Source organism: Cupressus sempervirens, chromosome 11, assembly GCF_028749045.1.
Source record: "Cupressus sempervirens isolate cs-2001-9-10 chromosome 11, ASM2874904v1, whole genome shotgun sequence".
NCBI lineage: Eukaryota > Viridiplantae > Streptophyta > Pinopsida > Cupressales > Cupressaceae > Cupressus > Cupressus sempervirens.
The window spans coordinates 742,115,454-742,187,542 of record NC_143128.1 but is presented as its reverse complement, the minus strand read 5'-3'; positions in this window follow the sequence as shown (position 1 = coordinate 742,187,542).

The following is a 72,089-nucleotide window of genomic DNA, read 5'->3' as shown; positions in this document are numbered from 1 at the left end:
GAATAAAAGCTTGAAGTTTCGAAAGTTCAAAATTTTCAATTCTCTTAGAAATTTAATTGTTTGATTCTCTTTGACCATGGATTATTTTATCAAAAGACCTATTTTTATTGCCATGAAGAATTATATTTAAAAAATAGGTCAAAACTCAAAGGAAAACATTGTAAAATACGTCAAATTCCCAACATTTCAGTCCAAATGCATCAGATCCTTATGTTGAATCACAACTTGTATACAAATTCCAAAAATAAATTCAAAAAGAATTCAAAAAACTTAAAATGTAGCCAATCATACTCCCAAAAATGTCAAGGAGACGTTATCCATAATCAAAACAAATTCATCAAATCTTGCGGAGTCTTCATAGGTATTAGTTTCCCTCTGCATGGATTGATATAATCCTTGCAACAATACAATTATGAGATTTTTGAAAATCAAAAATTTACATGTATTATCACTGAAACAATTATCCTCTTGTCACTCCCAAGATTCAAAGTTCAAACATCAATAGCATTGTTTTGCTTCCTAATGTATCCCATTATGCATTTCAATTTATTGACATGCATAGAAGTATTCACTGAATACCATCTTGCAAAAAATTCTGACCAGGTTGATCAAAATTTACAAAGTAAAATAAAACATAATATTTAAAATTTAAAATCAAAGAATTTCTTGTTAGTCTATTAAATTTTAAGATGAAATCACACAAAAGCATGCAAAACTAGTTTATAAAATTCAAGAACATGTTCTCAAGGTGTAATCAACAAATAAAGATCCTCTAGCCATTACTTTCAATTAATATCTATTATAGTAAAATGATCGACCACAATCCAATTTCACAATAACCTCAACTCACCATACAGTGAATCACAGCAACATTCCAAGAATCAAAAGAAAGCCAAGCATGTACACTCTCACATAATTATTTGATAAGCCAAAGGGGTGGAACATGGTTGTCATCAAAGGGGATTACTTGAACTTGACCATGAAAGTACCCTGGATCATAAGTTTCTTCTGCACAAAGATTATAAACTTGCAAACAATACTATAGTTAGAAATCTTAAACAGAACATGAAAAATCAACTAGCCTACCTTAGATTCTATCAAGTAATCAATCAAAAACACAACAAATTTCCACAAGACTCCACTATTGGAGTGAAACTAAATAGTTCCAATATAAGGAATCCCTAATCATCCTTTAAAACCTCTTGTTTACCTAGAAATTTTATCCTTTTCATTTTCACATAAGGTATTTTTTATATTTACAAGAATTGTTCCACTCATATCAAATTTACACAAAGAAAAAAAATGTAGGTATAACTGATCTATTTCCGCAATAAAGAAAAATGTTCTCTGCATACTTCTCTATAATTTCCCTTGGAATTCTATCTCTTTATTTCATATTAATTTGAAAACCTTTAATCTCTCGTTGAGGACTCTGTTCCAATTTAATTTCCATCTATTACACACCATAGAGGAGGATAATTAGCAATCAGGTCACATTGTGTTGTGGGTAGCCTACTGTGAAATTCCATGCAGATTAAAATTCCTTTAGAAGAAATCAAGTGAGATTCATTAGTACCCCTGATCAAAAGAGTCAACAATTATGAATATAACATCAAGGTCCACATAAAAGTTGATATCTAAGCTCCAGGTTTCAGAATTTTATGCATTCTCAATTAATCCTGCTATTCATATTTAGTTTCAGCTTCTTAGGTTTAAAATCAGGCACTTGAATTCATCACAATCCCTTGGACTATGTGGATCCTACAAATATTCCTCTTGAATGAAAGTATCTCCATATTTAAAATAAAAGTTAAAAAGAATTTTCTCAATTATAGTTTAAAAAATAAGAAATAATAAAGCATTTGAAAGGATAAAGCAATAATCACCTATTATCGATCCCATTCTAATGATAATAAAGCAATTTCTACATGACCTATTAACTCCCTATGAATGATTGCTGCTACTTCAATGGGACCTAAGTTCCTTTCTACAATACAATCAATGTTTAGTTTATTCTAATCTATTAGACAAGAAGTGTTTCCTTTCTACCTTGATATTACAATGAGGAAAGCTGTAATTTAGGTTGACCCTTCATATCGACTATGATGTTGAGCAAACAGTCAATAGTTTTGTTACGCATGAATTAGACCAGGACAAACAGTATCACACAAATCATATCGATCATATGGATTGTGGGGGATGAAAGTGGAGGTGTTTGGTTCAAACAGATGAACAAACTCAAACATTACATGAACAAGGAAGGCCTGTGAATGCTTTCTACTCATCTCCAATAATTTATACTAAAGAAGAATATACATCTTGTGAAATTTTGCCTCCAAAGGAAGTTTTTTTTCCCCTTATGCAAGCTACTCAAATGCTTACTGGAGAAGATATTTGACCAATCACCTTGGTTTAAAAGATTATCAATTACACAAGAAGCCTCTCTGGCTTTCTTCGTGCAGAAAAATAGTTAAAAGTTTCTCATGGGTAGAAACAAGAGAAAGTATAACAACCATTCTTTGAAAAAAGCAATTGCACCTATGTAGTACCATGATGTAGTAGCTGGTACTTCAAAACAACATATAGCCAATGAGTGCCAAATCAAGGACATCAGTGGAGATAAGATTTTTGGTGTACAAGGAGCTTAGAATAAGGTATAAAATAAAACTTGAATAGAGCTCTGTTGTGGCAATTGTTTTCTTTAGTCCTTCAGATAGAAACATAAGTAAGTTATCAAGAGGGTTAAACCTTATCCTGTTCAAAATTTTCACTTTCTATCTCTAATTTCAAAATCCCTACATAGTTCAATGGGTACCTACTACCAATCAACAACCCCAGCTTCTCATCATGTCAAAGCAATTTCAATGATAATATTACTCAAAAGGTTTTGACTTTTACTATTTTGCTTAAACTTTTAAGCATTTAGCTACATGGACTCCAACTCCTCTCAGAAAAGCAATAGTTATTAACTTATTTGCATTTTGAAAAAGCATTAGTTATTAACTTATTTGCAATTTTGAAAGACCACCTTAGGAAATTTCTATTTTTGTAGTCTTCTTTGAAAGCTCTCAACTCTCATTTGTAACACCTGAAAAGGCTTGATGACTGAATTCTGCAATTTGCCTTTAATTTGACTAACTTTTTTTTGTATCTCACAAAGCATTAACAATAACTACAATGATTTCTAAATATATAGGTTTCCTTGAGAAAGGACAAATTCCTCCCAAGGTTTTCAGTGTTTTTAAACTAAGTATGACCAAATTGAACAAATTGGAAATTTATCTTGTAGCTTTACCTTGAGTCTTAATTATTATATAAGTCCTTTATTTGCATTTGTTTGACTTGTAGATTATCTTTTTGGTAAATTCCTTAGTTCCTCCCAGCATCTAAAGGACTAAAAACATGGTATATATTGACAATTGCATATGTTATTTTTGCTAACTAGTTTTCAAATTCAAGGCATGAAGGACTACTGATGCAGGCACATCATTCATTATTTCCTTTGCTTTGTGTTTGTGCAACATTACATTATATGGTAGAATACAAAATTTTGAATGTTAAAACAATTCTTGCCTTGAATTTATTTACTAATTTAATTATTTCGATGTAAAACATGTTGGGCATTGAAAATGAAAACTCCATACTTGAATGCATCAGGGGCCCAATCCAGAACAAAAATATGATCTAATAGAAAAATCATGATTGTTTAATGAATAAACTTGTTTTTTTTTTAAACCAAATGGAAAAGAAATTTCTTTTCTTGAGTTTCATCACTGAAAAGGATCATAGGTCAAGCATTTTACTCATCAAGGTTCAATTATCCAGTTCTGATATAGCATGATGCTTAGAAAATAAATTGATGTGATTTTATGAAGATAAATCTAGTGACTTTGAATTTGTGACTTTTTTATTACCATTAAACCATACAAATGATAGAAATGTGGTTAAAGAATATACTTTAACACTAATCCAAGCTTACCCTAAATGATGTAGCTTGTGTTAGTGTGGTTCAGCTGTTCAACATTTCCAGGTGTAAGTTAATCCTATCACACCACCTTCTTTCAGCTTTACTATGACTCTTTGATGTTGCAAGAGCCTTCGCTTCTGAAATCTCTTTCAATGTCAACTAATTTGAAGCATTCATGAGCTCTCCTCTGCTACAATCAAGCACCAAAGGACCTAAGCTATCAAACCCTGTTGGTGGTGAAGCTGTAAAACCATTTTGGCACGTACTCCTGGCCACAAAATGCAAGTAAGGCAGGAGGACCTATGGAACCCACAATGATGGATGAAACATATGAAGGTTGTAGATCTCCTCTATAATCTATGTCCCGTTGTGATCCCCTCCATCTCGACAAGGTTGTAGGCTTAGGTTGCATAGTGAGGCATTATCATGACCCAATGTAGTAAGGCATTATCCCAGTGTTGTAAGGTTATTCACGTAACAATAAAATTAGGGTGCAAAAAATGAAGTTTTTATTTATTTTGACATAGTGTACAATGAAATTAGGGCGGCAAACAAATTTTTTATTTATTTTGACATAATGGAAGCTTGTGTTGGTCAAAATTTCAACCAACATGGGCTTGTATATATATGTGTGTGTGTGTGTGTGTGTGTGTGTGTGTGTGTGTGTGTGTGTTGCCTTGCATATTTTGACTAATTTGACCCCATTTTATTAGATGGTTGAAATTTTTGGTCTAAAAATGGGGTCAAATGTACTAGTGTAAAGTCAGCATCATGATGTACTAAAGTCCACATTGTGAATCTTTTTTGTGCACAAAACATATTTCCTCTTATGCGTTCATCCTTATATATATATATATATATATATATATATATATATATATATATATATATATATATATATATATATATATATATATATATATATATATATATATATATATATATATATATATATATATATATATATATGTTGCCTTGCATATTTCGACCAATTTGACCCTATTTTATTAGATGGTTGAAATTTTTGGTCTAAAAATGGGGTCAAATGTACTAGTGCAAAGTCAGCATCATGATTTACTAAAGTCCACATTGTGAATCTTGTTTGTGCACAAAACATATTTCCTCTTATGCATTCATCCTTCCATCCATACTCAAAGATGTGTGTATAAATTCAGTAGCATTAAGATGTTGAGTTCCTATAGAAGATTGGGATCATAATTTAGAAAATTGATATCTTTCCATCTATTTCCATCTTCTGATGCATGTCTGATCCACAAGATAATCTACTGTGTCTATCTTGCCAGCCATTTTTTGAAATTGTTGTTGAACCAAATAGTGTAAAACTGACACCTTTTAGACAAAATATGGTATAAGTACTTCAAAAGCTCCCATTACAAGACATTTTTTTCACTTCAAGTCTGTAATATGAAGATTACTTCCGGTATTGTCCAGTCGAATTTTTATCTACTTGATGTACAACATCCTTCCTTATTTGAGTTGATTCATTCAGTTATAGTTGAAAATGCATTGGTGAGTTCACCAGCATAAAACTCCAAATCTCATGACCTTCATAGAGAAAATACTATTAGAGCTCCCTTTGTTTATCATTTTCACGAGAAGAGATTTCTCTTATGCATAATTTATAATTGTTTCCACAATCCCTCAAGAATTAACTCTTCAATAAGTAGAACATTAAAGTACTGAAAGGTAGATCATCCCATCATTCCTAACTCAAATTTATGGTGCTACGGAGTTAGCTATACCCAAATTCTAGATGATACCAGGGGTGCAAGAATCTCAAGCATCCAGAACACATGATCCATGAGAGGCATTTAAAGCACCTTGAAACTTTTCTTTATACTAAATCAGAATAAGAATAAACTAACCTCCTTCATGTGATGGCTTGTGTCCACTGATGACATAATATTTAATCAAGGTAGGGAACAATAAGAGTACCAACTTCAAAATAGTGTAAGCAAAAAAATACCCAGCACATTTAATGTAGTCTACATGTAAACGTCTATATCTGAAATATAGATGTGGAAATGGGATCGCCATTAATCCCAAGTTATCTTATTAATCGCAGGCCATCTAAAAATAGAAGAGTATCTTTATCAGAATATGAGATGAGAAAAAGAGAATATCTCCTACATTTTGGGTCTCTTTGCTAGACCCATGTTAAAGTAAAGGATTAATGAAAAGTTAATTCATTGGAGACTAATCAATCTATACAATTGATACCAGAAGAACATTGCAATCTGACATATTGCAAACAAAACCACTCTAAAATTGGAAAGACTTGTAAAATATTCAATAGGAAAAAAGAGAAAAATGATTTCACACAAAACAATAGAAAGGGAAAATTAGGACCCAAACTCAATATCAAAATCCAAAAAATGACAATGTCAAAATCCCAAAAAATGACTTGTCTTAGCCTTTCCGTGGGAAATAGACATGGGTAATTTTCCATAGTTGAATAAATTAAGAAGACCTATGAGAAGGTAAATTGAAGGACTAATATTAGTACACTATTTGATTGGATAATATTTTTAACAACATGTACTATAAAGAGCCAAAAACATCATATCCTATAAATCAATGTCAAATCAGGCATTCTTCTTATCTGTGATATGAATGCCAAACATATTTGTTCCTTAAGATATACCATATATGGGGATTTTTGGTCCCCTTAATAATCCCCCAAATACAACTCAAAAAATCCATTCAAATGATAATGTAGATGGTCTCTACTATAAACTATTGAAGATATGTCATTTAAGAAAGTTAGACATGGCACCTTGAAAACAGAAGCTATTTATTGAAGCAATAAAAATAGAAGAGGGGTAAACCAAGCCCACTCCAAGTTACTGCCCTAAGAAAATACTACTGCAAAGCAAAATAGATAATTCTTCAAGACAATGTTAGGAAAAATGGAAACAAATGACTTCCTTGAAGTTGGATGTGTGAACACTGAAAGTGCTAGCTTGTGGATTTGACCACACACGTACCTATCTGTTAATGCAAAAAAATCCCCCAGCAACCCAAACATTAAAGCACATAAAATTTAGCATGTACCAACCTATGGGGATTCTAGGACTTATGTTGATGACTTACCAGAGATGAATGCACTTAGAGAATGAAAGCCTTCAAAAGATCTGGTCAATCTCAATGAAAGAAAAAAATATAGAAATCTACACCCATTGTGGTTAGAATTACTGTCTACAATCCGATGTCCAAGCCCTGCATTGTTGATCACATTAAGCATGCATTATGCAAATATTTATTAGCCTCAGCTAACACATCTCACATGAGTCCCTCTTAACTCCTCTGTAATGTTCAAATTGCAATGTAAGAACATCATTGTAACAAACTTTGAAAGGAATGTTTGTAGAATTAATGCATTCACCAACTAAGTAATAGCTACTTTTGATTTGCTAACTCTTGAGAAAGCCTACAATTGGATTGCCATCCAACAATAGAAGACTTAGAGACAATTTTACTTAAAATAAGAGGAAATAAATTTTACAAAAAATCTTGTAGGCTATTACATGTAGAGAAAATAAAGACATAGGCTCCCTCATTTATAATTTGACTAAAAAACAACTAATATTGAAGAATATACAAATAGATTACATAAAAAAAATTATAATGTATATGTGGTTAAGCTTGTCCATTAATTAAAAGATGAGCCCAACAAAGAACAACTTTATAATGCTTAATAGGGCTTCAAAAAGAGCAAGAGTAACATGAATCAAGAAATGCCTTATCCAAAGGTGTTGACCTTCATTATGACAAACCTCTAATGAAGTTTCTAAATGGTAAATAATTGTTATTGTAAATAGATCAGTTTAGTATTTCCCATTTTTCATTTTGGCATAATTTTCTCTCATTCAACCACAATCAAGGTCCATTTTGCTGATTATTTGGCAACTTTACCTCCTCTCATCTTATGTTTCCCATGCTTAGAATTTAATCTCATAATAGAAGAGTTCTTCCATTTTCATTAGGAAATCTCCAACTCTCACAATCTGGGAAAATGCAATCTTGACAACATATATAATCAAACTGCATAATTCAAATTCACAGCAGTCTATAGATGCTCTATCAATAAATGGATATTTAGAAGACATACTTACACATCTTTATTGCTTCAACTTAAAATAAGCCCTTTCATAAGTTATTATAGATAGCAACCTCTTTTTCTAAAAGCTCCATTGCCCAAATCTGATAGACACTACTATAACACATTTCAAATAACAAGACTCTTCGGTATTGTTTGTCACATTGTAGAACCCCCTAAAAGAGCAACATTATATAGGAGATTACTTGAGTTTGGGACATTTCAAATGCACAATAATCCTTCCATATTCTCTTAAAAAACTAAATTTTATCCCATCCATTTCCCTTGAATAACTGGATTTCATCTATAAAATACATGTACAGTCGTCAGTTGTATATAAGGCTTGCAACCTTATTAGTATTTACCAATTAGTCATACCCAATATTAAATAATTAGCATAATGGAGTCCCCTTTTTCACACAAAAACCAAATATATTGAAGGTCAACTTATCATCCATATGATCATAATTGGGATTTTCATGTCCTTGAATGCATTGAACATGTACATGAGAATATACACGAGCAACTAGGAGGAATAAGAGGATTGATAGAACTAGTTTTTATGAACAAAAATATGAAAACTACTTACTCCACATATTACATGAAGCTAGAAGGGAGTAATATATCAAGGTTATCCAAAAAATGCACTGTCATAAGTCAACACGTAAGTATACAACCAAAATGTCCAACCTTATTTGTATTGAATAAAAAAAAGCTCAACTAATAGAAATTTTTGAAAATGGTTTTGTTTCTGCACATAACTCTTTGTTCTTGCCCTGAAAAAAGCACGTGCTTAAGGAAATATTTCCACATATTACTCACCTTCTTCTATAATGCATTGTTTTGAAATATCAAAAGCATTTCACACCAGGCAAAATTTAAAGGTGAATAAGAGACAACCTGTACAAAGGAAGAGACAAATAAATTGCTTTTCCCAAATGCAAGCTAAAAGGCCTTTCTAGGAAGTGGCAATCGATCCTTGGCCTATATGAGAAGATGATGTATTAGCTTAGGATCCTTAACATTATTGCACCATTTTACAAAATTTAATTCATAAAAATATAGAAGACAAGGTAAGGGGTATTCCATATAGCACCAAAACAAAGACTTGGCACAAGGCCTTTGTAGTAGAGTCTGTATGTTAGTAAGACATTGGCAAGGATGGAATTGAGGATGGTAAATATATCCTTCATTTCAAAAGGTCCATCTCTAGGCTTGTGATGAACTAAAATCAAAAATGTCAGGTGGTTATTAGTGCATTTGCATTTTAATTTCAAATAAGTTAAACACGAAGTTGTACAAGACAACAACACAAGTAAGAGAACTATTTATCAAGAAAATAACACCCTGTATAGAATGAGACAAAATATATACTAAACAAGCACAACAATATTTCAAAAAGAGTATTTCTTACATCCATCTTAAGAAGTCATGATGCAATTGTTTATTATAAAAATTATGGTTGTTGTACAATTTGGTTAGGAACACTTTGAAGCACCATAAATAGATGATGGATGGAATGATATGAAAGAAGTTTCTTGAGAAAATAATTCAAATGATTTTGAACTAAAAGAACACAACTTGGAACCTTAAAGGCAAGTCTGATGAGATAACTAATTTGAATAAAGATTCCAAGACAAATGAGAAAACAATGGATTCTTGTAGTGGTTGGGATGGAAATTTCAGCAATAAGAAGCTGCTTGGATCAAAGACAATAATGATGGAGGTGTTATTGATACTTGGTTTCTCACTTCAACCATCATAATGAAAATGGTATTTTAGATTGATGTAGCAATTACAAGGTGGAAAAGGCAAATATGTGTGTAAAAGCTTAGGCCATTTCTAAACAACATCATATTGTATAGGGATCATGTGGCATGAGAATAAACAGAAACAAGGTTTCATATGGTGCATATCTTAAAGATTACTATTCAGATATTGTAAAATGTAATGAAGACTATGTTGGTGCCACATTTTGAAGGTCATATCTATTTTCAGCTTGTAAAGAGAGCAACAAAAGCTATGTGAATGCATCTGAGACTATCAATTTGATTAGTTCAAGAAGAAATAGAAGCAATATGTGCAAATGTGCATGGGAGATGCTACATAGAAAACAATCAAAAGAATATGCTTTAGATTTTATATTGATCTTGTTTTAAATAAAGGAAAAATCTCATCAAACATATGTTGAACAAGATCAAATGGTAAAGCTTGGGAAGCATAGTTTGGAAATGAATCAAATAATCAGAGGGAAAATAATCATAACGGAGCCTCAACTAGCAAAGGGAAAAATAGGTGAAATAAGAAATACCTAGATCCAACTCAATGGCTACCTAAAGTTGTTGCAATGAAAGGGAAGATGAAGTCCTCTATCAAGTAGTTTCAAGCAGCTGTAAAACACATAAAATATCTTATTGGAAAACTGTTATCTTTAATGGAGCCATGACTAATAGAAGATCACATATTCAAAGATCTGTGTACTAAATCCATCAGAAGAACATATACCCAAATATATAAAATAAAAATAAAAACTATTTTGTGTTGAGAATTTTGTTATCTATAGAAAAACTATGAACTCTACCTGCAGGGAAATGCATGGAAGAAGTAAATGTGGTGATCTTCATTAGCAATTTTTTGTAGCTATAAAAAAGATGTTACAAATTAAAACCCAGTTGAAGCTGTAGTCATGAGAAGATGGAGCCTAAACTACTATAAGGAGATGTATGACATCCAGAGATGTAAAGCTGAAAGGAAAATATACAATGATTTTGTGCTTTCACTATGTCCAATTTGGGTTTGAAAACCTAGAATATATTTTTTAAAAAGACTTTGATACAAGAAACGGAAAAGAAGATGAGAGCCCATGTTTTCTAGAAGAAGCTCAACCACTCTCAAATTATCCATGTAAAAAATGGTGACAAACAAACAAGGAAAAGCACCAGATGCATTTTTCTAAAAAAAAATGACAAAAGTTTTATACATTCAAAACTAGAATGTGGGTGGTATTGGACCCACATCATATTCAAACCAGAATAGAAATGGCTATGTGTCATCAAACAACATTTACCAGCCTGTATATTGAAGCACCACTAGCAATAAGAGGGTTTCATCACCTTCGCTAATCTTGTTATAGCCGTAGCAAGGTTCGGATCCACTTTCAACACCAGCCCTACCCTGTGCAAAAACCATGTGAAAATTCATAGAAACCAAAATGAACCTGGGCGCAAAAGACATAAAGTGTGAAATGCTTCTTTTTAAAGATGTATAAGCCCCATGTTGCTCAAAATTTTGACCAACACTGGGCTTACATGTAAAAAAAAGAAAATTTTGCCTTAACATTCCGACCAACCTAAACTTTTTTAATTGATGGTGAAAAATTTTGGTAGAAAATGAGGTTAAAAGTAGTAGTGTGGCCACTCTTAGATATGAAAGACTCATAAGTGAAATGCCTTGAGATATTCAAATAATTTATCTATTACATCTTTTACCTTTCCATATAGTGCCCTCAATTCTAGTTCAGACCTTTTTGGAATCTCCATCTTGAATACAATCAATTTTCTCCAAAGAAGGAATGACTCTTTACCAATTCTTAGAATACCATGAGAAATTGTTGCATCAGTTTTCATATCTAACACCTCTTTACAAAAGAGGCAGTTCTTGTGGTAGATTTGTGATTTCATTTTCCATTGAGAGTTGATGCTTGAATATGGTGTCCCTTAACTTATCAGCATCCATTATCAGAATTCCAAGCTTCTCAATTATTGGGGGTCCTCAAGTCTTCAAATTCTCAATCCATGCCTTGGAAATTTTCCCCAAGTGTCTCTCTATTTGTAATTTGTCAAGTAGATTCTTGTTTTCCTTGGCTTTAGGATCGAAAGTTCTTGTAGAAGCCCTATCAACTGGCATCACGATGAGAGGTCCTATAACTGATCTAATATATTTAGTGAGCTCTTTTTTGGCAACCTTCAAAGTAGCCTTTGCCAACTTCATCTCTTCAAGTCTATCTTCTATTTTCACATTGGTTGATTTCTAGATATCTACCACTGAATCATGTATAGGTTGCCCTAAGTCAATTTTTTTTATATGGAAATAATTAGGAGTTAACTCCTCAATGCTCCCATCCTTTTGGGGCTCAAAAATCTCCATTAATATGTTTCTAGTACTTGCATTAGTGGCCAAAGTCGTGAGGTTCTTCTATTTCTTCAACTTAGGACACAAAGATGGCTATTGCATAGCTTGAGCAATTAAATTTCTAGGTGGAGCACCATCTTAAACTCTTCTTTTATTTCTTTCAATTGTCTCTTCAAGCCTTGATTTAGTAGATAGGACATTCAATGATGATTGTAGGGCTGTTGGGTTAAATAATTTCCTAGCCACTGGAGTTGTGCTCTTCCTGCTAACAAAGAGAATTGTTACAGTCTTTATATATGTAGGAACACCCTACTCTTTATCTCTTGGTTGCTAATGTGTAGCTTGGGATTTCTCATCTCCTTCCCCATCTAAAGGGTTGTTATCACCATCCAAGTTAATGTTTGGTAGTGTAGATGATATATGTTATATTCTCTACTACACTACCTTGCCTTTCTTTGCCTCCTCTTCCATCTTTTTTTCTCTAGCTTTACCAGTGTCTAGTAGTGATCATTCTCCTTAAGTTGGAGGAACTTGTATATTCTTCTTAGGAGGTTCATCTCCTCCCCCACCACCAATAGATTGGAATGGGCCTATAGATGTTGATGTTGCTATTGTAGAAGATGATGCAGTGACTAATGAAGATTGTGCAACACTTGAGGTAGCTCCACTTGTTGAGCTTGAAGTTCTAGTTCTTTTTCTACCAAACCTCTTCTAGTCCACCCATTTACTAGTTCTCTTTATGATTCCTTCCATAAGAATTTTCATTTTATCAATCACTGAACCTTTTTGGGGGAGTTGAAACTATAGGAGTGTCTTTGATCTTGTTCAAATAGGTCAAGCTTGTCATGTGAGAGCCATCCTCATCAATATCAATAACATCAATATAAAAATTATACAACTTGACGTCATCCACAATTAACCTAGACCAACAATTTTCTCTAGTATGGATTTTAGAGTGATAATTAGCCCCAACGTATTCTACATCAAGAACATGTCTATAACTAGGGCCTAATTGCATATGATTTTTTACATAGTCCACTAGATCATATTGTGGCCTAATCACCTCATAATATAAAAATTTCACTTTTCTCTCGAAAGCTTTAACTAAGTTCTTAGCATCTAATCTAGATGTAGATGAGAAAGCTCCTCCTACAATTGGAAAGGGAATACCAGTAATTTCTTAACAATGCAACACATCGTATTCACTTCTAAGATTTGTCTACAAAATTCAATCAAAACTACCCTATCCTTTGGATATCTAGGCAATCTCTTAGGGAAACCATTGTATGAACCAATTTTGATATATGAGAATGAATGAAATTGAATAAAACAACAACGAAATTGACTCACCATCGAAATAACTTTAGGTGAGAATCTTTGTTCGAGGCACAACCTCATTATAAAGGCATCATTTACCTTCACATATTCTCCATAGCTCTTCTCCATTTGCAGACATGGATAGAACTCGTAGACTTTAGTGTTTTCATCAAAATCCTCAATGCAAGGTAGACTAGGACATAAGTGATGAGTGGCAAGAGTCTATATCAAATAGGATGACATGTACAAATGTTTGAATGCTTTATCAAAATTCATCCATAAAGCTAAATCATCACACAGAATCTGATCCAAATCTATATATTGCTCATTAGCATAGATAGCTTGAACTAAGAAGAAGTGGTGTTCAACAAAATTTAAAACCTCTTCTATTCCCTTTAGCCTGAACAATAGAGAAATAATATCCACAATCTCTCTCTTTAGATTGGTGCCAAACTGAGTCTTTGGCATTTTACTCTTCTTTCCCCTAGGATTTTGGAACCATGAAGTTAGCATGTCTACCCTTCTAAGAGTCTTCTTCTCATTAAACATTGAAGTAGATGACCCAAAATCAATATCACAAAATTCTTCACTCATAATAACACCAAAGATGACTTGCATTAGTTCTTTGTTCAAGGAGATTAGTATGGAATTATCTAGCATCATAATTCTCTTCATTGTTGGATCATATCTTCTAAACATTCCTTTACAAGGTTTGGCACTCGAACCACCATTGCAAAACCAATAACTTCAACAAGTCCACTTTCTTTTAGCTTGAATGCCACTAGATGAATTGGCTTTGAATTCAATCTTTGATGTAGATCTTTGAGGTTATAGAATCTAAAAGAAGTGTCAAAATAATATTTTAACTGACTCTCACATCTTGGTAATTTATCAGTACCTCCAATTCTTCTAACCCTTAGCTTTATAGTTATAGAGATTGAACTAAATTACAATAATTTTTTTGTTACAAGATGAAACACAATTGATCCATCAATCCAAATATATTGAATACAAATTTGATCATCAAGCATTGAGTTTCACATGTCGCATGAGTGAAAAATGGATACATATCTCAAATTAATCCATAAGATTAGCAACGATCAAATTTGTAATTACTTGAGTAGGTTAATGACTATTTTGTAGCTCAAATCCATCATTAAAACCTAATTGTATAGTAGAATTACTTTGTAAGCATCAACATAGTAGAGATCTTCATTTTTCACTTCTTTATTAATATTAGTTTTGTAATGTCACCTTTGAGATAAGATTCCAACCCTAAAGAAAACCTTTATATTTGCTTTCATTCAGAGAAGTATTTTCACTTTCATTTTGGGCCATTCTATTTTCTTAGCATCATCTAGTAGAAGGATCAAATTGGCATCTATAGAATATACCCATCTTTCAAAGGCTTGTGGATCAAGCTAATATCAGTTTATTTCAATAGTCATGAGGTCTAGGTCCACAAGCCAACCTGATATGATATTAGTGACATATGACATGTACTCATTTGATTTTTCTTACACTTAGGTCCCACCTTTTCTTCCAGCTTGTCACATGACCACTGTTAATTCAACTTTACCTTAAATTCATCTTTTATTCAGAAAGTCTTGATGATAGGTGCACTTCTAAAGCTAGAGAAGTCACAAAGTAAAAATTTCAGAATTATATTTTTCTAAAAACTAACCTTTTTCATTCTCTACTTAATATAGATTGATTTTCTTGCTTGAATGGCCTAAAGTGGATCAGAAATTCCATATTCATAAAGCCAAGTTTATGGGCTACGCAGATCAATATCAGAGGTGTTCTTTTGGCTCAACATTGAAACCAATCCAGAACTCATTTTATACTAATCTCAAGCACTAAATCTCTTTGAATTGACATATTTCTAGTCACCATGTCTTGAACTACTTATAGATGCATCCTATAGATGCAGTTTGATTCATTAGAGACACATTTTCTTCCTGGGGTGTGTCAGGAATTTATTTTTTTGGTTTTAGAACATTTGAGCACAAACTAAAGTAGCATGGAGATTATGCTTTCTTCTCATCCACAATGACACTAAAAAATTCCCACCCATACCTAAATGACCTATTAATTAATAATGCAATGGTTTCCTGCATTGATAAGCCTTAGGAATGATGAGAAGAAAAGCAAGCTAGGGGGTTCTAGACTTGAACTTTCACTAAATTGCACTCATTTATATCAAACTATGAGTTTAAAAAGGGAACAACTGAGAGTTTGGCAACAACTGGCTATGATTGGGGACTTAGGCATGCTAGTGCCCAAGAAAAGGACCTAGATCTTTGGTTTCAAACAACAGGAATGACAAACAAAGAAAGGAAACTAAACTGACACACACAACAGGGGGTGAAACTAAACTAGAGAAGTAGGAATGACTATGCTAAAGCACGTGAAAGAAAGAGAAACTACCTAAATTAATGACTAACATATAGGGGTTGCCTGCTTTCAATTATGCATTTAAAATAACTTAAGGTCCTGTCTATTGTAGGTGTATGGCAGGACTTCACCAGTGGGATAGGCCAATTGAAAAGCATTATTTTGATAAATTTGCACAATCTTAAAAGGCCCTTTCTAGAGAGAGTCAAATTTTTGGTGCATACCTTTAGGTTCTCATCTCTTATCCCAATGTAAAACTATCACCTTCAACAAATCTTCTAGGCCTCCCTCATTTGTCAAACATACTTTTCACTCACATTTGATATAGAATGATCTGATCTATGAGCTATTCTCTTTCCTCTTGCATATGGGTCAGGTATAGGATCCTTTTCTCAAGGCCATTTGATGCAGTGCAAGGTAGGAGAATCCTCAAAAGAGATGTCCTAGCCCCCAACAAATAACCACACAACAAAAGATAACAACAATGCAAGATCTGATACCAAATCACAACTCTTTATTCATAAAATAACTGGTTACATGCAATGTGTCAGGTTGTAAGGTCTTCCTAGTTACGACCAAATAAAAAGAAAGTAATAGTTTTGCAAGATCTCTCAAGATCCCATCTAAACCCTAGCTAGTCTAGATCCATGCTCTGGTCGAAACCTCCAAGGAAGATTCAACTGGTATTCACAAGCCCACCAAATAATCTCCTTGTTTCCCAAGCCTCATCTATTAGCCTTTCTCAAAATTTTCTCCTCTACCACCTCCTCTACTCCAAGATGGATGAATAATGACTAAAAACTTCACCACAACCCATACTTATACCCAACTAAGCCATAAGTCAGCCTAGTATGCTACAAACTAAATATCCCTTACATTAATAACTCCAAGAACCACTAGTCAACCTCCAACAAAAATTAAATACCAAATGCCTTTAAAGGCTTACAATACTTATTAAATACATCAAAATTAATTACCAAAGACCCAAATAGGTTCACTCAACCCATAAAAATCCCTTTATCATGTAGGATGGCCAACTACCTCGGGATCTCCTATATTAGACTCCCTGGGTGCGAAAAGATGTTCTCAATAGCTAGAAGAACATATTCTAGGATTCAATATACAAATCCCAAACTGGTTCTTCACATACATGTCCTCCAAGTCTTCAACTTGTATAGTCTTTCCCTTTCTCTTCTTCTACTTCTTTCCTCCATCCTCAATGTTCCATAGGTTTTTTGTCCACACTGATCATTAACCCTTTTAGAATCTGCCAATTCAACTCGGTTGCCAATACTCGGGTTTCTTCTATCGACCTCTCCATTCTACAAAGTAATTAGGGAATTCTTCTTGCAACCTTTCTCAATTGTAAATACATTCTTGACATAATCATGCACAACCCTACAATCATACTGCCAAGGTCTATCAAGCAACACATGACAACTGTTCATGTCCACAATATCACACAACACTTGATCCTTATATTGCCCAATCTAGAAATCAGCAAGGCACTGCTCCCTCACTTCCAAAGCATGCTCACCTTGCAACTAGCCAATCCTATAAGGATAAGGATGTCTAACTCTCTTCAAACCAAGTTTATGAACCATCTCCTCAGCAACAAGGTTATCAGTACTACCACCATCCATAATCACATTGCAAACTTTACCACTAGACTTACAATGAGTCCTAAACAAATTGCTCATCTAACAAGATTTCTATTTCCCCTGACCAACCAATACTTGCAGAGCTAATAAACTCTCCCCTTGCTTAGGTTCATGGTCTTCTACCTCATTCACAACAACAACTCTTTTCTCTCCAGCCTTCTGTGGACACTCATAAGATCTATGTCCTTCTTCATGACATCTGAAATAAGTACCCTTAAACCCACCTCTACCCATCATTCTCTTCTACTCAATAGGTTTTGGTTCATATTTTGTACTTGGTTTAGCCTTTTCTAAGTAGTCATGCTTCTCCTTCCCTCAAGAACTACCTTGATTCTTCCTCTTCATCTTCTCTTCTGCTATCAAAGAATATTGATAAGCATCCTCAACCGAAGAAATATTCAACATACCAACCTCATCCTAAATATTAAATCTCAAACCATTAATGTATCAATCTACCTTCTAATTTGACAATTCTCTATGCCCAAATTGAATAGTCAACTTGTAGAACTCCTCCATATAATCTTTCACATTTATATCCTTCTGCTTCAAATTCTACAACCTCTTAAACAACTCAAGTTCATAATCAACAGGAATGAACTTAGCCTTCAATTTAATCACTGTCAACCTCCATCTAATGATCTTCATTTCACCTTCCTACTCTCTATCTCTTTGCAATTCCTTCCACCAAAGAGTAACATGTCCCTTTAACTTAGTTTGTGCCAACCTTACTTTAAGTGGATCCTCAATATCCTCAAGCTCAAAGTAGTATTCCAATTCACCAATCCAATCAATCAGGTCTTCAGGATTCAAAGTACCTGAGGAATTAGAAACCTCCATCTTATGCTTCAGTTTCAACTAATATCCATGTCTAGCAAATTGGAAAACCCTATTTCCCATAAGTCTCTCCGCACAATTAGTTCTAGCCTCACCACTCGATCTAGCAACTTCAAAGTCTTCAATAGCTTCTTCATAACCATCTTCAATACATTTATGTTGAGGCACACCACCTATAGCACTTATGATCTCAATGATTATATCACTCTTCATCAATGCCATCTCAGATCTGAAACTAGCTTTAACCTCCTCTATTTTAGATCTAAAATCTGCTTTAGCCTTCTCTAAGATCGTTTCTTCCATAGCATCACTAAGATCATCAATTGCCCTAGGGTCCAATCTTCTTGAAGGCATCTTCCAAGATCTTCACAAACCCTCTACAACAAATCACTAATAGATCATTCTTCCTAAACAAGATCAACCTTCCATCTTCACAACCATATATCCATTTGCATGTCCTCCCAAGGTCTTGGTGCAAATTGCCTCAAATTCGGGCGATCTGTCTACATGCTTAGGAACAACCTTCACTTTGATACCACTTGATGTAGTGCAAGGTAGGAGAATCCCCAAAGGAGATGTCCTAGCCCCCAACAAATAACTACACAATGGAAGATAAGCAACAATGCAAGATCTAATACCAAATCACAACTCTTTATTAATAAAATAATGGATTACATGCAATGTGTCAGGTTGTAAGGCCTTCCCAATTATGGCCAAATACAAAGAAAGTAATATTTTTGGAAGATCCATCAAGATCCCATCCAAACCCTAGCTAGTCTAGACCCACACTCTGGTAGAAACCTCCAAAGAAGATCCAACTAGTACTTGCAAGCCCACCAAGCAATCTCTTTGTTTACAAGCCTCGGCTACTAGCCTTTCTCAAAATTCACTCCTCTACCGCCTCCTCTACTCCAAGATGGATGAATAATGACTAAAGACTTAACCACAACCCCTACTTATACCCAACTAAGCCACAAGTTGGCCTAGTATACTACAAACTAAATATGCCTTACATTAAATACTTGAAGAGCCACAAGTCGGCCTCCAACAAAAATTAAATACCAAATGCCTTTAAAGGCTTACAATAATTATTAAATACATCAAAATTAATTACCCAAGACCCAAATAGGTCCACTCAACCCCACCAAAATCCCTTAATCATGCAAAATAGCCAACTACCCTACGATGCTCCTGCATCACCATCTTTGAAAGTAGTATCCTCAATTACAGTTTTCAAATGGTGAGATACCAATAGCTCATTTGGGTGTATTTTCATCAGCCCACAAGGTATCATGAAGTTTCTTGTGCCAATTTCTTTGGTTGTCTGATATCAACTTCTTAATGATATTAATCAAGTTCTTGTTACTTGATTTAGCGTACCCATTTCCTTGGGGATAATAGTCAGAACGATGGCCCATTTGAATGCCATTATTATAAAAAAAATTGACAATTTGTGAAGATGAAAAATAAGAAGCATTGTCCATAATTAACTTGTCGAGCCTATGGTTCATGGGGAATTATAGCACTGGGATGAGCTATGCAGAGCTGACTAAGCTAGAGAACCTGTATCAAGAAAACCAAACCTGGCAAGAATATGCTCTTTTAGAAACACACACACAACTTTAAAAGTTGTCTTCTTGATTAGCTTGGCTTCAACCCACTTACTGAAGTAATTAGTAGCTGTCAAGATATGAGTATTTCCTTAACTAGAGGATGGGTTGATGAGAACTATAAAATCTAGTCCCCACTGCTAAAATAGGGCTTCAATTATCACTGGCTTGAGAGGAAGAGAAGCTAAATGTGGCTTACCAGTAAATAGTTTACATTTTTCATAATTTTCTACCCACTTATAAGCATCATGGAACATGTCAGGCCAATAATAAAATTGTCTTGATGTTGTAAATTCAATGAAAATAGAGAAGTTCCCTCCACATGCCTCATCATGAAAAGTTTTCAACAACTTGACTTGTTGATCTTTATCCACACACCTTAAGAAGGCATTGTCAATAGCCTTCATATATGAGATATCATCATGAATCACATACTTTAAGGCTTTATTTTTTAATCTCTCCTTTTCTAGGCACTTAATCCTTCCATACATTCACCATAAGAGAGAAAATATGTGATATTGGAGAACCAAGGGTCTTAGGGACTCACCATAAGAACTTTTGGAATATCCTCTGCCTCATCTCATGGTTGATTCTTTGTTATTTCCTTACATAATTCATTTACTCACACCAATGTGGTTGGTCTAATATGAATGTCATATTCTTGAACCTTTATAACCCAAGAACCTCTATTATTTCAACCAATGTCTTGTTGAGTTAGAATGCTCTTAACTGTAGAGTCTAGAAGATGCGTAATAGAATGAGAATGCAAGATATAAAATCTGAAATTCTTTAGTGTTGTCACCATAGTGTAAGCATGCTTTTCCATTTGAGAGTACTTTAATTCATGGTCTTTCAATGGAACACTCATAAAGGCAATAGGAGCTTGCACTCCTTCCCTATTTTCTTGCATTGAAATGGAAGAGAGGGTATGAGATGATGCATCGCAATAAATAATAAACTCCTTAGTGTAATATGGATGAATGAGCATAGGATCCTTAGAAATAACACCTTTTATATCTTTCAAAGCTTTCTTTCCATCATTAATCCGCTTAAAAGTTTGATTACCCTTCATCATGTCAACTATGCATTTAGTTATTTTAGAAAAATCTGGCTCAAAATGCCTTAAGAAGTTCACTTGACCAATGTAGAATTTTACTCCATTTTTTCTCATTGGTAGCCTAAATTATTGAATTTCCCATACTCTATCAGGGTCAATCCTTATGCCTTCCTGGGAAACAATATGGCCCAACAATTTTCCTTCTATAACACAGAAGACTATTTTTTTAGGATTCAAGAAGATGTCATGCTCTCTACATCTATGAAGCCCTTTCTCCATGTTCTTGATGTGATCCAACCTTTTTTTGGAGAATATAATAAGATCATCTAGATATACAACAATAATCTTGTCCTCTAGATCACCAAAAGACAAATTCATAGCGGGCTGAAATGTTGCATCTACATTTATCAATCCAAATGACATTCTACTGTAGGAAAATGCACCCCATGAAGTAGTGAATGGTGTCTTATACTGATCATCCTTATTGACTTGTATATGATTAAAACTAAAGAATCCATCTAGCATTGACATCATTTTTTATCCTACAACGGTTTGCAAGGGATGGTCCATGTTAGGAAGGGCGTAGTTATCCTTTAGTGAGGCTTGATTAAGGTTTTTGAAATCTAAACATATCCTCATTGCTCCATTCTTTTTCCTAATAGGCACTATTTTTGCTATCCAAGTGAAATGGTGGATGGGATATATAGTCCTAGCTTTCAACATTTTTTCAATCTCCCTAAAGATTGCATCTTCTATTATAGAATTATGGTTTCTTTTTTTTTGCCTAAATGACATTGCATCTAGTTTGAGATGTATCTTATGTTTAAACTTCCCATCCATGAAGTTCTTTAGGTCTTCATACCCCAAGGAAACACTTCTTGATAGTTCATGAAAAGTCTTTCAATTATTCTCTTCTTGATTTTTACATCACTTACCAATATTTATCATCTTTGGGCTAAGATCTATTCCTATGTTAATCCCATCATAATCACTACCAATTCCTTCCTTTCTATTCATTTATTTTCTTATGAATACATCAAATTTGTTGAAATTTTTTTCCAATGAAACTAGATGAGGAGGAATTTTGTTACCTTTTAACTGAATGGTGTTTGATTCAAGCTCTTTTTCCTTATCTAGTAGCAAGACATGACATGGATGAGTACTACCCTCAAAATATAGGTATGTACAAGGTCCATTTCCTTCAAGGAAGAGTTTTATGTGCTTATCATAATTGAATACTTACCATGACTCAACATTGTTAGGCATATTAGGTCTGACTAAAACTTCAAATTTGTAAATTTGATTCTCAAATTTGTAAATTTGATTCTCAAATTTAGATGTGGAAAAAATAATGAAGTTGGGACAACACAAGAATCATCTCTAGTGTTCTACTTTCTGGGTATTGCTATGATTGATAAGGCATCAAAACTCTCAATCTCATCCCATACCTTATTTCTATACTTCTTCAATATGGGATTCTTTACTAAATATTGATTTATGACCTACCTAACAATCAATTTGGCATCACCTTGGGCCCTCAACACCTTAAATATCCTTTATTTTGTTGTTGATGTGCCCAAAAGAAGGGCTTCATATTTAGTTGTATTATTGGTATTACTAAATTCCAAATTGTATGCAAGTTTAATCGATTCTCCATTTGGTGAGACCAAAACAACTCCAACACTAGACCTCAAAGAATCACAACTTCCATTGAATTCAAGTGTCTAGATATGGTCACCATTAGTGAGCTCTAATTCTTGAATGTTAAGAGCATCAATATATAACATGTAATTTCCAAATTGCATTTCTTGGTAGAGGATTTTTTCTCGAGGATCATCAGATTTCAACACTGTGAACTTGGCCTTTTCCTCTGGTTCAAGCTTAACCTTTTTATTTCCAACAAGTATAATTGCATGAGGCCTGTCCAATTTGATTTCCTCTTTCATATCTCTACAGAAGCTATGATTTAGAAGCATACTATAACTAGAAGGAATATAACAACTAGGATAGTAAGCTTAAGACTTTTGGTAGGGTAAGTAGTTAAAACAACTTGAGCATCCTTAATTTACCCAACTAAGGGCACTTGTTTAGCATCCATCAAGTAACACTGGCCAAATATTTTAGTAAGTAGTAGACCTAAGGCTTTAGTAACTGAGGCAGGCATGTCATTATCAGAGGCTCTTGAATCAATGATGCAATTGCTTAATCTATTGTCATTTATAAATGAAGAGACATAGAAAGGGTTTGTCTTTTGAATAGGGGATGTGGCTAAAGCTATTGGCTCCTCTTCTTGGAATAGCTTAGGCAAGAAAAGCTCTTCTTCAGAAGGGGTGTTAATATTAGGTTGGGATCAACATGAATATTCATAGTACCATTTACATTAATAGGACCCTTACCCTTATTTTTACTATCAGTCTTACAATATTCAACTAGTCTTTGCAATTATTTAGGATTGGATTTAAGATAATCAAGAGGAGAAATGTGGATCCTAACATCCATAAAATATTGAACTATATCAAATGAGTCAAGGGGCTTACCACTATATGCCATTTGAGAAGTTGAGGGTATAGTTTCACTATCTTTGACTGGATTGGTCATTGGTGCATTATTTCAGGCAAGAATAGAGGTAGAGGCTTGATTCTTGTTTCTTTGGCCTTTAGTCATGACAGTCATTTGGGTTGGAACCAATCACATCCTTGCTCTGAGTCTCACTCATAGTCTAAAAATAATTTTTAGAGTCGCCATTGGGAGCACAATCATCCTCACTTTCTAGATATTCCACTATTTTCTCCTTGTTGTCAATCATAAGCTTGTATCTAATCATATCAGAACAAGCATCACCATCATGGTTCATGCTTAAATGAAATGCACACATATTGTGTTTCTTTGGAGTGGCTTCAATTGCTAGCCTCTACTGAGCAGGTGGGAGTTGCAAGACCTTTCCTTCATGTTGTTTTCTGGGCACATTCTGATAGGGTTATTGAGAAGAAGGGCCTAGTTTACCAATCTACCTCTTCAAGGAAATCATCTCATTTGATAGTTTCTAGAGCATTACTTCTATATTTTTCATAGGGATAACAAAATTTCTTATAGTAGCTCCAGTCTGGATTTCTCATTTCCATTTTACTGTTGCAATAAGATCATCTTCTAGTTCTATGGCCAAGGTCTGGGCAGCTTGTAAGTTAGTAACATGAGGCCTCCTAATTTGGAAATTGATATCTAGTGGCATGGCGATAATGAAGAAAGTTTTTGATTGTCTATCATTGGCCTACTTAGTACAGGTATCCTATTAACCAACTTGTTAAATCTTGCAATATAATTTCTCATAGGAACTGAGGGTTCCTTTTTAACTTGTGTAAGCTGAGATAGAAAAGTGTGCTCACCTCCATACTTTTGAAATGGGCTTCAAATCTATTTTGCATGTCATCCCAACTTGTTATGCATATGACAAGAAGATGTTGAAACTAATCTATTGCACTTTCTATAGGTGTTTCAACAAACCTATGGACAACCACATCCTCATGTTGTGGAGACACAACACTACAAGCAATGAAGAATGCCACAATGTGTTCATCTGCAAAGACTTTCCCATCTCCATTGAATTAGGTAAATTGTTTCTAGAAGATCTAGGTAAGTCATTATTTGCAGCAAGATGTGAAGGTCCAATAGCATTACCCCAAGGTACTATTATTGCCACTGGAATAACAATAGGAACAAGCTAAAAAGTGACTGATGTGGGTGTTACAATTCTGTACAAGGTTGGGGCATTACATACATATGAAGGTTGCATATGAAAAATAGGAGGGGAAGAGGACTTACTACATCTTGGCCAAGTAGGATTAGGTGGTGGGAACAAAGCTCCATGAATACCTTGTAGCACCAGGTCTTTTGAATGACCTCTCCTTCTCCTCAAAGGATCCTCCAAGATAGGAAAATCACCTTTTCTAAGTTCTTCAAAAAAATGGATCAATTTGACCACGTCCTTTAGCACTTATAGTAAACTTAGGATCTAGGATGAATTAAATTTAACTTCAAATAGGTTCTTTAGACTTTCCTCAACCTTTGTTGTTGAAGCACCTCCTCCTAATACTCAACTTTGGCTTCTTTACATTCTAGCACAAAACTAACTCTTTTGTACTCGTTAGCAAATTTTCTACTTTTCTAGGCAAGTGTATTTAGCTGATTTATAATGTCTTCTTTCTCATCTTGGAAACCAAGATTGGGTTGTACAACTGGGACAATGCCTTCATGAGGACGCACCATGTTTCCTCGTGGCCCTTTAAATGTGACTTAGGAAATGAAGTATGTAAGAGTGCTAAAACAAGTGAGATATCCTAATAAAGTCATAAAAAGATTATTAGAGACTCAAAGAGATGACCTATACATTTCTAGAATAGGCATCAAAGATTCTTTTCAAGTTCTCCCCAGCAAAGTCACCAAAAAATGTTGGCTAATAGTTTGTCTCTCAAGGTTTGGCTTATACCTTGTCTCTTAAATTGTCCAAAGTATAGAGAAGCAAAAGGATGTTAGCAACAAAATGGAAAAGTGCATCTTAAATGCCACCTTCCCCTGAATTGAAAGGTGCAACTCCCTTATTTTTACAAAGATTTGCATTTGGCTCTATTTTTAGTTGATCGGGATTTTGGGGATATGCTCTTAACCTAAGAGAATAGAGGTAAACAAGATTACCTATAGACACAGGTAACCCAAGTATATTTTAGGATTTGGATAGCCTCAAACACCATAGAATGGCTAATTCTATCTATCTTTGACTCTCCTAATTTCTACTATTATCTCTAAATGCAAGGATGCAATATAACCTAGACTATCTGAATGCATACAATAACTAGAAACAACAAGAAATGTTTAATGAGAAGATGATTCAAAGCCCACCCTGCCAAGCCATTACAACTCAAATTTTTCCTTTAACTCAACAATTCACACTAAATAATCTTACTCTTAAATAATGGTATGAAATGCATATGCAAGGCTACAGATAAGAAACAAAAATGCATACAAAAGGCAACACAAAGTCTACTTTAACTAAAAGCACCATACTAACACAAAGTTTAGAATTCCATTAATATCTTAATATACATTTATCCTTCAATTCCCAAAATGATAAGCTAAAAAGATGCATAACAAAAAATGAATGAATTTTTTTTTATTGCAAATAGTGGTATACAAAGCCACCAAGCCAATTCACACCGAAAGTTTTCCAATCTATATTTATCTTTCAAAGATTACATATATAGGCCCTTGGAACATTGTTGATTAAAATTCATGATTTTGTATCATAGTATTTTGAATGAAATAGCCTAAAATAGGATTGACATTTCAGTCATCCTTTACAAAACTTTCTCATGTAAGGGGTGAATGCCATATATGGCTTACAATAGTAGAGAGAGAGAGAGAGAGAGAGAGAGAGAGAGAGAGAGAGAGAGAGAGAGAGAGAGAGAGATGACTAAGACAGGAATCTAATGCCACTTTCACTGGTCAAATCTTCTTGGCTAGCATTATAGTCTTTTCCCTATGCATTTTTGTGGCTTCTATAATTATCTTCATTTCCTTAACACTTGAAATGAATACGTTATTAGCTCTGATTACCCAATGATCATGACAATCTATTAGTTCTTCAATCTTGGAAATCTTTCATTGGAGCTTCTCTGATATAGTCTTTAGAATGATATCCATTGTTATAAGCTCTAGAATCTTTGAATTCTAGAAGTTGTTATGTCTAGTTGTCTCATCAATAAACTCCAAGAATTTGGATTTCATGTGTTCTATGCCTACCAAATAGCCACCCTTAGATATGAAAGACTCAGTGTGTAATGCCTTGAGATATTTAAATAATCTATCAATTACAACTTTTACCTTTCCATATAGTGCCCTCAATTATGGTTCAAACCTTTCTAGGCTCTCCATCTTGATTATAGTTTATTTTCTCCAAAGATGCAATAGTTTTTTACCAGTTCTTAGAATACTATGAGCAATTGTTGCATCAATTTTCATATCTAACACCTCTTGCAAAAGAGGCAGTTCTTGTGATAGATCTTTGATTTCATTTTGTATTGAGAGTTAATGCTTGGATATGGTGTCCCTTAAGTTATCAACATCCATTATCACAATTCCAAGGTTCTCAATTCTTGGGGGTCCTCAAGTCTTCAAATCCTCAATAAATGCTCTGGCAATTTTCCCCAAGTGTCTCTTTGTTTGTAATTTGGAAATTAGATTCTTGTTTTCCTTAGCTTTAGGATTAAAAGTGCTTGCAGAAGAACTATCAAATGGCATCATGATGAGAGGTCCTATAGTTACTCTACTATATTCAATGATCTCTTTTTTGATGATTTTCAATGTAACCTTTTCCAAGTTTAGCTCTTCAAGTTTGTCTTCTATTTTCACATTGGTTTATTTCTAGATATTTACCATTGAATCATGTATAGGCTACCCTATGTCAAATTTTTTACATGGAAATCATTAGGATTTAACTCCACAACTCTCATCCTTCTAGGGCTCAAAAATCTCCATTAATATGTTTCTAGTACTTGCATCACTGTCCAAAGTCAAGACAATCTTTTGTTTCTTCAACTTAAGACATAAAGATGGTTGCTGCAGAGCTTAAGAAATTAAATTTCTAAGTGAAGCACTATCTTCAACTCTCATTTTCTTTCTTTCAATTATATCTTCAAGCCATGATTTAGTAGATAGGAAAGTTAGTGATGATTGCAGGGATGTCGGGTCAAACATTTTCCTAGCCATTGGAGGTGTGTTCTTCCTGCAGACAAATGAATATGTTACACTCTTTGTAGATTGAATAGGAGGAACACCCTACTCTATATCCCTTGGTTGATGAGGTGTAGCTTGGGCTTGATCATCTCCTTCTCCATCTAAAGGGTTGTTCTTACCATCCAAGTCAATAATTGGTAGTGTAGAGGAGACATTTTTTGTTCTCTTCTCCACTACCTTGCCTTTCTCTACTTCCTCCTCTATCTCTTTTTCTCCATCTTTACCATTGTTTGGTAGTGATCCTTCTCCTTAGGTTCGAGGAATTTGAATATTCTTCTTAGGAGGTTCATCTCCTCCCACCACCAATAGATTGGAATGGGCCTATAGATGTCAATGTTGCTATTGTAGAAGATGATGCAATGACTGATAAAGATTGTGCAACACTTGAGGTAGCTCCACTTGTTGAGCTTGATGTTCTAGTTCTTTTTCTACCAAACCTCTTCCATTCTAGCCATTTACCAGTTCTATTTATGATTCCTTCCATAAGAATTTCCATTTTATTAATCATTGGATCTTTTGGGGGAGTTGACACTGTAGGAGTGCCTTTGATCTTGTTCAAATTGATTGAGGTTGTCATGTGAAATCCATCCTCATCAATATCAAAATTATACAACTTGACCTCATCCACAGTTAACCTGGACCAGAACTTTTCTCTAGTATGGATTTCAAAGTGACAATTAGCTCCAACATCTTCTACATCAAGAACATGTCTATAACTAGGGCCTAATTGTAGATAATATTTTACATAGTCCATTGGATCATATTATGGCATGATCACCTCATAATCTAAGAATTTTTCTTTTTTCAAAATCTTTAACTAAGTTCTTAGAATCTGATCTAGATGTACATCAGAGAGCTCCTACTACAATTGGAAATAGAATACCAGTAATTTTCTTAATAATACAACACATAGTATTCACTTCTAAGATTTTCCTACACAGTTCAATTAAAACTACCCTATCCTGTAGATATCTGGACAATCTCTTAGGAAACCATCGTATGTATCAATTTTGATATAAGGAAATTGAGTAAAACAACAAATAAATTGGCTCACCATCGAAATAGCTTCAAGTGAGAATCTTTATTCTAGGCACAACCTCATTGCAAATGAATCATTCATCTTCACATATTCATCATAGCTCTTCTCCAATTGCAGACATGGATAGAAGTCATAGATCTTAGTGCTTTCATCAAAATCCTTTATGCAAGGTAGACCACGCTATAAGTGATGAGTGAAAAGAGGGTATATCAAATAGGATGACATGTAGAAATGTTTGAATGCTTTAGTAGAATTCATCCACAAAGCTAACTCATCACAGAAAATTTGAGCTAAATCTATATATTTCTCATCAGCATAGATAGTTTCAACTAAGAAGAAGTGGTGTTCAACAAAATTTAAAACCTCTTCTACTCCCTTTAGCCTCAATAACAAAGCAAGAGTATCCACAATCTCTCTCTTCAAATTGGTTCCCAAAAGAGCCTTTGAAATTTTACTCTTCTTTCCTCTAGGAGTCTAAAACCATGAAGTTATCATGTTCTCCCTTCTAAGAGTCTTCTTCTCACTAAGGATTGAAGCAGATGACTCAAAACTAATATCACAAAATTATTCTCTCATAGGAACATCAAAGGCCCCTTGCATTAGATCTTCATTCAAGGAGATTAGTACAGAATTATCTGGCATCATAATTCTCTTCATTATTGGATCATATCTTTCTATACATTCCTTCACCAACTCTGGCACTTGGACCACCATTGAAAATCCAATAGCTTCAACAAGTTTGCTTTGTTTTAGCTTGAATATCACAAGATGACTTGGCTTTGAATTCAATCTTCAATGTAGATCTTTGAGGTTATAGAATCTAAAAGAAGTTTCAATATAATCTTTTAACTGTCTCTCAAGTCTTGGTAATTTATGAGTACGGCCAATTCTTCCAGCTATTATCTTTATAGTTACATAGATTGAACTAAATTGTAAGAATTTTCCCATTAAAAGATGAAACACAATTGATCCATGAATCAAAATATATTGAATTGAAATTTGATCATTAGGCATTGAGTTTCACATGTTGCACAAGTGAAAAATGGACAAATAGCTCATATTACTCCATAATATTAGCAACAATAAAATTTGCAATTAGTTCAGTAGGTTAACGACTATTTCACAACTCAAATCCATCATTAAAACTTAATCATACTATGGAATTATTTTGTAAGTGCTAGCATAGTAGAGATCTTCATTTTCTATTTCATTCCTTGTTTATATTATTTTTGGAAATGTCACTTTCAAGATATGATTCCAACCAAAATAAAACCTTTATATTCTCTTTCATTTAGAGGAGAAATCTTTTCACTTTTTGTTCTGGGCCTTTCTATTTACTTAGCATCATTTGGTAGAAGCATCAAATTGGAATCTCTAGAATATAACTATCTTTTAGAGGCTTGTGGATCAAGCTAATTTAACTCTATTTCAATAGTGATGAGGTCTAGGTCCACAAGCCAACCTAATATCATGTCAACAATAGATGGCATGTCTTCATTTGATTTTGCTTACACTTGGGTCTTGCCTTTGCTTACAGCTTATCACATGACTATTGTTGATTAGACTTTACCTTAAGTTCATCTTTTATTCCAAAAGTCTTGATCATAGGTGCATTTTCAAAGCTAGAGAAGCCACGAAGTGGGATTTCTAGAATGAGATTTTGCTAAGTACTTTAATTGATTCCTCAACAATTCTTTGTCATTTATGCTTGAAAACTAACCTTTCTCATTCTCTACTTAGTATAGACTAGTTTTCTTAATTGAATTCCCTAAAGTGTATGAGAAATTCCTCAATCAGAAAACTAGGTTCTAGGCTATGCAAAGCAACATTAGAGGTGTTCTTTTGGCTTAGCATCAAAACTAAGTCCAAAACTCATTTTAGACCAATCCCAAGCATTGAATCTCTTTGAATTGACATATTATTAGTCACTCTGTCTTGAATTTCTTGTAGATGCATCGTATAGATGAAGTGTGATTCATTGGAGAAACATTTTCTTCCTGGGGTATATCACCAATTGATTTTATGGTTTCTAAACATTTGAACACAAACTGAAGTATCGTGGTGATTATGATTTCTTATCATCCGCAATGATGCTCAAAAATACCTAGCCATACCTAAATCACCTATTAAATCATAATGCAATGGTTTCTCACATGGATAAGCGTTAGGAATGATGAGAATAAAATCAAGCTAGGGGGTTCTAGACTTGAACTTTGACTGAATTGCATTCTTTTATATCAAACTAGGAGTTTTAAAGGGGACAAAAAAAATTCTAGCAACACTAACCAACAATGTGAACATCCCCTGATGTATAGTGAATGCAATAACATGTAATACTTTGAATACACCTCAAGATATTTTTGGCATCTTTCTAATGACTTTCATGAGGATTATGTGTGAATCTAGAGACAAATCCAACCATAAAGGAAAGATCAAGACATGTGTGTGTTAGGTACAACAAAGTACCCGCAAGATGTCTATATAAAGTGGAATCCACTTTGAGAGTAGAGAAAGTGGTAGGTAAAATAACACCCAACTGAAAAGGTGTGGGAGTAGGCTTGCAATCAAGCATGTTGAATCTTTGAAGCATATCAAGAGCCTACTTCTACTAGAGTATGGCTATCCCATCTGAAGAATGAACAACCTGTAGGCCCAAAACATAGTGCAAAACTCCAAGGTTTGTTATCTCAAACTAATCTCTCAAAGCTCACTAAACACTCTGAATCATAGAGGGTGAGCTACCTATAACAATGAGATCATTGACATATAAAATTTTTATCAATAGATCAGCCCCATGACACTAAATATATATTGTAGGACCAAAATGATAGTGTGTGAACCATGATGCAAGCAATAAGCAATCCATCTTCACATACCAAGCCCAAGGGGCTTGTTTGAGACTATATAAAGACCTCCTATGTCTGCACACCTTAGAAGATTAATGGAAAAAATTGAGTCTACTCCATATAGATCTCCTCATGTAGGTCTCTATGTAAAATGACACTCTTCACATCCATTTGAAATATTTTCTATCCATGAGAAGCTACAAGAGAGAGTATAAGGTGAACAGAATTCATCTTAGTGACATGAGAAAAGGTATTAGAGTAATCAATACCCTCCACCTATGAAAACCCCTTTGCAAAAAAATGTTCCTTGTATGTATAAATGGAATTATCTACAACATAATTGGTACAATACACCTACCGATACTGAACCAACTTTCTTCCTTTCAAAAGATGACTAAGATCCCAAGTGTGGTTCTTCATGAAAGAAGAGTACTCCTCATCCATAACCCTATCCCACTCTAAGTGTCTTGTCACCCATGAATAAATCTATGGATCATTTAAAATGACATGATTTAATAGTGTTGTATGTATGAGTGCAGTGAGAGTATGAAGGATCTCCTTTCATAGGACCAGTTACATCAATAGTATTATGAGATCACTTGGAAACTTGCTAAACATCTAGTGGAGGTGGGGAAGGTGGATCATTGTCATGGTCTTCCTTAGAGGATACATAATCCTATGTAAGAGAAGGAATTACTAAGCAGTGAGGGAGAAGTTGGTGATGGAGACTCCATCTAAGGATAACACTCATTAAATTGGACATCTCTTTGAAATAAGACCTCTTTGGAATCAGAATCAAATAACTTGTACACCTTCACATCCTTACAGTGTCCAAAAAAATGAGTGGTTAACTCTTCCTCTTCGTGGATTTCCTCTGAGCATCTGGAATAAATGCACATGCCTCACTACCAAAAACACAAAATTTAGAAACATTGATCTTGACATGAGTCCAAGCCTTCTCATGAGTCAAATATTGCAATGCCTTGTGAGGCATTCAATTCTAAATATAGTTGATAGAATTGATAACCTTAAACCCAAAATGAAGAACTTATAACTTGAGACTATATCATATAATTGGCCATCTCCCATAATGTTCTTTTATTTCTCTCAGCAACCCCACTCTGTTGAGGGGTATGAAGAATTGTAAACTAATGTTGTAAACCATGCTCAGTGCAAAAATCTCTAAAAGACTAATTCAAATATTCCCTTCCATTTTCAATGTGTATACATCTAATAGAAAGACCAAACTACTTCTCCACATATCTCTTAAATATTCAAAATGAATCAAAGTCATCAAACTTGTACTTAAATAAGTACACCCATGTGCATCTAGAGAATTCATCTATGAAGGTAAGAACATATCAAGCACCTAAAAAAGATTGAGTGGGAAATGACATAATATTACTATGTATCAACTCCAACGGTGCCTTAGCACATGAGGATCTATCTATTGGAAAGGGATCTATGTGATGTTCTCCATGTGCACAACCTTGAAAAACACCATAAGTACAAGAGATCTAAGGTATCTCAATCACTATCTCATGTGTACTCATCTGTTGTAGATATTTATAGTTGACATGGCCAAAATGCTTATGTCAAATCTTACTTAGTGTATCTACATGAGAAACAAGAGAAACACCTATAGGATCGAAGCTCTCAAATCCATCAAACCGATATTAGTGAGACTAATAAATCAACACTCCCAATAGCAACCACCAAATAGGGATCAAGGAGGTCTCAAATAACCATATCATTTGGTGAGAACTTAACTATCTTACCAGAGTCTAAATGGAAAATCTAATAGTTAGATAGGAGGTTCATAGAAATGGATGGAACCAATAGAACATCCTATAGAGAACCACCCTCCAAGGAAATAGTGCCAGAACCTAAAACTAAAAGTTGCACACAATCACCAACTACAATCTGTATACTAACAATTTGAGCAAGTGAGGTAACCAAATCAGGCAAGTGTCTCATATGGTGCAAAGCACCTAAATAAATGATCCAATTCGTAGGATAAGACAAATATTGTGTAGAAAGAGCATGTCCTTTCTCTAAAGGAGGATATGGTGGCTTTAGAGAAGAAATACTATGCTATTGCATGGCCTTCTCTAAAGCCTCAAGATATTTCCAACACCCAGAAACTAGATGTCCTTCCTTGCAACAAAAACAACAAGGATTGCCTGTAAGCTTTTTAGTCTTGGAGGAAGACTCACCGGACTTAGAAAGTTTATTCTTTAGAGTGGTCTCTATGTATTTGATTTAGGAGGTGTCATGGAGGAACTCCCATTGCTAGCTAAATCTATTTTTGGCTTTGGTTTCTACTTTGGCTTTCCTATAGATGTCTAAGCCACCAATGCATGGTTCTTTGACCTTGATAGAGAGTTCAACTGTATAAGTTTGGATTTCTCTCTAGTCAAAAAATCACAAAATACCTTAAATGTGGGCATGGTAAATCTAGACCAAAGTATACATAGTAAAATGGAAGGTAGATGAGAAAATATGAAAGTTTCCTCAAAGCTTTGACAGAATCAGATAAATACACTCCTTATCAGTCTTCACTTTTCCACAACTATGTAGCAAAGATCTCTATTATTTAAACATCACCAGAAAGTCCTCAATGGAGGGGAAAGAACTAGGTATAAGTGATGCCAACTTTTCCTCAATTTGAGGTTCTCTAAACTCATTGATGGTGCCAAAAAAAGTCCTTAAACTTGGATCACATCTCTCAAGGAGTATTACACCCATTAAGATGAAACTAAAAGCTATCTAAAACATTCAAATCAAACCCATGGCCTCATCCATCCTATTCTTGTGCTGCATGACCTTAAAGGGCCTTTGTAAAACTGGTTGCACTTCATCTAAGCAAGACAAAAAACCCTATGAATTGAGAAGTTGTGTCATGGTAGTTGTCCATGTATGATACTTATTTGGGTTTAGAGAAACTAAAGAAGAAGAGGTTTCATCTATGTTTTTAGAAGGATTTTTTAATGATATATTTATAGTTTACTGATATAAATGATAGAAACAAAAAAGAAAAAAGCACCCTCCACAATGCAAATAACTGAACCCTAGACACTCGATATAAAGCATACACAAGAAAAGAGGAAAAAAGCTCTAAATAAGTATTATGTGTACCTTTGTATTTTTTCTATGACAATAACTGGAGAATATAGAAAGTTCTGGAGAAGATCTTTCTAACACATTTTCTAGATAAAAAATGGAGCTAAAATGAGCAAGTTATCCCCCTTAGAGTGTGGAAAAACTTTATACAGATTCAATAGAAGAAACAAATACCCTAACTAAAAACTTTACTAGAATAAACTTCATGGCTATGATAGGCTTGGAATTATCTTACCAACAATATCTTGTTTTCTCAATTTTGACACCGTATGCCCAAAATACGATGAAAAAACCCAACGATGCTCTTTATGAAAAAAAATCAAACATATGATGGTTGAACGACCATCAAATTTTGACACCCAATTTGATGAAATTATCACCTACATGCATGTTACTCCCTTCTAATGTAACATCAATACTTTCTTGACATAGGCATACTCATGCACCTTTTTCAAAAGGAAAATGATTTTTGTTTTCTTTTGAAACCAATCCTTTATTTTTCATAAATAACATGCACTTGTTTTTTTTAATAAAGTGAAACTCTTTTAAAATAAATCACTGCCTCAGGAAGCTTGCATAGGTTGGGAACTTTTTTGCCTCAAATTGTTACTCTATCCAAACAGGATGTGCCTTATTTGAAAATAAAAGTCTCTGGGCATCACGAACTCAATGATGAGGTCCATTTTTTCTCAAAGTGCACCAAAAATTAGTGACCCCCACATTGCAATAAGAAACTTATAAATCACATATTTGAACTACTCAAACCCTTGTTCTTCTAATGGCTTCAAAAAACTCAAATAGGTTGAATAAAATATGACTATGATACCATGGTGGATTTGAGCAATACAAATCCATAGATCCCCTAGAACACTTGTGGTCTGCCTCACAATAGATGTATCATAATCATGCCCAAAGCCTTACTTAGAAATAGTTTATTCAATCTAAGGATGATGCAGGAGCATCCAGAGGTATAAGGGCAATCCTGTGTCACCCAAAAAAAAATGTACTTAGACTTAGTTTCTGTTTGATGTGTTTTCATTTTTGGATACCCATTTGGGTCAAATAAAGGTTCCAACTCTCACAGTTCCACTATCAGTGCATTTGAAAATCCCAAAAAAATAGGAGCATGTATTTGGGCCATCATTTTAGTAAACTAGAAGGTATGAATTGGCCAGATGAATGTAATCATGATTTAGAGCATTCCAAAAAAAGAATCAGGTCAATAGGCCCCACGGTTTGAAAGTTATTGCAATTTTTGGGGTTTTGGAGACCTCCTAAGAATGCTTCAAAGTTAGGTTTGGGGCATTAAATGACCTCAAAAAGGGTCAAAAAATGGGGGATGAGTGAAGCTTGTCCACAAGGCTATAGAGCGCTTCAAGAGCTTTCCAAAAATGTAAACGGTTCATCAATCGGAGCTACGGTTCAAAAGTTATGCCTCCCGAAAGTTCGGTTACCGTTTCTGGATTCTTCTAGATTTGCACCGACTTCTAACTCAGCTTCTGGAACCTTCTATTTTGTCGATGGATGCCTACTAGCACTTTCTAGAATGTACTCCTAGTCCCTAACCCTCCGGGTTCTATTTAAGGAGATTTCTGGCATTGTAAAAGGCAGTTCGGAGTGGAGTTTGAGAGGAGGTACTGAAAGGAGAAATTATCTCCAGATTTATGCTATTGTAAGCCCTTAGGGCATGTTCTAAAGTTTATTTTCTCTGTACTATTTGTAATATCTTATTTTATTAGTTAATATAATTTTCCCTTTCTATTGTGTCCATTTTGTTCTTGGGTTGTGTCCCCATCAAGTGGTATCAGAGCTGGTTTTCTTGAGTGTGTAGACAGAGCGCCGACTGTGAGGCAGTTTGCACCAGGACTGTGTGGTTGTGGGATCGAGTTAGAAGATGCCTCCATGAAGAGAGCGTGGCGAAAGGGCCAGAGCTATTAATCCTAAGGAGGTTAGAGCCCTCCAAAGGTAGGTACAAGCATTGCAAGAGGAGCTCCGTAGAGGAGCAAATGTTTCCGCAGGTGACAATAGTGAGGATGACAATGAAGAAGAAGTAATAGGACCAGAAGGGGAACTTGACAGGGAAGTTCTGAATCCTATAGAGGAAAGGCTTTTTAGGGCCATTACTAAGTTTGGGAAAAGACCTACAATTGAAGTGGGTATATTTTTCAGGAAATCTGAAACCAGATGAGTTGATCGATTGGATCAATGAACTGGAAGAATACTTTGAGTATGAGGATATCAGGGACCCAGATAGGGTTAAGTTTGCAAAGGCCAAACTGAAAGGCCATGCCAAAATCTGGTGGCAAGAGGTTCAATTGGAAAGAAACAGAAGAGGAAAGGAGAAGATCACAAGATGGGATCGCATGGTGGACAAATTGAAGAAGCAATTCATTCCTGTGGACTACGAGCTTAATCTATTTAAGAAGATGCATGGGTTAAAGCAAGCAGGAAGATCAGTCCAAGAATATACAGAGGATTTTTATTGACTCTTGATTAGAGCAGGGCATGCAGAAGCAAATAAGGAGAAGGTTGCTTGTTATATCAGTGGGTTATGACCTAGCATCCAGGAGGAATTAAGTCTGGTAAGAATGAACAGCGTTGAAGAGGCATACCAGTTGGCCCTACGAGTTGAAGAGAAGCTGAATAAAAGGTTTGAAGGAAGACAAAGAGGGCGCGGTCAAGGAGGAAGGGGAAGTGGTAGATCATCTAGAGGCCTCAATGAAACCCAAAAGAAAAATGAAGATGTGGGTACTAGCAGGAACCAGAGGAATGAGGGTTTCAACCGCTCCCATGATATGGACTTTGGAAATCAAAGAGGAAGAGGTAGAGGACGTGGACAAGGAAGAGGAGGCCTCCATGGTACCTGTTTCCATTGCAATGAAGAAGGTCATCATGCCTTTGAATTCCCTCAACGACAAGGAAGGACAGATAGGAGAGCTAAGGGCCAAGCTAGGGTTGCTCATGTGGATGAGGATGCACAATCATCACATTCAGAGGATGCAGAAAGAGGAGAGACCTTGGTAAATGAAAGAGTCCTACTAAGTGGTGAGATTGAACCAGGACAATGGAGGAGTTTGTTCCATACCAGATGTAAGTGTGAGGATAAATTTTGTGACGTGATCATTGATGGTGGCAGCACTGATAACTTGGTATCAGAAGAGATGGTCTCTAAGCTGAAGCTCAAGAGGGAGAAACATCCACAGCCCTATCGGATTTCTTGGGTAAAAGATGATCATAAGGTCCTGGGAAGTGAACAATGTTTAGTAAAATTAAAAATTGGGAGTTACCATGATGAAGTTCTCTATGATGTTATTTCGATGGATGTTTGCCATCTATTGTTGGGTAGACCATGGTAGTTTGATAGACATGCAGTGCATGATGGACATGCAAACACATACTCTCTCACAAAGGATGGAATTCGCCATAAATTGAAGCCCATGAAAAAGGAAGATGAAAAGGTATGTAGCAGTGCTAGGATTTGTCTTGTTGATGGAAGGAATTTTTTAGATGGCATGAAACATCAGCATATGTGTTATGCTTTGATTCCTACGAAAGATAAAGAAGGTAGTAGTGAAATACCATTTGAAGTTTTAGATTTACTAGGGGAGTTTGGAGATACTATCTCTGATAATTTTCCAGATGGATTGCCACCAGTACGGTAGATCAGTCATCAGATAGATTTGATTCTAGGAGCTAGTTTGCCTAACAAGGCTACCCACAGGATGACTCCTACATAAACAGAGGAGCTAAATAGACAGGTTCAGGAGTTGTTGAGGAAGGGCTTGATTCAAGAGAACCTGAGTCCATGTGTAGTACCAGCAGTACTCGCACCAAAGAAGGATGGAGAGTGGAGGATGTGTACAGATTCTCGAGCTATAAATAGGATCACCATCAAGTACCAGTTTCCTTTGCCAAGGATGGATGATATTATGGACTGCTTGAGTGGAGCTCAGTACTTCACAAAGATAGATCTAAAGAGTGGTTATCACCAGATACAGATTCGAGAAGGAGATGAGTGGAAAATAGCCTTCAAGACCAAGGAGGGTTTTTATGAGTGGTTAGTCATGCCCTTTGGATTGACGAACGCCCCAAGCACCTTCATGCGGCTCATGAATGAGGTACTTAAGAAGTTCTTGGGAAAATTTGTTATTGTTTATTTGGATGATATTTTAATTTTCAGCAAGACTTTGGAAGAACAATTATTGCATATTCATAGTGTCCTTGAAAGGCTAAAGGAAGAGAAACTGTTAATTAATCTAAAGAAGTGTAACTTTACAAAAAGGGAGTTAGTCTATTTGGGGTTTGTTATATCACCTAAAGGTCTCAAAATGGATCCGGAGAAGGTAAAAGCCATCTTGGAATGGCCTACTCCAAGGTCTACTACTAAAGTAAGATCATTTCATGGTCTGATTAGTTTTTATAGGAAGTTTATTAGGAATTTCAATGGCATATGTGCACCCCTAACTGATACAATAAGAGGGGATAGAAAAGAGTTCAAATGGACTGCAACAGCTGCGAGAAGTTTTGAATTGCTGAAGAAGAAGGTGACAGAACAGCCTGTGTTGGCACTTCCAGATTTTAGAAAAGTGTTCCAGGTGGATTGTGATGCTAGTGGCAGTGCTATTGGGGCTGTATTAAGCCAAGAAGGTAAGCCTATTGCATATTTTAGTGAAAAATTGAATGATGCAAAGAAGAAGTATTATGTTTATGATCAAGAGTTCTATGCAATAGTTCAGGCCTTAAAGAAATGGAGGCATTATTTATTGCCAAAGGAATTTGTTTTGTATACTGATCATCAGGCATTACAGTACCTAAATAGCCAAGGTAAATTGAATCAGAGGCATATGAAGTGGGTAGAGTTCTTGCAGAGCTATACATTTGTGTTGAAGCATAGAAGTGGAAAATCTAACAGGGTTGCAGATGCACTAAGTAGGAGACAGTTGTTGCTTACAGTAATGCAAGTTGAAGTAGTTGGGTTTGATAAACTCAAGAATTTGTACCCTGAGGATCTTGATTTTGCTGAAGCCTAGAAAGCTTGTAAAGAACCTGTTGTTGTAGATAGAACCAAGTGGTTAGACTATTTGATTTAGGATGGTATGTTGTTCAAAGGTAGTCAATTGTGCATTCCAAGGAGTTCCATGAGGGAAAATCTAATTAAGGAGAAACACAGTGGAGGGATGGCAGGACATTTTGGTCAAGATAAGACCATTTCCATTCTTAGAGAACATTATTTTTGGCCTCAAATTTCACAGGATGTGAAGAAGTTTGTACAGAGTTTCCAGGTTTGTCAAGTTGCCAAGGGGTTTAGTCACAATACTGGCCTATATCAGCCATTGCCTATTCCATCAAGGCCATGGGAGGACATAAGTATGGATTTTGTTCTTGGATTGCCAAGGACACAAAGGGGTAATGACTCAGTATTTGTGGTGGTTGATATGTTCTCCAAAATGGCACATTTCATTCCATGCCACAAAACTCATGATGTTGTCCATATTGCAGACTTGTTTTTCAAAGAGGTGGTAAGACTACATGGTCTTCCAATGAGTATAGTTTATGACAGAGATACTAAATTTGTGGGGTATTTCTGGAGGACATTGTGGAAAAAGTTGAGAACAGACTTGAAATTCAGTTCCACGCATCACCCACAAACTGACGGCCAAACAGAAGTGGTAAACAGGAGTCTGGGCAATTTGCTGAGATGTTTAGTTGGGGATAAGCCCAAGGGATGGGATTTGATTCTACCACAGGCAGATTTTGCTTATAATAACTCTGTAAATAGGAGTAATGGAAAATCACCATTCCAAATTGTATATGGGAGTAGCCTAAGGACTGCACTAGAGCTGAGGAAGATAGAACAAGGGGAGAGGACAAGTGCTGAAGCTGAGGAATTTGTTGAACATATCAAGCATCTACATGAGGAGGTTCAAGCACACATTACCAAGATGAATCAAGAGTATAAAGCTAGGGCTGATCAAAGGAGAAGACATAAGGAATTCCAAGTAGGAGATTTAGTCATGGTGCACTTACGAAAAGAAAGATTTCCAGCCGGTACTTACAACAAGCTGAAAATGAAGAAATTTGGCCCCTGCAAAATTCTGAAGAAACATGACTCAAGAAATGCATATGAGGTGGAGCTACCAGAAGGTATTCACATTTCTCCCATCTTCAACATTGCAGATTTAACAGAGTATCATGATGATGGTGCAGATGAGGAGCTGGTTTTAGAGTCATGTCCAATTCCTGCTTCTAAGGAGGAGATAGAAGACATTCTAGATCATCGTGTGGGTAGGAGTACTAGAAATAGGCAGTATGAAGAGTATTTGGTGAAGTGGAAAGGACGGTCGATTGAGGACTCAACTTGGATTTCAGCAGCTGAGGTTTCCCATTTGGAATTTCCTCTACCATTTATAAAGTGACAGGGTCACTTTTCAATCTACCCTGGGTGTCTGATGCAGGAGCATCCAGAGGTATAAGGGCAATCCTATGTCACCCAAAAAAAAATGTACTTAGACTTAGTTTCTGTTTGATGTGTTTTCATTTTTGGATACCCATTTGGGTCAAATAAAGGTTCCAACTCTCACAGTTCCACTATCAGTGCGTTTGAAAATCCCAAAAAAATAGGAGCATGCATTTGGGCCATCATTTTGGTAAACTAGAAGGTGTGAATTGGCCAGATGAATGTAATCATGATTTAGAGCATTCCAGAAAAAGAATCAGGTCAATAGGCCCCACGGTTTGAAAGATATTGCAATTTTTCAGGTTTTGGAGACCTCCTAAGAATGCTTCAAAGTCAAGTTTGGGGCATTAAATGACCTCAAAAGGGTCAAAAAATGGAGGACAAGTGAAGCTTGTCCATAGGGCTATAGAGCACTTCGAGAGCTTTCTAAAAATGTAAACGGTTCGTCAATTGGAGCTACGATTCAAAAGTTATGCCTCCCGAAAGTTCAGTTACCATTTCTAGATTCTTCTAGATTTGCACCGACTTCTAACGCAGCTTCTGGAACCTTCTATTTTGTCAGTGGATGCCTACTAGAACTTTCTAGAATGTACTCCTAGTCCTTAACCCTCCAGGGTCTATTTAAGGAGATTTTTGGCATTGTAAAAGGCAGTTCGGAGTGGAGTTTGAGAGGAGGTACTGAAAGGAGAAATTATCTCCAGATTTATGCTATTGTAATCCCTTAGCGCATGTTCTAAAGTTTATTTTCTCTGTACTGTTTGTAATAGCTTATTTTATCAGTTAATATAATTTTCCCTTTCTGTTGTGTCCATTTTGTTCTTGGGTTGTGTCCCCATCAAAGGATTACTACTCCCACCATGAGGTGCATTTAATTTGTCAACCCATGGACATATACTTGAAATGGTCAACACGGTATGTGCACTAGGTTCCTTGAAGAGTCATTATGCTTATGCTGCAAGAAAGTAACACACTTGACTCCTTACTAAAATGAATGTTGGAAATGAAACTCTATGCTAACCTATATTTCAACCCATACCATCCACTATAACTACTCTTGCAAATGCTACAGAAATATTCATAAAGTACAATGATGCAAGAAGAAATTGTAACTTCTATCTAAAATATTGGAAATGCTAGAAGTAAATCTACACTACTCTAATCTAATCCACCTCCTAGGTGGGCCCCCTTGGTTTTCTTCTACTAATCTACTAACATAGAATGTAAACCAATAATTACTTCATCATGTTTCAAAAACTCCTTACATAAGAATAATACATAAAACTATATATAACTCGCTACAAGATACAACAACATTTTTCCATAAACTTTTTCCAACCCTCTAAAACTATTGATCCAATCCCTATAAATAGAGGATAAACACTTATTCTAAAATAGAAAATAAAAAAAACCTGACTAAAGATCTGCCAGAGAAGAAGAGGGAAATATAATAGCTTACAGAATAAGCAATAAAGTTTGGGCGACCAATTCAACACAATAGTAAACGCAAAGGGAATATAGCAACACTTCATCCCTGCATTCCTAAAATAATCGCTCCTCCTTTGTAGTAGCCATGTCTTTTGGTGCCATAATGATTTCTTCACTATAGATAGGCCTTGATGCTCCTTCTTGAATGCTATCAACCACTCTCCAACTTCTTCCCTTCATAGAAAGTTATTTGCGATGCAGAAATATTTATGAAAATAAGCATAATCAAATTAAATCCAAATATCTGAACACATATTTTGATGGTTATATGAAATACTGCATTATATGTATAATATTGGCAAAATATGACATAACTATCTACCCATGGTTTTAAAATTCTATCTAAACTTTATCATAAGTTCAACTGGTTATGAGTTCACAAATGTCCTAGCAATATTAAAAGCAGAGTATTAAAAATCAACATAAAATAGAGGCAATAATTGGCCTCATCATCTATCCCCTAGTAAGTTTATTGCTTGTCTTCAAGCATTGCATTTTATGGCAATTAATTGGAAGTCTCCAACCTCAGTCCTCCCTCGCCCGTTACTCCTAAAAGTGTAGTATGATTCTCTTCTTCTTTCTTGGACTTTCCTCATATGATCCTCCTACAACTTGTCAAGTCATTTAGAGTTGATTTCATATAGGGGCCAAAGAAGCATGGGTGGCTACATCATTAATGGACACCAAAGTTCATGTCTAATTTGCCTTCCCGATTGCATGTATTTTGGTGTGTGGTGAAGGGTTGCTTCTAGGTTGATAGGGCTATGTGGTTTTGACCTTTTGAATCCCTTGGGCAATCTAATCAATTTGCTTATGGCACTGACCATGGCTCTTTGAAAGAAAAAAAGTAAGGTATGATGACATACTCTATATATAGTTTTGTTCTGGCCTCAAAGATTAGTTTTCTTTTTTCCTTGTGAATTTTTCCATAAGTCAGCCTAAACTAATCCCTAATGATTTATTCTAGTGTATTGCTTTCTACTCTTAATAGTAGGAGTTCTATTATCTCTTGTTCTCTGTAATTGTTTATTTGTCTATCATAGTTGGCCTCATTGTGCATCCAAGACATTAGGGCCCTAAGGTGAATATCCTCTATATAAAGTAGAGGGTTCCATTGAGTTTTTGTAGGGATAATGAAATTATGCACATATAATTCACAAAGTAAATTTTATTGCCATGATGGAAGGGTCTAGTACAAACCATAAAATTCCTGAGCTAAGCTAAATTTTGTATCTATATTGCTAAGGGTCATCATCAACTGGAATAACAGGAATTGTTCTTTTAAACAGATGCCATAGATCCTAGGTGGTGGCCTACAAGTAATTATTTAGTCAGCCAGCTTAAGAGCATGATCCATCTTTTTCTTTTGCCTTGCCAATTGCTCTTTTAATTCTACAATTTCTTCACATTAGTCTATTATTACCTTCTTCATTGTATTTTTCTCTTCTTCCTATAGGGTTGTTGTTAACACATGCTTATTATATAGCTGAAAAAGAAGCATTTGTAAGGTAATCGGGCCACTTTCTTCATCCCGGTTATTTTTTATTTCTCTGTTCCCTCCATGAGTGTTCCAAGAAGCTTGTAAATCATGTTTACTTATAGGAGACTAGGGTAGTTTCTGAACAAACTAGCTGGTGCATTATTGGGTCTTCTTCTGCTTTATAGCTTGGGGTACTCTATTGGCTTACTTGGGAATCATTTTGGCATTTATTCATCTCATCTTTACATTTCTCATCACAATTATGAGGAATGTCTAGAATTTCAAGTTGACTAGGAAAATCATCTAGAATAAATTATACTAGAGGTTCTTCGTTAGATTGTTTAGGTAAAGTGGACTAGGTTTCTAAGGGCCTTTTATGAATGTGCCCTCTCATTCTAGGGCTTCTTTGCACAGGGATTTCTTTAAGCACCACAACCTTTTCCTTGCTAACCCTCTTTGGTGTCTCTAATGTGGGAGTAGCTGCTATAGGAACTGACTTTATTTTCTTCCATTTTAAGACTATAGAGTTTCATTTTTCTACTGTAGGAATCAAAGTTTCTTCTTGTAACTTTTATTTTCTTTTTACTTTGGTAGAATTAGGTACATTTCTCATTTGAATGGGTAAAGACACATTTTCTTGCACATTTTTGGTTTCCACACTTGGGGTGCCTTGCTCAATAGCTATGTCAATGGAGACTGCACTATCTTAGCTAGGTTGTATATTAGGGGCAATCTAAGGCTGTAGGGTTTTATGTTGGACAAATTATGCCCATGACATAGCAAAGACTTCCCTAAGAGATCTTTCTATGAGAAATTAATTAGGGAGTGATGAGCAACAGAACTGCCCTTTCCTTTATGGGTTTTCTCAGCACTAATGCATAACATATTGAACAAGAAATTAGAGATATTTACTAGAAAATTATACCTTACACAACTAAGTACCTTAAAATGATGTGCATGCAAATTAGAAATTCTTCCTTCATAGGTAAAATACCTGATAGTATGCATGGCCAACTCATTGTATGATGGAGGAATAGACATTATTTTGCACCCCTGCTTAGTAATATCCAATGGAGGGTCAACTGGTAGGGAAAATTGGGCCCCAGCTAATCTAGCATCATGCGCACTAGGCTAGTGTTCCCCTGCTACTAGCAGCCCAGTTACTTCCACTATTTGTTCCTTTGTGGCAATGACTATCAATCCCCATACCGTTGGTTCACCTTCCTCAAATGTATTTGTAAATTTAGTAGCTACTTCTTCATCAAACTCCATTAATTTCAAGAAATATCCTATCCAACCACATGCATTGAATCTTCTTACTGTTTCTACATCAGAAAGTAAAACACTATGATCTACTGGTTTATATCACTACAACTAACCTCCCATTTGTGTTTACTAATCTCAACCTCTACTCTATTTTCAACAATTACCCTCTTCCCTTCTGTGAATTTCATACTTCTTCTTTATAAAACCACAAACACTTTTCACATTCTTCTGGTGTTTCCATCCTGAACAATAATAATGTGGTTTTAACAGAATGAATTATAGATACATGAGAATTACTTCAAAAATTTAATTCAAGTCACATCTTGGTCTAACAATGTGGGAATTTTTTTGGAATAAAGGTACGACACTTGACACTTGCATACTATGGCAACTAGATTTTAATCAAACAAAGGGAAAGTACATATTTGAGGATCTTTAATGAGTAAATAGGAATTTCATTTAGAATTAGTAAGCTTCCTTTCCCCCTACAAAACATGGACAAGTGTCCTCACTTGTCATACTTGGCACGAGGTATAGAACTAGCATAATGTCGTAATGATATATTTAATGCAGTAATAGATGTAACCAACTAAATCTATGTGCTAAAAATGAATACAATTTAAAAAGCTTATACCTATCAATTTGATCATTGCACGTACCAAATAAAGGTGGTGAGAGTGGAAGAATGATAACATACGTTAGCGAACTCACCATATTATTAAAAGCATAGAAAAATGATGACATAGAAGGTGGGTGGGTGGTAGAGAAAGAAATGAAATGAGTTGAAAAAGAAGAATTTAGAAAGTGAATGGAGAATTGAACTTTATGTAAACATAATTTTTTTTATTATGGGCATGCTCGAAGGAATTCTTATTAAAGAGCTACAGGAAGAAGGTTGGCACCCTCTATTGCAGGAAGTGTTACCTATTGTTCATTTGAAACTGGTTGTTGAAATTGTTGCAGGAAGTCTTCTATCACTTGGGGTTGGTGATAGAACTTTAGCTGATGTCCATTGACTAATAACTTGAAGTGTACTAGATCAATTGTGGTTAACTAGACTGCTCCATTTGCAAATACATGACTTATTTCATAGTGACCCAACCATCGTGTCTGCAGCTTGCCTGCTATTTCTTTGAATCTAGAATCATAAAGTAATGCCCAATCTCCAACTTGAAATTTCTTACTCTTAAGGTGGGCGTCGTGTCATTTTTTCCCTTTCTTCTATTTGATTTCTATGCATTCCAACGTAGACTTGCACATTTCATTCAAAGAATTAAGATGTAGTAAGTACTCTCTTTATATTGTAGGAAGATCAATGTTTAACTCCAGCGTTGTTCTTAAAGTTTTGTGTTCAAATTCAATGGGTAGCATTGCTACTTTTCCATACAATAGTTTGAATGGTGTGAACCCTATGGTAGTCTTCCATGTTGTTCGATATACCTAGGAAAATTTTGGTAGTCTGCTACTCCAATCTCTGTGGTGCAAATGGACTATCTTTGTCAAGATGGCTTCTGTCTCCTAATTTGTAACTTCTTCTTGTCCATTAGTTTGAGGATGATAGGGGCTTTATTTTTGATGTCTAATATTATATTCCTTTAGGAGTTCTATTATTAGACTGGAAGTGAATTGAGCACCTTGATCAGTAACAAGTTCTCTGGGTGCACCATATCGAGTAAAGATTACTTCATATAGAAATTTGGCAACTTTATGGTTGTGGGCATGCTTCATGGCTTTGACTTTGACCAATTTTTTCAAGTAGTTAGTGCATACAAGGATGTATGATTTCCCATTGGATGGAGGATCTATTAGACCAATGAAGTCCATGCCCCATTTGCCAATGATGTTACCACCACCTATGGATTGAGAGGTATTTCATCTAATCTTGTTGGTTGGCCTATCCTCTAACATTTATCACACTTTCATGTATAACTAGCTACATCTTTATGAAGCGTAGGCCAATAGTAACCATATGTTAAAATCTTCAACATTGTTCTTGTTTCTGCAAAGTGCCCTAGATGGTTCATTATGACATGCATGTAGAATGTCATATGTCTCATCTTCTCATAGACATCTCCTCATAACTTGATCAAGTCTAGTGTAAAATAGTGTGTTATCAATCCAAGAGAAATAGAAACTTTTCTCTACAAGCAATCTCTTATCCTTGTAAGAGAAATGTGTGAGCATTTTGTTAGCTACAATGTAATTGGCTATGTCTACATACCATGGGGTTTGGACAGCAATATGAAACAAATGCTCATATGGAAATGTATCATCTATCAAAGTACTATCTTCTTCATCATGGTTGATTATGGATGGATAATAAACTACCACATTTTCTTTCCCAAGTTTGTCAATGATTGTGATATCAAATTCCTGCAAAAGAAGTAGCCATCTTGCTAACCTTCTTGTGATGGTAGGTTTGTTCATGAGATACTTAATTATTGCATGGTCAATATGAAAAAATATGGGATAATAAGTTACATAATGCCAGGATTTGTTCAAAGCATAAACTATTGCTAATAGGTCTTTTTTAGTCACTGTGTAGTTTAACTCTGGTCCATTAAGGCTCTTACTGATATAGTAGATTGCATTTTCAAGGTTTTGAGATTTTTGTCGTAGGAATCCTATGGAATAGTCAAAAGCCTCTATATGTATTTAAAAAGGCAAAGTCCAATTAGGACCTCGAAGTATTGGTGTAGTTGTCAACAGTGACTTGAGTTGTCAGAAGGAGTCATCACATTCCTTTATCCATGAAAATTCAGCCTCTTTGGTAAGAAATGTACATAGAGGACTAGCTATCTGACTAAATTTTTTGATAAACCTGATATAATAGCCAACATGTCCTAGGAAAGATCTAACTTCTTTTTGCTTTGTGGGAATAATGAGTGCGAAAATTACCTTTGTAGGGTCTACCTAGATTTTGGCTTCAGAGATAAAATGTCCCAAGACCATGCCTTCCTACATCATCAGAAAGCATTTCTGATTGTTGAGAGATAGGTTGTGTTCTTCACATTAGATTAGTACTTTCTCCAAGTTTTGGAGGGTTTCCTCAAATGTGATACCAAACATAGTGAAGTCGTCCATTTATATCTCCATGAAATCATGTGATATGTCAGCAAACATGTTGATTATAACTCTATGAAAAGTAGCAGGTGCATTACATAAGCCAAATGATAATACATAATAAGCATAGGTACCCCAAGGACATGTGAATGTGGTCTTCTCTTGATCTTCCAGAGTAATACTTATCTGATTGTAACCACTGTATCCATCCAAAAATGAGAAGTATTTCTTTCCAGCCAAAGTATCCAAAACTTGGTGAATAAAAGGAAAAGGAAAGTGATCCTTCTTTGTGGCATTGTTTAACTCTCTATAATCTACACATATCCACTACTTACCTCCTTTATTTGGTATAGTAACTAATGGTGATACCCCATTTGCTATCAGAGATTGGATAGATGAATCCAACATCCAACAACTTCTACAACTCAGTCTTAACCATCTCATGCAATGCTGGATTTATTCTCCTCTGAGGATGACAGAGTGAAAAGCTTCCATCAGTGATGTAGATCCTATGGGTGCAGAGTTTAGGGGTCAGTCCTACTATATCCCCATAATCCCAAGAAAAGGCTTTTTCATGCTGATTGAGGAGCTTGGTTAACAATCCCAATTGTGATTGGGACAACTTGTTGTTTATGACTAGGAGAAAGTTCTATAGTAGTTGTTAACTCTACCATTGACACTTCTAGTACTGGACTTGTAGCTACTTTACTTGGCATTAATTAATCAATTATCTCAAGACTTGTTGGGTAGACACAATCTTCATAGGTACATAGCTCTAAGACAAAACTCTCAGCAATATCTTTGGCCACTATACATTCATTGGTAAGAATGCTCTATATTACATCATCTTTCTCCTGCATTTTTAGAAAAGAGTGCCTATGCAACATCATGAGCTGGGCTGCAAAATTCAACTCTTCATCTTCATCCCCTAAATCTAGCCAAATAGGTTCTCCCAAGTCTGGTTGGGGTTGGATAGGTGGATATAGTGTTAGCTTCCTTACGATTTGACCATTTGAAATCATCATACTACCTAATTTGCAATTAGTTTTAACATCAATGGTGGCTAACTAGGGTCTCCCTAATATGACAAGATAGCTAGCAAGTTTTACTTTAGGTGATAGGATAAGAAAATTAGTAGGGTATTCCCATGAATCTAAAGTCACTATCACATCCTCTATGAGACCATCTGGAGTGACAATTGAACTATCAGCAAGTTGTAACACTGTGGGAGTTGTCCTTAAGCCTTCTATGTTTAACCTATGCATTGTATCTTTACTCATCACATTTATTGTTGCTCCCAAATTAACCAAAGCATTTTTCACAACATGTCCATTTATGATTAGATTAACTATTGGACTACCAAGATCTAAATACTTTGGTATCACTACCTTCCTTAACATGATATCTACTAATTGCCTAACAACATGGACTATTTGGGGATCTTTCTTCTTCTACCCTGGCTTCTTAAGGCATGCTTCCTTAATAGCCTTTCCATAAAGAGGGACATCCTTGATAGCTTGGAACAAAGGGATTTGGATGTGCATTTTTTTTAGCTACTCAATAATATCAAATGTCTCTTCCTCTTGGGATATATATTTCTCTTTATTTAGCCTACATGGAAAGGGAGGATTCGCTGGGGTGTGGTCAATAGTCCTGTTGGGTACATCAGTTGGCAGGTTGGTATTTGGCAATGTAGCTTCTAGAAGTGGTGTTGTAGGAGTGTTTGCAACTTTAGTGATAATAGGATATTCTAGTGTAGGTAGAGTTGTACTAGATCTCAAATGGATATCAGATATCTCTAGTAAATTAGTAGGCCATTGTTGAGTATCAGTAGTGTATGTTTATTTCTATTGTTGTTTGTTGTTTAGATTTGGCTGAGATTGAGTAGGCAATTGGGTTGGCTTAGGATTAGCATTATTTGGTGTAGGAAGTGGCATTATGGTAGGTGGTTACACTAGAGGTGGTAGTTGTGGGTTACTGGAATTTTGGTTAGACCACTATGGAGGCCCCCTCCATTGGTTATTTTGTTGCCAATTTTGGTAGTTGCCATTGATTCTGCTAATTTTATCACTAATTATTTTTCTAATTAGGCCACTAGTTGTTTTTCTGGTTTTTCCATTGATTATTTTGCTTCTTGGGCCACTGGTTATTTTTTTGGTTTTTCCAGTGAGATTTGGAGTACTGAGAAGGATTATAATAACTTTGGTTTTGCTACTGATTAATGTAAGGATTTGAAAACTATAGAAGATCCCTTGTCTTGAAGCCCATGGTCAACTTTGAGCAATGAAGAACACTTTATCATTGTCCCCATATATCTTCATGTACTTAGTTGACAAATGTTGATTCTTCAGGTTGGCTACCAAGTTACATGTGCAGTCTTGCTTTTGTTTACGGTAGTGAGGACAATACTCTACCAATCGTGATTCAACCTTTGCATGCTTCTTCTTTGTAGTCATGGTGTCAAGATGTGTAGCGACATCATATATGATGTCCTACTTGAAATATGAGAGTAAATTAGATATCTCATGCTTTGAAATGCCACGATTGATCCCTTTAGTGATTGTGGACCAGTATCCTCTACATTTCTTCACAGTTGACCTTGAGTAGTTAAGAAAAAATTTCTTGAGGTCATCCTAAGAAGATTGGTATATATTGCCACCAGTCATGAGGTCTAATGCTTCCAGACAATTATCACGTACCCCTCTCAAGAAGACTAGTTTTTGTGAATCCTCTACCAGTACATGCTGGGGGTTATTCTGCATTGTGTATAAAAAATGTGAAATATAGTCTTCCAATGTTTCATCCTCTTTTTGTGATATTCTAAAAATGTCATCTCCTCTTGGATTGATCTTGTAGGAATCTTTGTATTTCTCTAGAAATAGAGTCTGTATATCATCCCAGGTACTTGTTGCCTTGGTTCCTAAGCCCATGAACCATCATAAGGTTGATTCTTTTAGTGTTGTTGGAAACAACTTGAGCTTGTGGGCATTAGTGTTATAGTCAAAGCTTCAACAAAGTATGTCAAACTCAAACAAGAAAGTATCAGGATCCTCATTTAGAAGGCCATAAAACTTAGGAAGAGTAGCTATGGGTATGTTTTTGAGATTAGCATTGGTTATGAGGCTTGGGAGAGGAAATGGAAAACTAGGGTGTGTCATTATTGGAGGTATTTGATTATGGGGTTGTTGTTGAAAAGGAGCATTAGCTATAGGATTGTTAACAACAGGTGGATTTGGACCAAAACTATCAAGAAAGCTGACCAAGATTCTAGCAAAAGGTTGAAGACCGCTTATATCCAAAAATTATGCTCTAGAGGAAGATGTTGCAAGAAAATCAAGACTTGCATCCTCAAAAGGCAATTCAAACTCTTCAATTTCGTCATTCAAATTAACAAACCCTTGTGGAAGAAATTTTCCATATTCATCTTGTCATCTTCCTCCTCAATGCATGCAATTGAATTCTTTACACTTGTGAAGCAATTGTTAGGATTTAAAATGTCTATTAAAAAACTAGTTGTAAAAAAACTATGACTCAAAAAGATGTTCCTAGCTTGACACCATCCCCAACAATGATGCCAAAAATGGTTTGCCTCACAATAGGTGTGTGATAATCATGCCCAAAGCCTTACTTAGGAATAGTTTATTCAATCTAAGGATTACTATTGCCATCATGAGGTGCATTTAATTTATCAACATAGGGACGTATACTTGAAATGGTTAGCACAGTATATGCACTAGGTTCCTTGAAGAGTCATTATGCTTATGCTATAGGAAAGTAACACACTTAACTCCTTATTGAAATGAATTCTGGAAATGAAACTCTATACTAACCTATATTTCAACCTAGACCATCCATTATAACTGCACTTGCAAATGTTGTAGGAACATTCACAAAGTACGATGTTGTAGGAAGAAACTGTAACTTCTATATGAAATACTAGAAATGCTAGAATTAATTCTACACTACTCTAAACTAATCTACCTCCCAAGTGGACCCCCTTGGTTGGCTTCTGCTAATCTACTAACATAGAATGTAAACCAGGAATTACTTTATTATATTTTCAAAACTCCTTACATAAGAACAATACATAAAACTGTAGATAATTTGCTACAAGATACAACAACATTTTTCCATAAATTTTTTCCAACCCTCTAAAACTATTGATCCAATCCTTATAAATAGAGGATCAACGCTTATTCTAAAATAGAAAACAAAACAAACTTGACTAAAGATCCACTAGAGAAGAAGAGGGAAATATAATAGCTTGTGCAATAAGAAATAAAGTTTGGGTCACCAATTCAGCATAATAGTAAATGCAAAGGGAATATAGCAACACTTCATCCCTGCATTCCTAGAATAATTAGTCCTCCTTTGTATTAGTCATGTCTTCTAGTGCCATAATGATTCCTCTACCAGAGTTAGGCCTTGATACTCCTTTTTGAATGTTGTCGACCACACTCCAACTTCTTCCCTTCCTAGCAAGTTAGTTGCGATGCAGAAATATTTATGCTAATAAGAACAATCAAATTAAATCCAAATATTAGAACCCGCATTTGAAGATTATATGAAATATTGCATTATATGTATAATATTGGCAAAATATAGCATAACTATCTACCCATGGTTTAACAGTTTTATCTAGACTTTATCATAAGTTTAACTGATTATGAGTTCATAAATGTTGTGGCAATATTAAAAATAGAGTATTAAAAATTAACATAAAATAGAGGCAATAATTGGCCTCATCAATCTGCATGAAAGAACTTGTCATAGAGAAGAAAAGACTAGATGAGGTAAGGGTTTGGATTCAAAAATATGTAAGAATATATTTATTAGACAAAAGAATAAGTAAAATGTACAAGAGATCAATCCTTATAGAAGGAGATCGTAAAACCTAAAAGTGAAAACCTGAGAAGTAAATGACGTTTAATAATTAATAATTTATTAATAAATGGAAATGTCTTCAGAAGGGATAAAAATAAATAAATATAATTAATTATTTAGTCTAACATTTATCAAAATAGATGGCTTGCTAAAAATCTTTCCAACTTTCATAAGTGTCTCCTTAAGCTCCTTAACAATCTCAAATAGTGAAGCTTTGACAAGTTCAATTTTCTATAAAAAGTGTCTCTATTATTTCCTTCTCTAACTGCTTCTCATGTCTTCTTGACATCTCTACTTCCAAGGCATGATTAGAGCTATTGGTTGCATCAACAAAAGTTTTGATTTGAGCAATCAATGAATCATCTTCATCAATTTCCACTTCTAGAATCAAATATGAAAATAATACAACCATTTTCCTCAACACTCTATTTTTGTACTTCTTGTTTCCTCGATCCTTTTCAACCCTTTCTAGTAATTTTTTGAGAATACAATATTTTCTCTTTTTATTTCATATTTTTGGGATCCTTAAGATTTAAAATTGTGGATCATCCTCTTTATCTTCATCTTTATCATCTTCCTTTGTCATTGTCCTCTACTTATTCACACTGGTTTCCTATGTAATTTCTTGAGAACAACTAAGGGTGTTGTTCTTTATGTTTTCCTCTTCAGCTCTAGGTGTCTCCTCTTCATTGTTAGATTTCTCCTCACATTCATCCTTATTACCTTCATCTACCTTCTTTGTTTGAACTACGGTGTCACCTTATGTATTGACTGGTACTTGTTGTGTACTAGTAGTGCTTTTGCACTTTTCTCCTTTATTCCAATGACACCTATTTTGACTTCATTTTCTATCTCTTTTTCTTCTCCTTTTTCATACTATTTCTCAGCTTGCTATTATTTATTTCCTTCATTTAAATTAGTATCCTTTGGTTTCTCAATTGTGTTGATTGGTTACTTAATTGTATCTATTGGTTTTCTATTTACGTTTGTAACTTTTTCATCTTATTTATTCTTCTCTACCTCGTAACCCTTTTTTAACTTTTTGTCATCCACATCATTTTGAATCTCAATTGGATTTACCTCTAGTTATGATTGCAGAGGTGTGTCCTCAACTTCATTTACAGTTGTGGAAGAATCAGGATCAGTGGTGATATTTTCAACTACCTCATCAATTGATCCCTTGTTAGGTCAATGGACATAACATATTTTTAATTATGACCTGAAATATCTCCTACTAATTCATTCCTAGTGAAAGTACCATTAGCATGTGGTGTCTTTTTGGTATCTTGTTCTTGTGGTTGGTCAATGTTATTGATCTTCTTCCTTATCTTTATAGACTTATTCTCCATTTCTTGTTCTAGATTTGCAAACAATATAGCAGTCTTAATTCCTATACTGAATTTATATACACAAGGGTCATCTTCCTTAAGTGTCAATAATGGCATGGTATACATAATATTTCTATCTCTTATTTGTTTTTCAGTTTGGGATACAAACTCCCATATCACATTTATTTCTTCAACTAATCTGTCTGCTATATGATCTTTAAGTTCTCTAGGAAATCTACCAAACTTGTGAAAAATGAAACACATTGGAATCTTCAATTATCTTCTTATCTTCATCAAAAAATCTTGTAAACTTAAGGCTACTTATGTTTCCAACAAGTCCATGTTATCTTATTGTCTCTACAACTATAGTAGCACTTTTGATATAGTGACCTTTTTTTTGTCAGATTTGTTTATGTCACTTATTTCCTTCCCATAATTTTTCCTTTCACCATCTATTTATATCTTCATTTTATTATTTCTTAGTGATTCCTTGGTTTGACTCCTTTTTCTCCTCTTTTGATAGGTCTTTGCTTGTTGTGGTTGTTCAACTTCAACTTTCTTCTCTACAGTAGATTGACTTTCATCAATATCTTCAATTTTTGCTTTACCTATGGCTCATAGGGAAGGGATTTTGGTTTTTTTTCAAGTTTTCTTAACTCTCCTTTTAGCATAAGCTTTTGGAATAGCTTTTGGTTTCTTAATGGTAGAACTACTTCATTCATTAGTTCCATACTTGGCCTCTAGTTTTTCTATGATTTTTCCAGCTTTCTTTTCTATCCTAGGTTTCTTGAGGTCTAAAGTTATTCTAGCATATGATTCCTCAAATATACAAAGCCTCTTAGCCTTCTTATCAATAGGTATCTCCAATAGATCATCAATTTTAATTCTTAAAAATCTTTCATAAGTCTCATAACCCACAACAAGTATCCATGATGTTTTAGGTTATACCACTTGGATCTTGCATGCATCAGTATAAACCAAGAAATAAATAGTATCTATGTATTTCTAAACTACTTGAGGTGGAATAATATACATCATATGTATTATCTCCTAAAAATCGTTAAAATATCTCCATATAACGGTGTTAAAATTCTCTCCTAACTTGCATTTGTATTCAATCACTTGATACGACGTGCACCTACTAGTTTTCTATGTAATTTGCCTTTACTGGGAAATAAGTTTTAAATATAGAAAAAGATACATACCAAAAATTCTCCACACTTCAACTCTTGATTCTTGTCCAATTGAACTCTCTTCAGATTGACCATCAACTATGATCTTACCATCTCTACTAGGTCACACCACATCCCTTCCTTCACAATTTGATATGTTGCATGTATCTTTCCACATGGTATGTTGTTCCACCAACTTGATTGGTAAACCTTATATCCAATTATCATAGATGCAAATCACACCTCTTGATCCTTGATATCATTCACATTAATTTCTCTATAATCTTTTTTTGAACAGGAAAGTTCCTCAACAAAAATTTGAGATATCATCCATAGGGTACATTATTCTCCATCTGTTGAGAGACTTGTGATCAAGTGGACTAACTCCTTAGTTATCTTGATAAGTTGTTCCTTAGTTATGATGTATGCACCCTCTTTTTTGAAACTTCCCATTTTGTAGGTTTGATGTCACTCAACAATTGTCTTCTCCAAATCTTAATGCCCCAAGGTTACCCCATCACAAGTTATTTAAACTCTGTAAGTCATGAATATGCTTTCATGCTTTGGAGTGTTTGCGATGCAATGCCATTGTCATCCAATCACTCACTTTCACAAGTTAACAACTTTCAACTTAAGCTTTGAGGCTTCAAGAAGTAAGCACTTGATTGATGATGAGTTTCTCAAGGTGTGATCATCATGATATTACTTTTGTATTAAATGAAATGATCCTGGTGTAATCTCTCAAATGGGATAATTTTTCTTGAACTTGGCAAAAATAAGTCTTGTCATGAGGTTAAAAAGTACAACATTTAAATCTCTCATTTTCTACCCTCATTAATAAGAAAATTGGAGCTATTATAAGTAAAGTACATATTCATTTCTTCACCATCTTGTTCTCTGACCACCATCTCACAAGCTACACCAATAACAATTTCTCCTATGCCAATATGGGAACTTCTCTCCCAGAAGGATCTAATAACAAATATCTTGAACCAATGTTTCAATTTGACCTTACAAAGGTTGAGATGGAGTAATTTGACATCATTTCCAACATATTCACTACTAGTTGGGATCTAAGAACTAGCCACTCCCGATATGAAAGTGATATATTTGAGCTAGAAGGAGAGAGACCATAGAGAATTTGGTTTTATGCCAGCTAAGATAGGAGAAGAAAGAGCTTTGGAATATATGGTGGACCTCCACAACCTACTCCATGGGAACATAAAAGAAGAGGATGGAGAAAATGTGAAAGTAGAGCTGAATGGAATCTAACTCATTATTTTTCTTGATAACAAAAACTGAACCATTTCTAGTTCATTTTTAACCATTACCATGGAAATAGGTAGTTAGTGGTATTTAAGGAGATCCTTTGTAAAAAGAAAAGGGGGGAAAAGAAAAAGAGTATTAGGAAGAAAACACAATTAGGGATTTTTTTCTTTTATGTAAAAGATTGTGTTCTTTTCTATTTTTCATATGAATGCATACCAAAATTTTGGGTTACCATTCTCTAACACCTTGTTTCTATGCTTTATATGAATTACTTTAAGATAATGTTAAAATTTGTTTCTTATTTTATCTTTGAATAATGTCTGTGAGGTCTAAAAAGTTTATTTCCCCTATTTGTACTATGAAATTCCTTATATAAATTAACTTTGTTTCATTTGTATTGATTACTTAGTTTGTTGGTAGTGTAGTTTATTAATTTTACATGTGTGATTATTTGTTCCTTCGCTTTATGGTTAAAAGCATATAGATTTTATATTCACTACATATCATAAATTAGGGAGTTGTACCTCTAAAATTTAGGGATGGGTTTGTCATGATTAGGCCTCCCATACATCCATTGCAAGCATTTTTTTACACTTCTTTGGATTTGTGGAGTTATTTACATATTTGAATTTGAGGTAACAAAAAATTAGCTGAAAATTTTTCTGGTGATACTACTAGGGAGAGATGAGTTTCTTTGGTTTTGCACAATTTTACATCCCTACAATTCTTCTTTTTAGCTAGTGACTCTACTTTGAAAACTATCATTCACCAGTATGCATGATAGGGTGATTCAATCTTGTTGGAACCCCTTGAAGGAGAGCGTAACTAAAGTTAAAAATCTTGTAATGCCCCGCTTAGAGATCCTTGGAAAAAGGATAAATATAAGCCAAGATTTTTTTAAAAATGAACAAGTATGGATGCATATGACATACAACATATGCGGATCACAAAGATCGCAATAGAAGACTAACCAAACATCCCAACACCAAGATCTCCAAACAGAACTACTAACCAAAATGACAGACCATGGAAGACACACAAATGATTTCAAATCCAAAACATTTTGAAATCAAAATGCAATTCCAAGGGATTGAATAACACCTAAGAGGGTAGCCAAAAAACTTCCCAAAAAGTTCAAGTCAAACGAAAAAGTGTTCGCTATCTTCCCAGATAGGTTTTTGCAAAACCTAGGTGATACTTTAAATCTGCACTGTATGATACTTTCCAGTATCGTACGACCTTTCTCAAGAAGGAGTACGACACTTTCAGGGTTTGGGTGACACTTATCCAAAGGGTGTACAATACTTCACAAGAATTGTGTGACACTTCTTCAAAGGGGGTGTGATACTTAAGAGTATCACACAACATTTCTTCCTAAGGGGTGAGATACTTTCCATTATCGTATGATAGAACTCCTTTGGGCATGTGACACTTTATAGTATTGCCCCATGCTAACACATGGTCACCCAATAAATGCATAAAATGCTCCAAGGAAAAACTAAAAGGTAAAAACTAAGTTTAGAATCTCCACACCAGAGAGTATCGGATCCACAATTTGAGGCATAAACACTTGAACACAAAACTGAAAGATGAAAGACTGCATCTAACAATCTAACAACAATGAAGGAAAATAACTAAAAGCAACATTGCAGTGTATAGAAGTAACATCACGATGAATTGAAATAACCAACTAAATATGCATTTCCTCCCAGCCATAATAGCATCATGAGACCTCGAAGCTCCTAGCCATCCCCTGTGCATAACATCCAAATTGCCAACTGGATAGTTGAAGCTATCTTATCAGGACATCACAACTAAAGTGTAATAACATCAAGAACATGAAATCTAACATGCCAAGCCAAAAGAAAAATATAATCCAACTAATAGATAACATCATCAATCATATACCTAACATCATAATAAGGAAATGTTTCAATAAAATAACATCATCTAAACATGATATACAAGCATTCCAATGAAAACATAAATCACAAGAAAGCATACTCCAAAACCCAAAGTACCAACTGAAAACATCCAGCAACAGTGGCACTAGGACAAGAGATCATCTTTGTACACCAGTCCCCAATAGTGGTATAGGTAGCTACACCTCCCAACCACGTGAAACCCATAGGTCCACTTCCGCCATGCTGATGGAGATAATGATCCAACTACAAATGCACAAAAAGCAAAACGTCCATGGCTAACACTCACGCCATACAATATGATGATTGGAACCAAGATCAAGAGACAATGCATAAACTATAGGTCCTAGTCAGACACTCAATGGGCTACTAAGTAGGGGTTGACATCATGGAGAGTCACTTGGCATTGACAAGTCCAAGCTTGGATCATGTAGATTCAACTCCCTCAATGGAAAGGCTCTAGCATAGATTATTATCTTAAGTTTTATTACCATCTAGTGTTTTATTTAGTTATCACTTGATTAAAATGTCCTCTACCAACCCTCTGGGCACAATGATCACCAGGCTTCGAGATAGAAGCCCCCTCTATTTGCTACCCTACCCTACCCATGCTTATCTAACAATGAGTGCACATAGGCATGCAAACTCCCAACCCAACCCCAATGATCATAAGTTTCCAAAGTCACATGGAAGATTGGGCCTTGCAAGTCACTCGAGAAATGTACGTGCACATACTTGTGTGTGGCGTACCACCATCACAAAGGTCATAACACAAGGACTAGATGAGAACACAATGTAGAAAATCACTCAATCGAAAATAGACTCAGGAGAATGGATGTGGCACACATCCCAAAAAAACATAAAAGTGCAACAATGGTCTGACTAACATCCAAATGGATCATCTAAGTCCACAACCAACATCATGCCAAGAAAACCTGAGAAAATAGGGTAGCACACAAAACAAGGTAAAAACCCCAAAAACTAGAAAACTCAAACTTAAAACCCATTTAGTCTTTGGGTACAAAATCCTTTAAAATCCAATAATATATAATTTCATACATCATATGCAAAAATTACCAGCATAATAGTGTGAAACCCCAAACTCCCATCCTAGAAATAGGGAAACACTCATACCTGACCAATCAAGCAAACCCAACAAACATAAATGGAGGGGAACACTAGTTCTTAGCCTCTAGACAAATAGCTGCCAAAAATAGAACCTAAAATGGAACTAAAACAAGAAAATGGGAAAGCCCTACCTGACAAAAAAAGGGGATGAAACAAACCTATACAATAAAATAAATCACCTACTAAAACTACCAAAAATCATGGCAAAGCAAGGTCTACCCAAGTTGAATCCAATGAGACTGACCTCACGAAGTCCCATGCTCACACTTCTCACAATGAACATAAATGTGATCTACTAGAAGAGGATTCTTAGAAAAGCTCTCAAATTTTTTTTTTCAAAAAGTGAAAAGTGAGAAAATGAATCCTTTTTTTCAATACTTTTTCACTTTTCAAGTGAATAATCAATTAGGACAAATAGCCAGTTAGACTAGCTAGACTTTGAATCAACCCAAATGAAAATAGGTTATTCCTTCTAATAGGAATTCACCTAAGGAAAATCTACCAAAAATTAAATCCATTAAAAATTAAAGCCCTAAAACCCAATATCACAGAAATTCACTAACTTTCGCAACAATGCAAACCTCTAAATGCATAGACACACTCACTGGTCTAATCACATAATGCAAATGAGTCTCGATTTAACAAATCACTGAAAGGTTTAATTAAACATATTTAAAAGATAAATCGATCATATAGGGCCAACATTTGTAAAATGAATAGATGAATCACTAACTCCATAGGCCACTGCCAAAGATATAATTCCTACACACTAAAATACACGATCAAGTGCAATTGCATATAATATGATAACTGAAGCAATAATGGATTAAATTCCTAATTAATCCATTTACATTAATCATGTTTGCATATAACATACTGAAACAAGAATGAAGTAAATCACTATAGCATAAAACTCATCACATAGAAAAATCATAAATATGTCCAATAAACTTGATAACCAGATATCATCATGAAACATACTGTCATCTCAAAATGGCATCAACATGCAAATATGATAAACTGAACAACATAGCATTATAGTATCTATGATACTGAATTAAAGTATAACATCTGACCCTCAGGTCATCTCAAGGTACAAATAATATGAGTTACAAGTATCTCTTGAAACGAAATAGATAAGGTACATACTACAAACACAAGAGGCACTACAAATATCAGGTTGTATGCTTCTAAAGACTACTAATCCACTTCACTCCTAAAATGCCTAAAAAAAGGATCTACTACTTCAAGAATCTAGAGTCACGAAAACCCAAGTGCTAAAAAGAGGTTTCCTATGGACATGTTGAAAAATCAAATGCATGCCACTATTTCCCTCTCCCAATCACCAATAACAAAAAAGAGTTGTATGAAGAGACTTAGAAGATTGATGAAATAAATTTCTCTTGCTAGGGGTGCCTCTATTTAGGGAAAAATAGAAGTGTTTAACCTTCTCTCTTTTGAGTGATTTGACCCCATGCTTGTAGAAAGTGTCATATGCATTCCAGTGATCAATCTTGATAATAAAGGTCAATTGAGGCTCAGGAGAACCAAAGCTTCACCCAGTTTCCATATTAGAGTGTTTAAGGTACCCTCATTGATCTAGTTGTACCTAATGCGATTTCATCTTGTCAAAAGCCATCTTCATCCAAGGGAAGAAATTCTCTCCTCCTAAGGATGGTTGATTTGCACCCACCTACAAAGCTACATTCTCATGGGAGGAAATGTAAGTAGTAATTATAGGCCCTCCATAGATTTTTTTAAACTTGGATAACTCAAAGGATGTCAAGTTGACCTTTGAAGTGAGCAGGTTGTATGCATACTAGCCCCTACGGAGCAAGGGATCATTTTTCTCACAACTAGTAAATATGTTTGCATGAGGGTAATTCTCTCTCCTCCTCCTCCTTGTAAATTTTGTACATATTCCCTTTTTGCAATATTATTTTAGTTTGTGTCACATACTTTGTTTCCTTTTTTAAGTTGTCATTCCCCACTTTGTCAGTATGCCCAATGGATAAGGCACTAATCCATTTTCCTTTCAATTTTGGGTTCTCTTCATCCTTTATAGTCCTTGTACCCATTTAGAACTAGTGTTAGCCATGTTTTATTAACCCCTCTTTTTTGAAACTTTATATTTTTTTGGGCCTGATGTCACTTGATCACTTTATTTCCCAAATCCTAACCCCCCAATGTCACACCATCACAATTTTTATAAAGATTAGAAGCTAAGACTATGGTTTCATGCTTTAGAGCACCCATGACCTGTCGACATTGTCACCCAGTCACCCACTTTCACAATTTGATAAATTGCAACTTAAGCTTTGAGGCTTCATGAAGTAAGAGACTTTATGACAATGAATTTCTCAAGTTATGAAAATCCTAATATTACTTTTGTACTAAATGAAGCAATCCTCATGTAATCTTTGAGATGGGATATTTTTTCTTAAACTTGGTGAAAATAAGTTTTGTCACGAGGTGGTGAAGTAGAAGATTTAAATTTCTCATGTATCACCCTCATTAATAAGCTAGTCAAAATTTATTATAATAAAGTACATATTCATTTCTTTGCCACCTTTTTCTTTGAACACCATTTTTCAAGCTACACCAACTATAATTTCTCCTGTGCAAAGATGGGAATTCCTCTCCCACAAGGTTATAATAATGAAGATCCTAAACCATTGCTTCAACCCAACCTTATAGAGGTCAAGATGGAGTAATTTGACATCATTTCTAGCATGTTTAGTGTCACCTTAGGTATGAGAACTAGTCACTCCTGATATGAAAGTGATATTTGTGAGCTGGAAGGAGAGAGAGAGACCACAGATAATTGATTTTTATCTTGGCTGCGGTAGAAGAAGAAATAGATCTATACTTCATGGTGGACCTCCTAAACCTATTTCATGTAGACGTGGAAGAAGAGGATGGAGAAAATGCAAAATTAGAGCTAAATGGAATCTGAGTCATTACTTTTCTTGATAATAGAAACTGATCTGTTTCTAGTTCCTTTTTGTAACCATTACTATAAAAATAGGTAGTTAGTGCTATATAAAGAGATTCTTTGTAAATAGTAAAAGGGGGGAAAGAAAAGGAATATTAGAAAGAAGACATAGTTTTGGGTTTTTATCTATTATGTAAAAGACTGTGTTCTTTTCTACTTCTCATATGAATGCATACCAAAAAAATTGGTGGTGTTCTCTGGGCCTCTATTTCTATGCTTTTTGTGAATTAGTTTTAAATAATATTCAAAGTTTGGCTATATTATCTTTAAATAACATCTATGAGTGTTATAAATTTTATTTCCCCTGTTCGTACTATGAAATGCCTTATATAAATGAACTTTGTTTCATTTGTATTTGTTACTTACTTTGTTGATAGTGTAGTTAATTTATTTGACATGTATGACTACTTGTTCCTTCACTTTATGGTTAAAATCATATGGATTTCCTCTTCATTTCATATCATAAATGAGGGAATTATACCTCTAAAATTCAGAGATATACTTTTCATGATTAGGCCTCCCATATATCAAATTCAAGCATTATGTTACAATTCATTGGGTTTATGGAGTCATTTATATATTTAAATTTGAGGTAACAAACATGTTCACCAATAGTTATCAACTTTTGTAGCTTTCAACGGGTATAATTTGTATTCACGTTTCTGCTCCTTGGTGGTCTCAATCATCTTAGGTTATAAATATTCAATATCATGATGATTTTGTAAGTTCTTAACTTCCAAACTTCAAATTAGCTTTTAAATTTTTCACAACTCTGCTTGATCACTCAACTAGTATTTTTACATTCACAATTCAATCTTTTGTAAGCACTCAACACTCAATAATTCATTCAATTAACCACACTACAAACTCACACTTTTCTCCTACAATATCTCTTCAAAATAAAAGATGCACAATGGATAGATCAACCATCTATTTATTTTTCTGAAAAATCCTCCAATGGCTAGTTTGTGCACGTCATTAATGCAATTCACCTCTAATATACTTTATACTGATAACATACTTTTATCAATACATGTCTTCATTAGTTAATAGTAACCAGTGTCACTTGTAAATATTTTTTTGGACTGCTATATTTGTGATGACCAAGTACTTTCAACTTCATGTGGTGAAACAATATAATTAATGCATCTTACCATGCTAATAGTTGTTACTGCTTAGTAATATTATGGATCAATTAGTTATAACAATGAAATTTTAGTCCCTAAGAAAAACTTTCTTAGTTAGAAGACAAATATCATGAGCCAGAGGATGGTGGGTTACCTATAGGATATATTTTTGTCCTCTTTCTTCACCCATACCTTCATTTTATTCCTAAATTTTTCATGATTAATAATCCATTTTCCTTTAATATCTTCATTTCTATGTGACTAGTAGCTACAATCTCTTGCAATATGTCCAACCTTATGACATATGATACAATCCATACCTTTTGACCTCTAGGGTCCTATTGGAAATTTTCCTAAGATGTGAGTATGGAAATGTATTAAGGTTGTCATTTATGGCAACATGTCATTCATATTCAATCAAAATATTACGAGGACACAATTTTGGTTTGAAGACTTAGAAAATTGTCTAAGTGTTGTAAATGACAACTATCAACAGAGGCACCCTTTTGGTTTGCAAAGTTCACAAACATCAAATTAGCATGTGTGTACTTGAGGGAAGCTAGTAAATGGGATAAGGATACTACATGTAAGAGCATAATTCATTATGAGCAGTACATACATAGATATTAATCTCCACCACAACAACAAGAAGAGGGAGAAGGAAGCAGTAAGAAGAGAATAACTTGGAAACCAATAATTGAGAATCTAAATGATTCTATATTAAATGAAGGAAATCTTAAGAATATCAAATAGTACTATGAAAGCTACCATGTATATGAACAAATAAATTTGTATAAGACAATCATTCAATACATGATCAAATTTAAGAAACCCCTTCTCACAATCCATGGTAAATTACCTAAAGAATTACATGAAAGATGGAATGAGGAGAGGTTGAGGATAAAGAAAGAAGAAGATACTTTGAGAGAAGAATTCATGATAATTTTTTTGGAAATCTAATAGGGAAAGTCAGATACTAAGAGGGGGCGGGGGGTGAATTGGGATCTATAAAACTTTAACACTTCAACGAACTATCAAATCTGATCGCTTCACCATAAACCCTTATCTCAATAATATCATAAATCAAATGAAATTTTCCTACAATGCATAATCAAATCTAGCATCTAATATCATGAATAACTCACAAGCATGTAAAGTAACTCATAACACAAAGATTGGTTATGCAGAAACCCTCTAATGTGAAGGTAAAACTGCAATGGGGATGACACCCACAAATCTTCACTACACCAACAATAAAGTTCTCCTATTAGGGCTACAAGTTTGATCACTTATAATGATCTACTTTGTGAGGGGTCTTCCCTGTTAAGATCTTACAAGACTTAAACAATCTACCTTGTTTAAAGGATTTAACCTTACAACTAAGTAAGTACTCCATTAAGATAGTTACAAAGGTCTATTAGGACCACTTTGTTAAGAGCTTTAAACCCTTACTATACTCGTTAAAATGTATTAGTACTCAATCCTTCAGTTTGCACTAATATTTTGATAAGATATCTACTCTATACATTAATTGACCACTTCACTGATCTGATATGTCTCTATCTTTGTACTTCACTACTCTACTCAGTCTCTACACTCTGTCTGATCCACCTTAAACCTTGCATGCATCCAATCCTTCACACTTTGCATGCACGCAACAACCTTCTTGTGAACTAGGTCATAGGCCTCCTTAAATAGATGATTGGGTGAACCTTCTTGATCCAAATCAATGATCTAGAATCAATTCTTTAACCGCTTTAACCTTCCAATTTTTTGATTGGTGGAATCCCTTGCCTAGGGATTATTGATCCTCAATAAAATGTGTAATCACCTCCTTGATTAACTCCTTGATCTCCAAACATACTTCTAGCCTAATAAAAAGGGTTAACATAGATTTAAGTTCCATTCCAAACAAAAATGTAAAACTGTGTTACTCAAAACTTATAATATATTGGTGCTTGACATATATAGTTGTTGACATTAAGGTCAAAGTTTGTTTATTAGTGACTTACACTAAGTCAATTAGCTAAGCTACTACCAAGCTTATCTTTCAATTTGCAATGTCTGTCAAGTAATTTAGTCACTACCAAGTTCTACAGTTTCTACCAAATTCTAGAATCATAGTATAACTCAGACCGAGTAGTATCAACCAAGTTGATTAGTGACAATGCAAATCAAGCTTCATAGTGTTAATCGTGTTGCACAATGTCAACCATGGTCTCTAGTGTCTACTGAGATTCAAGTATCAGTGATGTGAATCTAGTGTTGACTGAGCCAAGAAGTGTCAACCAAGTAATTCAATCTATACCAAGCTCACAGTGTTAGACTAAGCCATGGAGTATGAATCAAGTGATTCAATTTATATGCCGAGCATCATAGTATTCACTAAGTCATATAGTGTTGACCGAGTTCAAAGCTACTTGGAAGTGATCAATACAAGTTGAGATTCTATGTCTACCAAGAGTATGATGATGTTGAGTATTGACAATGGTTTTTGAGTATCAGAACATCATCGAGTTTGTCTTCAAACCCTGAGTTACAACAATTGGGCCGATTGTGAATTATGATAAAAAGGGTATTGTAGCCAACTATAATAAGTTTTGATTTGGATTGGTATATATGTAATGTATTGTATCAATATCCAAACATGAATTGAATTAATAAATGACAAGCATAAGTGCAAATTGAGAAGGCTATAAGAAACATAAGGAGCAACAAAGATTTATCCATCACAACAAGGTGATCATTACTATTCAAAGGAATCTCAACCAGCAAATAAAGTTGTAGATAAAAAAACTAGCCCCTAGCTCATCCTAACAGGTGTATCAATTAAATCCTTTAGTAGGGCAAACTTAATAGTCTTTGAAAAATCTCTTAACTGAGTGCATACTTCATTATGTGTTTTGTAAATCCTTTCACAAGGTGGACCTAGCAATCCTTATTGCTCCTAATAGGGCAGATTATCAGAAGTGATCAATTGTAAGCCTTAACTGGCCAACTTTATACTACAGTACTAAAGCTTGTGGGTATCATCCCTACCCCAGTTTTACTTTCTATTTGGAAGGTTTCTGGGTCACCATATCTTGTGTCAAAGTGTTATGAATGTTTTACTTCTTTCATTCTTTCATGCATGCAATTAGATCATAATATTAAATGAAGGATTAATTGGTGAAATAAGATAAAGTTTTATTCTATATTGATTCACCCCTCCCCTCTTAGTATAGCCCATCTATCTAATATTTCCAACAAAAATTTCTTCATGTTATCCCTTGACCTTCACTATGCTTGGCATGTATTGAATAACATGATCTATATAACACTCAACTTCTACTAGACTCTGACTAGCTCAACATCCATTGTGATCTCTGATTTTCTTGACAATCATGTGAGTACTCGATGACCAGTAGCATGCTCAACAATAATTATTGCTTGACACTTGACTTAGAATATTTACAATTCTTTATTCCTTTGCTCGGCCTATGTAGGATGACTCACTTGACCTAATAGACAACATGACTTAGGGATTAACAATTTCCCCCATTGACATTAGCGGTAAAAACACTTTGTCGTGATCAAAATCTATTCAATGCAAAATTAAAAAATAAGTACTCCCTCTTAGAATATAATCCATACCTTACTCAGTATACACTGTACATTCACTGATTATATCACTCGATATATACAACTTCAAAATTTCAAAACTAATTTCTATACCTTTGCAAAAGCTTCCTTTACTCATCTTATTCATCTGATTATGTCCACCATTATCCATCTGAAGATTATGTCCATTATCCCCCTTGTTTGCGTTGCTCATTGTTGTTAGGGAGGAGTAATGGTAATATCATACTTATCCAATAATGGGTTATGAATCTATAATATCATGGCTAGTGCATGATCCCAACTCATCCTTATAGACTCCAAAATTTGTATCTTTATTTCTAGTGTAGCAGCTAGATCTACCAAACTTTCAGCAATAGAGAGATTTGGATATCTTTGTACTAGCTTCTTTGTTGATTGAAGCTCTCTCTGCATAACCTCCAAGTGAGGTATCATTTTTTTAATAATAAATATAAACTTAGGCGTTATTCTTGGGCAAATGCCAGTTTATTAAAAAAAAATCAACTTGAACTTGCATCCATGTTCAAAGAATGTCCTATTGACATTAATTATGTTTGTTGTCTATCTATGAGCTCGTGATTTTCCTTAGTAAATAATGCAACCTCACATAATGTTTTGTATAAAGAATTAATATTCTTTACAACTTCTTCTACATGATTTACAAGGTATGATAAATGAACTTGCCTTATTGCAATTTTAGCAGAGACTTTTTCTATCACTTTCTTCTCAAATTTCTTGGTTGTCCATTGCATCAGCTTCTCATTTGAGTCAACATCTATATCATTTACCTTCTCCACAATTTGAACTAACTGAGCTATAATAGGGGCATTTTCATTAATATTTTCCACATCAAATTCTTCTAATAAAATATTCTTGATCTCATGCAACACTAGCTTCTATTGTTGCTCCCTTCTCAACTTTTCGTGTCTCATCTTCCTTGCTAATAGATCTTGCAAGGTTGTCATCTATTCACAATCAATTTATTAGTGTCCCAATTTGGAATCACAATAAATTCATCTAATGCCATTGGCTTCCCAAGTGACTGACTCTTCTTCTTCTTGATCCTCTTTTCTTTAGAGTCTGCAGTATTAGAGCTTAACAATGTCAATTTCACACTTTGAGTCTATAGATCTAGACTTAGTCTTTGAACAATATCTTGTGTGCCCTTGACACCTTTTGGCTCCTTAGTAATTCTCAGTTCCTTGGTCCTTGCAAGTTCACTAGTGGAACTTGGTTGTATTGTCTCCTTTTCTCCCTCATTCAGAGGTCCTGAGATGATTGGTCTTTCATTGCCTATAGTAGACTTCTCTACTTGTGCATTCTAAATTTCTGACCCCTTGCTCTATTCTTGTGCCAACCTACTCTATTTCTCGACAACTGTAACCTATGCCTCATCTAAGGTTTTAACATTTGTTTCAACAATAACATTAGATGTATCAATTAAACTTAATGTTACCCTTTGAGATAGTTATTGATTACCAATCCTTGGATATTCTTTTATTTGTACAATTACTAGATTGGTATCCATTAATGTGTCATTGATAGATTTAGGAGCTTGCTCCACTTTCTTTGGCTCAACATACACTAACTTATTTGGATCTTGTTCAACTGTAGTCACATTGGACAATGTAGTATCAAGTGTTTCAGCCTCAATGGTGACTGTCTCTATCTATTTTACACTTTCTTTTGCCATCTTCTGAACTATTTCCACTAATTATTCGATGTTATTGTATATGTCTTATTTATTATCCAACTCAACTCTTTCTTTATCTTTTTCTTCTTCCTCTACAGTTGTAGGCATTAATCTGCAAAAATTCTTCCAAACTATTTTACTCTCCTATACAACATCCTCAATTTTATTTCTCAAAATTTTGGATGCCCTTATCTTTGGTACAAATTTATTTGCATACTATTTTATAGCTATTTCCATATGATGCTTGCCTAAATTCAACATAACTTGGGCTAAAGTAGTTTCTCTGATTTGCCTTTTTGTGGTCAATGCCCATTTCCATTTTGCATCAATTTTATTATAGAACTCATTAGGTAACTCTTTACCGAGCTCTATTGGTATACATTTAAAATTCACTATCATATCTAGAACAATTTGTTTAACCTTCTCTTTATAACCTTTCTCTAAAGTTTCATATTTAATATGCTTAAAACCAACTAATCTTGTTGAAATCCTTATATTTTTACATACTTTATTAATTTTTTGAGGAACTCTCCTTAGTATTATATGAAACTTGCTCAAGTCATTTGACTTAGTCCTTTCTGCCTCATCATCATAATCATCATCCAATTTAAAAACTAGCTTTCTTCTAGGATTCTTTTTTGAATGGCCTTGCTCTGTCCCTTCAGTATCTAGTGTCCCCTTCGTAGGACTTTTTCCCTTGACTGGTCTTGTAATCTTCACTAATATTTTTCTTATAGGCTCAAAAATTACATGACTTGTTGTCTTAGATCTTTTCCTAGTGACTCTCTATGGTGTTAGGTTTTCCTCTTTCTTTAAGCTTTTCTTCACTTTAGGCTCAATTACTAGAACTTCTTTTCTTTTAATTGCCTTAAGCTTGGAAACAACAAGTTATTTTCCTTTTCTTTCATCTTCTTCATCATCTTCATCACTGCTAGGATCTTAGCCTTTACCTTCTGTAATCTTTACTGGTGTTTCTCCAAGCTTACCTTCTAAGTCTTAGATCATTCTGTTTCTTTTTATGTCCAACTTAGGAACTTTGGTCTACATCATCATCTTTTATTTTAGCAATCTCATATGTTTCAAATGACTTCACATTCTTATCAATATCTTTTGCTAATAATGTTTTAATAGTGGTCAAGACTTCATCAACATTAACTTCATAGTGCATAGGCCTTATCCATGCCACTCTCAGTATTATTATCTATACATATGTGTAATCTATATAAAAAAGAAAACATATATGATCATAGAACTGATCAACTACCGACTTAGGTATCCTAGACCTATTCTTCATCTTCCTCTTGAAATCTTCAAAATAACCATCCATAATGGTTTCAAAATTTTCACCTATTTGTTCAATATACTCACTTTTATGCTTAGTTAAAGGCCTGGTCCCATCCCAAACTACATCATTAACTATAGGAAAATAATTTTGTACATAGAAAAATATATAAATGATAAGAGAACCAAACTTTGAAATGTATTATTGGCCTTCCTAATTACTCCAATGTTATCCATAAGTTGTATAAGTTGTAGCTCGGCCAAGTCATAAGTGTGGTCCTTCTTGACCAGTTTCTAACCCATGTCAATAACTACACATGACACACTATTCAATCAGCTTGACTGGTAGAACTTGTGTGCAATCACACAATCCACATATTCAATCACTAGATCCTCAATTGAATTGATTGACATACCTTAAACATTCCACTTTGCCTTCGTTAGGTCTTCAATCACATCTTATGCACGAAAATGAACAATCTTTTCTCGATCCAAAACAAAGTAACTAGTCACGTGATGTATGATGGATTTTGTAATTTTTATTGGCCCTTTCTCCAACCATATCTTCATATCATGTGTCCTTCTCAACACAATCTTGATCCATTCAACTTTGAACACTTTAGGGAGTGTTATGGCACAAGTTAACCCTTTCTCGACCATGATCTTTTTCTCATCCTTCAATATCCCATTTTCACACAACTATCATAGGAATTCCTCATCTCAAAATTGCCTATCTCACCAATCTTATACATATAGCACGATCTTACATCATACACCATAATCACATGGGGAGGAATTACAAATAATGCTCCTAATGAGTCTCATGTCAACACAATATTTAGATATGCCTTGAATTTGGGTGGAGGGTATGCATCATTGTGAACAATTTATATGTTACTATCCTTCAATGCTTCCCTCTTCTCACTTGCAGATGTAGATGATGCTATTCTTGCAAACTAGGGTTTCAAACTTTAAAAAACTTCACAAATTCATAACTTGGTTCAAACAACTTTGTAAACTTACACTTTTGGAC